The following is a 72,089-nucleotide window of genomic DNA, read 5'->3' on the forward strand; positions in this document are numbered from 1 at the left end:
ACCAAAAAAAAAAGAAAAACCCTTGAATGACTAGGTGTGTCCAAACTGTTGACTGGTACTGTACATGCATACATACTGTATTACTGTAACTACACATACTTTATATACTAAATCATTTGCTAACAATATCTTTCATATTTGATACTGCTGTCCCCAGGATGAGAGACCCACAATAGGTTGTTGGAATGTTGTCTTTTCTGTAAAGAGGGTAAGCATAGCATAAGAGAGTATAGGGTTTCACATGTAGAGGGGAGGTGGCAGGTTTTTTGTTGTTGTTATTGTTAAGATAACGCTGTATCCTCTAAAATGTCTCCCAATTTGAGTCCATGGGGACCCCAAGGGAAAGAAAGAGCAAGAGAGACGGGATGAGGGGGAGGAGGTGGAGGAGGAGGAGGAGGGGGTGCTTTCTATCTCCTCGCATTACGAATGCATTTACACGACGAAGGAAGGACGAGCTATGAGGAAAGTGAGCCTCTCCCTCGTCATTGTTAGAAGGTACTAGGCCTAAACCTTTTAACGGCTGAAAAGCTCCTCCCCCCCCTCTTCTTCCCCTTCTTCTCAGTGCCTGGCAGGCAGGCAGCACCAGAGTTTACAGGCCTCATAATGGAAGAGATAGTGTTACCCTTCTACTTTAGGGCAAACAGGATTGGCCTTAATTGCCTTACCAATATTTGCATGTCCCTGGTCGTGTGATTGAACACCACGCTGAGTAACTGAGAACCAGCCCCGAGCAGAGGCACTATTTTAAGTTGTTTGCAGATGCCTTGGAGGGCTGTTGAAACAGGACATTACTAAGCAGGTTTCACCCTGTAATGGACACCTAAAGGGGCTGAAACGGAGTAAAAAAGGAGGAGGGAGGGTGGTGTCATTCGGAGGCTACGGTGTACTGTATACCACCACATCGACACTACAGTTACTCTACAGTTACTCTACAGTAAACATTACAGTTACAGGCATCCCAAGGCAGAAAACACATAGAAACGGATGAGATGGGAGACGGGAATGGGGAATGGGCGGTGGTGTCACTAGGCTCTGGTGTAGACCACCACCAAAGACATAGAGACGGGTCTGGTGTGGTCTGGTCAAATCAAATCAAATTTTATTATTTTTATTTTTTATTTTTCACATACACATGGTTAGCAGATGTTAATCCGAGCATAGCAAAATGCTTTTGCTTCTAGTTCTGACAGCGCAGTAATATCTAACAAGTAATCTAACAATTCCCCAACAACTACCTAATACACACAAATCTAAAGGGGTGAATGAGAATATGTACATGTAAGAATATGGATGAGCGATGGCCGAGCGACATAGGCGAGGTGCAGTAGACGATACAAAATACACTATATAGAGTTGAAGTTGGAAGTTAACAAACACTAGGAGGTTGGAGTCATTAAAACTCGTTTTTCAACCACTCCACAAATATCTTGTTAACAAACTATAGTTTTGGCAAGTCGGTTAGGACATCTACTTTGTGCATGACACAAGTAAATTTTCCAACAATTGTTTACAGACAGATTATTTCAGATTATTGTATTTATCATCATTAGTCATTTAGGTCAACATTGGATCATTCAGAGATCCTCACTGAACTTCTGGAGAGAGTTTGCTGCACTGAAAGTAAAGGGGCTGAATAATTTTGCACGCCCAATTTTTCAGTTTTTGATTTGTTAAAAAAGTTTGAAATATCCAATAAATGTCGTTCCACTTCATGATTGTGTCCCACTTGTTGTTGATTCTTCACAAAAAAATACAGTTTTAAATCTTTATGTTTGAAGCCTGAAATGTGGCAAAAGGTTGCAAAGTTCAAGGGGGCCGAATACTTTCGCAAGGCACTGTATTAACTGTGTTTTATCTACATCTCCACACTATGAGGTTTAACTTTGTTTTATCTATATATATTACAGTTTTTTTCGATTGCTAAACGACAGTGGACACAACTGGAGTCACATGTGCAAAACTCTAACTACAGTCTGCACAGCAGCAGTTCATGTGGACCAAACTCTAGTTCGTTTTTCATTGCTTGAACACAGTTTTCAAAACTCTACACACTTATCCCATGACTTTAACCACAACCTGCACAACACTGTGGATTTGCAGCACTTTGTTCAAATGCTAACACACTGCTGTCAAAACTGTGAACCACACATTCAAGAAGGGTGGCAGGGAGAGGGCGGATGCGTGGAGGAAGACAAAGAAGTTATTTCAGATGAAATAAGGGCTACACTTATAGACCATGTCGTGAACCATGGTCTCTCATTGAGAGAGGCAGGGTTGAGGGTGCAACCCAATCTGCAAAGATCCACAGTGGCATCTGTAATGCGAATTTTCCATCATGCAAACAGGTGAGAGTTACATCCTTACAGTAAATGAAAACATTACAGGAATCTATTTTGTATTGCAATTATAGAATATTTACACAGATATATATTACAGTAAGTTTGACTGTAAAATATATTTTTACAACAGGACCCAAAGGCTGCCCCCAACAGGGGGAAGAGGAAAAATATTTTCAGATGCGCAGGAAAATGCTATTGTTGACATGGTTGTTGTCAACAATGCAATAAAACTGCGGGAGATTCAAGATAGAGTGCTGGCTGATAATGATATATTTGAAAATGTTAATTCTGTCAGCACAACAACTATTGCTCGAGTCCTAAAGAAACACCAAGTTACAATGAAACAGTTATACACTGTACCGTTCGAGAGAAACAGTGAACGGGTAAAAGAGCAAAGATACCAATATGTCCAGGTAAGACGTCTGAGGTTACGTACACAGCTATACAAAATATTTACAGTAAAAAAAACACTAGCATTTCTACAGTAAAACTGTGCACTTACTGTTTTTCAGAGAGTAATGGAGGTGGAAGCACTGGAAAGACCACATTCATTTGTATTTATTGATGAAGCTGGATTTAACCTTGCCAAAACACGGCGCAGAGGAAGGAATGTTATAGGTCAAAGGGCCACTGTGGAGGTTCCAGGCCAAAGGGGGGGAAATATCACCATGTGTGCTGCATTGGCCAATGATGGTTTGCTTCTCAACACACCACTCATTGGCCCATACAACACAGAAAGGCTTATAGCTTTCCTATAACAGCTCTATGCTCAGCTAGTGCCAGCAGAACAGGGGGAGCCAGTAAGAAACCCCCAAGTTGTTGTCATAGTTTGCGATAACGTTGCTTTTCACCACTCTGCAGCTGTCACAGATTGGTTTGCAGCACATCACAGATTTATGGTTTTGTACCTGCCTGCATATTCACCCTTCCTCAACCCAATAGAGGAGTTTTTCTCTGCCTGGAGATGGAAAGTGTTTGGTCACCACCCACATGACCAATGTCTCTTTTGGAAGCCATGCGTGCCGGATGTGAGGACAAGAGTCCAGAGGACTGCCAGGGATGGATAAGGCACTCCAGAAGGTTCTTCCCCAGGTGCATGGCAAGAGAAAACATTAGATGTGATGTTGAAGAAAACCTGTGGCCTGATGCTAGAGAGAGGCAGGATTAGCCCCTCAATTATTTGTTCGAATTACAGTATGTACTTTTAGTTTCTACCTTTTTTTTCTCATTACTGTAATTCCGTAAATTACTACAGACTATTGAAGCAAACTGCTAATTTTCATATACCTTAAAGAATTGTTATGTTCTAAAAATTGTAATAAATCATGTGAAAGAATGTCACTCTTTTCTTTGAAGAAAATATTACTTTGTATGAAGTCACTGAAATTGTTCAAACTGTAAAGATGAAAAGTTTGTATTTTCTGTATTGGTGTTTGATGCTAGTGTTTTTACTCTCAGTGTGTTCTGAGTGACAGTGTGTGTTGTCTCAGTGAGGGTTGTGCATAGTGTTTGGCTGCACTGAGCGTGTTTTGAGCCATGTGTTAAGAGTTGTGTTGCTTGGAATGAGTTTTGCAGGTGATGTGAACTGTTTAGCTCAGGTGACTGTTGGTAGTGCAGACTGTAGTTAGAGTTTTGCACATGTGACTCCAGTTGTGCCCACTGTCGTTTAGCAGTCGAAAAAAACTGTAACTGTGTTTTATCTATATATATTAACTGTGTTTTATCTATATATCCACACTGAGGTTTAACTGTGTTTTATCTATATATACTAACTGTGTTTTATAAATGTATTTGGCTAAGGTATATGTAAACTTCCGACTTCAACAGTAAGAGCAATGTCAACGTACCAACATTACGACCAGGAATACGACTTTTCCCGAAGCAGAACCTTTGTTCGGACCACCACCCAGGACAATGGATCTAATTCCAGTAGTTGACCCAAAACAATGGTGCCGCAGAAGGGGCAGATGAAGCGGCCACCTGGTCAGGCTCCGTAGACGTGCATATCGCCCACCGCTCCCGAGTATACTACTTGCCAATGTCCAGTCTCTTGACAAAAGGTAGACGTAATTCGAGCAAGGCTTGCCTTCCAGAGAGACATCAGAGATTTTAACCTTCTCTGTTTAACAGAAACATGGCTCTCTCGGGATATGTTGTCGGAATTGGTTCAGCTCCCGGGCTTCTCCTTGCATTGCGCCAACAGAGATAAACACCTCTCTTGGAAGAGGAAAGTTGGGGGTGTATGCTTCATGATTAACGACGCATGTGGTAATCATGCGATCTATAATAACCCAATCTATAATTCCTTACAATCAAATGCAGGCCATTTTACCTACGAAGAGAAATCTTGTCAGTTATAGTCACAGCTGTGTACATTCCCCCTCAAGCAGACACCAAGACGGCAATCAAGGAACTTTACTGGACTTTATGCAAACTGATTGCATTTATTGTAGCTGGGGATTTTAACAAAGCAAATTTGAGAGGCTACCATAAAATTTACCAACATATTGATTGTGCTAAGTGCATGGGCAATACCCTCGACCACTGCTACTCTAACTTCCGCGATGCATACAAAACCCTTCCCCGCCCTCCCGTAGGCAAATCCGACCACGATGCCATCTTGCTCCTACTGTCTTATAAGCAAAAACTCAAACAGGAGGTACCAGTGACGAGAGCCATTCAATGCTGGTCCGACCAATCGGAAGCCACACTTCAAGATTGTTTTGATCACGCTGACCGGAATATGTTCTGGTCAGCCTCAGAGAACAAAATCGACCTATAAGCTGACTCGGTGAGTGCGTTTATAGAGAAGTGCATTGGAGATGTTGTACCCACTGTGAATATTAAAACCTACCTTAACCAGAAACCATAGATGGATGGCGGCATTTGTGCAAAACTGAAAGCACAATCCATCGCATTTAACCATGAAAAGAGGTCTGGGAATATGACTGAATATAAACAGTGTAATTATTCCCTCCACAAGGCAATCAAACAAACAAAATGCCGGTATAGGGACAAGGTGGAGTCGCAATTCAACAGCTCAGACACGAGACGTATGTGGCAGGGTCTGCAGGAAATCACGGACTACAAAAATAAATCCTGCCACGTCACGGACACAGACGTCATGCTTCCAGACAAACTAAACACCTTCTTTGCCCGCTTCGAGGACAATACAGCGCCACCATCGCAGCCCGCTAACAAGGACTGCCCCCCCCTTCTCCGTGGCTGATATGAGTAAAACATATAAACGTGTTATCCCTCGGAAGACTGCTGACCCTAGCCGTGTCCTCAGAGCATGTGCAGAGCAGCTGGCTGGTGTGTTTACGGATATAATCAATCACTCCCTATCCCAGTCTGTTGTCCCCACGTGCTTCAAGATGGCTACCATTGTTCCTGTACCCAAGAAGGCAAAGAAAACTGAACTAAATGACTGCCGCACAGTAGCACTCACTTCTGTCATCATGAAGTGCTTTGAGAGACAAGGATCATATCACCTCCACCTTACCGGCCACCCTAGACCCACTTCAGTTTGCATACCTCCCCAACAGGTCCACAGACGACACAATCGCCATGACACTGCACACTGCCCTATCTCATCTGGACAAAAGGAGTACCTATGTCAGAATGCTGTTCATTGACTACAGCTCAGCATTCAACACCATAGTACCTTCCAAGCACATCATCAAGCTGGAGGCCCTGGGTCTTAACCCCACTCTATGCAATTGGGTCCTGGACCTTCGGACGGGCCGCCCCCAGGTGGTGAAGGTAGGAAACAACATCTCCACTTTGCTGACCCTCAACTTTGGGGGCACACAAGGGTGCGTGCTCAGCCCCCTCCTGTACTCCCGGTTCACCCACAACTGCGTGGCCATGCACGCTTCCAAGTCAATCATCAAGTTTGCAGACAACACAACAGTAGTGGGCTTGATTACCAACAAGGACGAGACAGCCTACAGGGAGGAGGTGAGGGCACACGGAGTGTGGTGTCAGGAAAACAACCCCTCATTCAACATCAACAAAACAAAGGAGATGATCATGGACTTCAGGAAACAGCAGAGGGAGCACCCCCCTATCCACATCGAAGAGAGAGGAGTGGAGTAGGTGGAAAGTTTTAAGTTCCTCGGCATACACATCACAGACAAACTGAAATGGTCCACCCACACAGACAGTGTGGTGAAGAAGGTACAGCATCACCTCATCAACCTCAGGAGGCTGAAGAATTTTGGCTTGTCACCCAAAACCCTGACAAACTTTTACAGATGCAGAATCGAGAGCATCCTGTCGGGCTGTATCATTTCCTGGTACGGCAACTGCACCGCCCTCAACCGCAAGGCTCTCCAGAGGGTGGTGTAGTAGGCATAACGCATCACCGGGGGCAAACTACCTGCCCTACATGACATCTACAGCATCCGATGTCACAGGATGGCCAAAAAGATCATCAAGGACATCAACCATCCAAGCCACTACCTGTTCACTCCGCTACCATCCAGAAGGCGAGGTCAGTACAGGTGGTTCAAAGCTGGGACCGAGAGACTGAAAAACAGCTTCTATCTCAAGGCCATCAGACTGCTAGACAGCAATGACTAAATCAGAGAGGCTGCTGCCTACATTGAGACCCAATCACTGGCTACTTTAATGAATGGATCACTAGTCACTTTATAAAATGCTTTAATAATGTTTACATATCTTACATTACTCATATCACATGTACAGTTGAAGTTGGAAGTTTACATACACCTTAGCCAAATATATTTAAACTCAGGTTTTCATAATTCCTGACATTAATCGTAGTAAAAATTCCCTGTCTTAGGTCAGTTAGGATCACCACTTTATTTTAAGAATGTGAAATGTCAGAATATTAGTAGAGAGAATTATTTATTTCAGCTTTTATTTCTTTCACATTCCCAGTGGGTCGGAAGTTTACATACACTCAATTAGTATTTGGTAGCATTGCCTTTAAATTGTTTAACTGGCAGAGCTGGTGTAACTGTGTCAGGTTGTAGGCCTCCTTGCTCGCACACGCTTTTTCAGTTCTGCCCACACATTTTCTATAGGATTGAGGTCAGGGCTTTGTGATGGCCACTCCAATACCTTGTCTTTGTTGTCCTTAAGCCATTTTGCCACAACTTTGGAAGTATGCGTGGGGTCATTGTCCATTTGGAAGACCCATTTGCGACCAAGCTTTAACTGATGTCTTGAGATGTTGCTTCAATATATCCATATAATTTTCCTTCCTCACATACCTTGTGAGGTGCATCAGTCCCTCCTGCAGCTAAGCACCCCCACAACATGATGCTGCCACCCCCATGCTTCACGGTTGGGATGGTGTTCTTGGCCTTGCAAGCCTTTCCCATTATCCTCCAAACATAACGATGGTCACTATGGCCAAACAGTTCTATTTTTGTTTCATCAGAGCAGTGGACATTTCTCCAAAAAGTACGATCTTTGTCCCTATGTGCATTTGCAAACAGTAGTCTGGCTTTATTATGACGGTTTTGGAGCAGTGGCTTCTTCCTTGCTGAACGGCCTTTCAGGTTATGTTTATATAGGACTTGTTTTACTGTGGATATAGATACTTTTGTACCTGTTTCCTCCAGCATCTTCACAATGTCCTTTGCTGTTGTTCTGGGATTGATTTGCACTTTCCGCACTTAAGTACGTTCATCTCTAGGAGACACAACGCGTCTCCTTCCTGAGTGGTATGACGGCTGCGTAGTCCCATGGTGTTTATACTTGCGTACTATTGTTTGTGAACGTGGTACCTTCAGGCGTTTGGAAATTGCTCCCAAGGATGAACCAGACACGTGGAGGTCTATAGGTCTTTTTCTGAGATCTTGGCTGATTTCTTTTGATTTTCCCATGATGTCAAGCAAAAAGGCACTGAGTTTGAAGGTAGGCCTTGAGATACATCCACAGGTACACCTCCAATTGACTCAAATTATGTCAACTAGCCTATCAGAAAATTCTAAAGCCATGACACAATTTTCTGGAATTTTCCAAGCTGTTTAAAGGCACAGTCAACTTAGTGTATGTGATCTTCTGACCCAGTGGAATTGTGATGCAGTGAAGTATAAGTGAAATAATCTGCCTGTAAACAATTGTTGGAAATGTTACTTGTGTCATGCACAAAGTAGATGTCCTAACCGACTTGCCAAAACTATAGTTTGTTAACAAGATATTTGTGGAGTGGTTGAAAAACAAGTTTTAATGACTCCAACCTAAGTGTATGTCAAATTCCAACTCAGCTGTTTATCCAATTGTTCCTCCCGGCTGTATGTAATAAGACATAAGATTTCCTGAGGTAACAATGTAAGAAATAATACTAAATACTGCATAGTTTCCTAAGAACTTGAAGAGAGGTGACAATGGTGTGGTCTGGTGTGGTGTGGTCGGGTCTGCTCTGGTGTGGTCTGGTGTGGTCTGGTATGGTCTTGTTTGGTCTGGTCCGGTCTGGTGTGGTCTGGTGTGGTCTGGTGTGGTCTGGTATGGTCTTGTTTGGTCTGGTCTGGTCTGGTGTGGTCTGGTGTGGTCTGGTGTGGTCTGGTCTGGTGTGGTCTGGTGTGGTCTGGTCTGGTGTGGTCTGGTCTGTTCTGTTTGGTCTGGTCTGGTCTGATGTGGTCTGGTGTGGTCTGTTGTGGTCTGTTGTGGCCTGGTCTGGTGTGTTGGTGTGGTCTAGTGTGGTGTGGTGTGGTCTGGTCTGATGTGGTCTGGTGTGGTCTGGTCTGGTGTTGTGTGGTCTGGTGTGGTCTGGTCTGTTCTTGTTTGGTCTGGTCTGGTCTGATGTGGTCTGGTGTGGTCTGTTGTGATCTGTTGTGGCCTGGTCTGGTGTGTTGGTGTGGTCTAGTGTGGTGTGGTGTGGTCTGGTCTGATGTGGTCTGGTGTGGTCTGGTCTGGTGTGTTGGTGTGGTCTGGTGTAGTCTGTTGTGGTCTGGTCTGGTGTGTTGGTGTGGTCTGGTGTGGTCTGGTGTGGTCTGGTGTTGTGTGGTCTGTTGTGGTCTGGTCTGGTGTGTTGGTGTGGTCTGGTGTGGTCTGGTATTGTGTGGTCTGGTCTGGTGTGGTCTGGTCTGGTGTGTTGGTGTGGTCTGCAGACAGACTTATGTGTTAAACGCGGTTTAAGGAGGTGGAAGAAAAGTCCATCTTTAACCAGTTTAATTATTGATTGTTGTGTGAATAATAGATGGATATATTACGGGGCAGCGGTGCCTAAAGTAAGTGGAGGAAGCAATACTTTCCAGAGGCCTTTTATTTGTTTACTTCAGTAGGCTCAGTTAACGTACCATAGACCATTCTAGCCAGCTGGCTTTCGGCGTATTATTGGCAGCGCACGGTTTATTTGCCCTGTGCTTGTGGCAATGGTACTCTGTACTAGCCGTAATGGTACTCTGTACTAGCCGTAATGGTACTCTGTACTAGCCGTAATGGTACTCTGTACTAGCTGTAATGGTACTCTGTACTAGCCGTAATGGTACTCTGTACTAGCCGTAATGGTACTCTGTACTAGCCGTAATGGTCCTCTGTACTAGCCGTAATGGTCCTCTGTACTAGCCGTAATGGTCCTCTGTACTAGCCGTAATGGTCCTCTGTACTAGCCGTAATGGTACTCTGTACTAGCCGTAATGGTCCTCTGTACTAGCCGTAATGGTCCTCTGTACTAGCCGTAATGGTACTCTGTACTAGCCGTAATGGTACTCTGTACTAGCCGTAATGGTCCTCTGTACTAGCCGTAATGGTACTCTGTACTAGCCGTAATGGTCCTCTGTACTAGCCGTAATGGTACTCTGTACTAGCCGTAATGGTCCTCTGTACTAGCCGTAATGGTACTCTGTACTAGCCGTAATGGTACTCTGTACTAGCCGTAATGGTCCTCTGTACTAGCCGTAATGGTACTCTGTACTAGCCGTAATGGTACTCTGTACTAGCCGTAATGGTCCTATGTACTAGCCGTAATGGTCCTCTGTACTAGCCGTAATGGTACTCTGTACTAGCCGTAATGGTCCTCTGTACTAGCCGTAATGGTACTCTGTACTAGCCGTAATGGTCCTCTGTACTAGCCGTAATGGTACTCTGTACTAGCCGTAATGGTCCTCTGTACTAGCCGTAATGGTACTCTGTACTAGCCGTAATGGTACTCTGTACTAGCCGTAATGGTCCTCTGTACTAGCCGTAATGGTACTCTGTACTAGCCGTAATGGTACTCTGTACTAGCCGTAATGGTCCTATGTACTAGCCGTAATGGTACTCTGTACTAGCCGTAATGGTACTCTGTACTAGCCGTAATGGTACTCTGTACTAGCCGTAATGGTACTCTGTACTAGCCGTAATGGTCCTCTGTACTAGCCGTAATGGTACTCTGTACTAGCCGTAATGGTACTCTGTACTAGCCGTAATGGTCCTCTGTACTAGCCGTAATGGTACTCTGTACTAGCCGTAATGGTCCTCTGTACTAGCCGTAATGGTCCTCTGTACTAGCCGTAATGGTACTCTGTACTAGCCGTAATGGTACTCTGTACTAGCCGTAATGGTCCTCTGTACTAGCCGTAATGGTACTCTGTACTAGCCGTAATGGTACTCTGTACTAGCCGTAATGGTACTCTGTACTAGCCGTAATGGTCCTCTGTACTAGCCGTAATGGTACTCTGTACTAGCAGTAATGGTACTCTGTACTAGCCGTAATGGTACTCTGTACTAGCCGTAATGGTACTCTGTACTAGCCGTAATGGTACTCTGTACTAGCCGTAATGGTCCTCTGTGCTAGCCGTAATGGTCCTCTGTACTAGCCGTAATGGTCCTCTGTACTAGCCGTAATGGTCCTCTGTACTAGCCGTAATGGTCCTCTGTACTAGCCGTAATGGTCCTCTGTACTAGCCGTAATGGTACTCTGTACTAGCCGTAATGGTCCTCTGTACTAGCCGTAATGGTCCTCTGTACTAGCCGTAATGGTACTCTGTACTAGCCGTAATGGTACTCTGTACTAGCCGTAATGGTCCTCTGTACTAGCCGTAATGGTACTCTGTACTAGCCGTAATGGTACTCTGTACTAGCCGTAATGGTACTCTCTACTAGCCGTAATGGTCCTCTGTACTAGCCGTAATGGTACTCTGTACTAGCCGTAATGGTACTCTGTACTAGCCGTAATGGTACTCTGTACTAGCCGTAATGGTACTCTGTACTAGCCGTAATGGTACTCTGTACTAGCCGTAATGGTCCTCTGTGCTAGCCGTAATGGTCCTCTGTACTAGCCGTAATGGTACTCTGTACTAGCCGTAATGGTCCTCTGTACTAGCCGTAATGGTACTCTGTACTAGCCGTAATGGTACTCTGTACTAGCCGTAATGGTACTCTGTACTAGGCGTAATGGTACTCTGTACTAGCCGTAATGGTACTCTGTACTAGCCGTAATGGTACTCTGTACTAGCCGTAATGGTCCTCTGTACTAGCCGTAATGGTACTCTGTACTAGCCGTAATGGTCCTCTGTACTAGCCGTTATGGTACTCTGTACTAGCCGTAATGGTCCTCTGTACTAGCCGTAATGGTACTCTGTACTAGCCGTAATGGTCCTCTGTACTAGCCGTAATGGTACTCTGTACTAGCCGTAATGGTACTCTGTACTAGCCGTAATGGTACTCTGTACTAGCCGTAATGGTACTCTGTACTAGCCGTAATGGTACTCTGTACTAGCCGTAATGGTCCTCTGTACTAGCCGTAATGGTACTCTGTACTAGCCGTAATGGTCCTCTGTACTAGCCGTAATGGTACTCTGTACTAGCCGTAATGGTCCTCTGTACTAGCCGTAATGGTAATCTGTACTAGCCGTAATGGTCCTCTGTACTAGCCGTAATGGTACTCTGTACTAGCCGTAATGGTACTCTGTACTAGCCGTAATGGTACTCTGTACTAGCCGTAATGGTACTCTGTACTAGCCGTAATGGTACTCTGTACTAGCCGTAATGGTACTCTGTACTAGCCGTAATGGTACTCTGTACTAGCCGTAATGGTCCTCTGTACTAGCCGTAATGGTACTCTGTACTAGCCGTAATGGTAGGGGGGGGCGGCGGCTTCGTGAGGACTGTTCCATCTTTGGTCTCTCCATCTGATGCTCTTTGTGGAATTGACTTGTAGATTTATCAGTTTCCTTACGATGTTATTTTACACAGTTTTAAAAAGTACAGTATCTTTTGAACTTAATATATGTCATCAACACTCTAAATAACTATAATAACAGAGGCACGTTCTGAAATGTCAAGCTGTGAAAACAATGACAAACTAACTTACACCATCACCCTGGTTAGACCTTTTCATCACCCTGGTTAGACCTTTTCATCACCCTGGTTAGACCTTCCCTTTATCCCTCACAAAAGAGAGAACATCCCTGGTCCTCCCTACTGCCTCTGATCTGGAGGACTCACTAAACAGAGAACGTCCATGGTCATCCCTACTGCCTCTGATCTGGAGGACTCACTAAACAGAGAACATCCCCGGTCGTCCCTACTGCCTCTGATCTGGAGGACTCACTAAACAGAGAACATCCATGGTTATACCTACAGCCTCTGATCTGGCGGACTCACTAAACAGAGAACATCCCTGGTCATCCCTACTGCCTCTGATCTGGAGGACTCACTAAACAGAGAACATCCATGGTTATACCTACAGCCTCTGATCTGGCGGACTCACTAAACAGAGAACATCCCTGGTCATCCCTACAGCCTCTGATCTGGCGGACTCACTAAACAGAGAACATCCCTGGTCATCCCTACTGCCTCTGATCTGGAGGACTCACTCATCCCTGGTCATCCCTACTGCCTCTGATCTGGAGGACTCACTAAACAGAGAACATCCCTGGTCATCTCTACTGCCTCTGATCTGGAGGACTCACTAAACAGAGAACATCCCTGGTCGTCCCTACTGCCTCTGATCTGGAGGACTCACTAAACAGAGAACATCCCTGGTCATCCCTACTGCCTCTGATCTGGAGGACTCACTAAACAGAGAACATCCCTGGTCATCCCTACAGCCTCTGATCTGGCGGACTCACTAAACACAAATGCTTCCTTTGTAAATTATGTCTGAGTGTTGGAGTGTGTCCCTGGCTATCCATATATATATATGGTGCGGTCTAGTTTGCTTAATATAAGGAACTTCAAATGGTTTATACTTTTGCTTTTACTTTTGATACATAAGTACATTTTATCAATTCCATATACTTTTGACACTTAAGAATATTTTGAACCAAATACTCTTGGACTTTTCCTCAAGTAGTATTTTACAGGGCGACTTTCACTTTTACTTGAGTAATTTTCTATTAAGGGATCTTTACTTTTACTCAAGTTTGACAATTGAAATACTTTTTTTCACCACTGTCCAGATATGTAAAACACAAAATACATTTTTTGCATCAATTTACAAAGCTTTATCTCGCTCAAATGACTTCACTTATTTTACCTTGTTGGCACCAATACAGCTCTGTATCAATTAAAAGACCTCTGCTAAATGAATCATTCACAATATAACAGATAGAGATAGATTGTCTTTGTCTATAAACCACTCACTTACAGTCCTGCAGTGTACCAGTGTGCCTCCATTATCAGTGTCCCCATTGGCAGCAGAGAGAAGAGCTCAAGTTTGAGCAAATTTCCCAGCGGTAAGACATGCCATTTAAGTGTATTCTATTGTTGTGGGTGAGATGCATTAGGCTTCTCCCTGGCACATCAGAGCTCTGTCCCGGCGTATGGATTACGTGCACATGAATGACTCTGATAAAAAAACTCACATTGGAGAGAGGGTTGGAATCTAACACATGGTCCAGACTGTTAAATGTGTTTAGATGAATGACATTTTGTGCACAGTGATTCATTAGGTCAGAATATTACAGTACAGTAGACCTCCATAACACAGGGACAGCCTTTACATTCCAACGCAGACGGACTTACTGCGTGTCTCGTACCATCATTTGATTGTTATTATGACTAGAGAAAATGATTTATTTGAAATGCATTAAGCTATAATTTAAAACAACAATAAAAACGTTGAGAAGATAAATACAGCAGGTTAAATGGTTGATAACGTGTTTAAATGGTTGATAACCCTTGAATCACCCTTGTGTACATACAATAGGTTGATTTGGAGAAAAATTGAGGAATAACCCGACAGTTTTAATTGGTGAAGCCATGACCAGTTCGTGACCTTTCCGTCTAGGTTCACATGGCCAGTGTATAACTGCTCCGTCTGCTCAGCCAGTGAGACTCCATTCACACTTAAAGGGTTGTGTTCATTTCTGCCTGACGTCCAACAAAATCTCCAACAACTACCGTCCTCGGGTCAAAGACTGGCGTTCCTTTTTAAAAAATGGTTTTATTACAATTGAATGTCCAGGTTTTCTGTTTTAACACATTTGTCTGAGAGAGCTTGAAACAAGGGATGATTTAGATTCCCGATGCTTTTCAGTGAGAACATTGCTACACCATATTTTACCCAGTCTTAACGATGACAGGAGGAGGCAAAGAAAGATTGTCGTAGCGTTTGGCTGTAAGAGGGTAGATCGTTCTGTGTGCTATAGGTGAGTTCCTTTTCTCTCTCACTTTTGTGTCTTTCAAGACTTCATTTAGATTTTTGCAACATAGAGAGAGCGGAACAGAGAGATACCCCCGATACAAAAAAAAAAGAGTTGAATCTCCAAACGTAGTACATTTATTTACAGTGGGGCAAACAAGTATTTAGTCAGCCACCAATTGTGCAAGTTCTCCCACTTAAAAAGATGAGAGAGGCCTGTAATTTTCAACATACTGTAGCTACACTTCAACTATGACAGACAAAATGAGAAAAAAAATCCAGAAAATCACATTGTAGGATTTTTTATGAATTTATTTGCAAATTATGGTGGAAAATAAGTATTTGGTCACCTACAAACAAGCAAGATTTATGGCTCCCACAGACCTGTAACTTCTTCTTTAAGAGGCTCCTCTGTCCTCCACTCGTTACCTGTATTAATGGCACCTGTTTGAACTTGTTATCAGTATAAAAGACACCTGTCCACAACCTCAAACAGTCACACCCCAAACCAAAGAGCTGTCAAAGGACACCAGAAACAAAATTGTAGACCTGCACCAGGCTGGGAAGACTGAATCTGCAATAGGTAAGCAGCTTGGTTTGAAGAAATCAACTGTGGGAGCAATTATTAGGAAATGGAAGACATACAAGACCACTGATAATCTCCCTCGATCTGGGGCTCCACGCAAGATCTCACCCCGTGGGGTCAAAATGCTCACAAGAACGGTGAGCAAAAATCCCAGAACCACACAGGGGGACTTAGTGAATTACCTGCAGAGAGCTGGGACCAAAGTAACAAAGCCTACCATCAGTAACACACTACGCCGCCAGGGACTCAAATCCTGCAGTGCCAGATGTGTCCCCCTGCTTAAGCCAGTACATGTCCAGGCCCGTCTGAAGTTTGCTAGAGAGCATTTGGATGATCCAGAAGAAGATTGGGAGAATGTCATATGGTCAGATGAAACCAAAATATAACTTTTTGGTAAAAACTCAACTTGTCGTGTTTGGAGGACAAAGAATGCTGAGTTGCATCCAAAGAACACCATACCTACTGTGAAGCATGGGGGTGGAAACATCATGCTTTGGGGCTGTTTTTCTGCAAAGGGACCAGGACGACTGATCCGTGTAAAGGAAAGAACCATGTATCATGAGATTTTGAGTGAAAATCTCCTTCCATCAGCAAGGGCATTGAAGATGAAACGTGGCTGGGTCTTTCAGCATGACAATGATCCCAAACACACCCCCCGGGCAACGAAGGAGTGGCTTTGTAAGAAGCATTTCAAGGTCCTGGAGTGGCCTAGCCAGTCTCCAGATCTCAACCCCATAGAAAATATTTGGATGGAGTTGAAAGTCCGTGTTGCCCAGCAACAGCCCCAAAACATCACTGCTCTAGGGGAGATCTGCATGGAGGAATGGGCCAAAATACCAGCAACAGTGTGTGAAAACCTTGTGAAGACTTACAGAAAACGTTTAACCTCTGTCATTGCCAACCAAGTGTATATAACAAAGTATTGAGATAAACTTTTGTTATTGACCAAATACTTATTTTCCACCATAATTTGCAAATAAATTCATTAAAAATCCTACAATGTGATTTTATGGATTTTTTTTCTCATTTTGTCTGTCATAGTTGAAGTGTAGTACCTATGATGGAAATTACAGGCCTCTCTCATCTTTTTAAGTGGGAGAACTTGCACAATTGGTTGCTGACTAAATACTTTTTTGCTCCACTGTACACGGAGTATATGAAACATTGAGATCCTTCAATGACTGGATTTTTAAGCTTTGAGACAATTGAGACATGGATAGTGTATGTGTGCCATTCAGAGGGTGAATGGGCAATACAAAAGATTTAAGTGCCTTTGAACGGGGTACGATATCAAGTAGGTGCCAGGCGCACCGGTTTGTGTCAAGAACAGCAACGCTGCTGGGTTTTTCACATTCAACAGTTTCCGTGTGTATCAAGAATGGTCCACCACCCAATGGACATGCAGCCAATTTGACACAACATTGGGAAAAAAAATCAACATGGGCCTGCATCCCTGTGGATCACTTTCGACACCTTGTAGAGTCCATGCCCCGAAGACGTGTGCTGAAAAGATACACATTTTACCAAAGCCCTATGGGCCCTGGTCAAAAGTAGTGCACTATATATGAACAGGGTGTAATTTGGGAATCACTTAGCCATTGTGGATAAGCATGGCAGCATAGTAGCCATTACCAGTGTCCTCACAACTATTAGGTCTACAACCACTTCAAAGACATATGTTCTACAAATAGCCCATTCAATTTGTGCCTGCTATGGAGACACCTTTCTCTCTCTCTCTCCAACTATCTCTCTCTCTCTCGCTCTCTCTCTCTCCACCCTCTCTGTCTGTATTCTCTCTCTCTCTCTCTCTGTCTCTCCACCCTCTGTCTGTATTCTCTCTCGCTACCTTCTCTCTCTCTCTACCTTCTCTCTCTCTACCCTCTCTGCCTGTCTTCTCTCTCAATTCAATTCAATTCAATTCAAGGGGCTTTACTCTCTCTCCACCCGCTCTCTCTCTCTCTCTACCCGCTCTGTCTGTCTTCTCTTGCTCTCTACCTTCTCTCTCTCTCACTCACGCTCTACCCTCTCTCTCTCTCTCTCTACCCTCTCTCTCTACCCTCTCTCTCTCTTACACTCCACCCTCTCTCTCTCTCCCTCTACCCTCTCTCTCTCTCTCTACCATCTCTCTCTCTACCCGCTCTGTCTGTCTTCTCTCACTCTCTACCTTCTCTCTCTCGGCGGTAATTGAATCTTCCAAGATATAAGTTCCACTACTTCTACCAGAGAATTAGGTTTGATGACCTAACAGAGAATTAGAGTTGATGACCTAACAGAGAATTAGAGTTGATGACCTAACAGAGTATTAGAGTTGATGACCTAACAGAGAATTAGAGTTGATGACCTAACAGAGAATTAGAGTTGATGACCTAACAGAGTATTAGAGTTGATGACCTAACAGAGCTTTAGAGTTGATGACCTAACAGAGAATTAGAGTTGATGACCTAACAGAGAATTAGAGTTGATGACCTAACAGAGCTTTAGAGTTGAAGACCTAACAGAGTATTAGAGTTGATGACCTAACAGAGAATTAGAGTTGATGACCTAACAGAGTATTAGAGTTGATGACCTAACAGAGTATTAGAGTTGATGACCTAACAGAGCTTTAGAGTTGATGACCTAACAGAGAATTAGAGTTGATGACCTAACAGAGTATTAGAGTTGATGACCTAACAGAGAATTAGAGTTGATGACCTAACAGAGCTTTAGAGTTGATGACCTAACAGAGAATTAGAGTTGATGACCTAACAGAGCATTAGAGTTGATAAATGGAAAATGTTCATTTGATCAGGAAAGAGAGAAAAAACATGTTTATCCATTTTCAGTTGAGTTAGATGCTCCTCCTCATCAGAACTGATAACGGCTGTGCAGAAATCAGCTTTTTCTATATTCGTAATGTGAGTAGTTCCATAATGAAGGCCTATTATCATTAAAAAGAGAGGAGTGTCTGGACAATGGATGAGAGTAAATGCAGCTATTATCTCTTTCCGTTTGGGCTAAAAACAGGTCTGTTGGAAATAAATTAGCTACGGAAATGTAATGAAAAACAAACCAGGATGACCATACGGTAAATTACAGTCAAATAAGAACTGAAATCCCTCAAGACCTATAGTAAATGTAGTTTAATTAAGACACAGAACTAATAAAGTATATGATATGTAGCCTACCCAAGTTCAAGCCAACTTCTGTCATTTTCGTCACTGGCAGACTGCCAAGTGTAAAATTGGAATAAATGATGGAATATGTAGGGTAAAATAAAGTGTAGAACTGCCAGCAGTAAATTGAGGAAGCTTTTCTGTATCATAATTATTTTTATTAATCAAATACACCATACTGGAGCAAATGTCTCTGAAAATATCACAAATAGATTTTTCTTTCATTCATGAATTTATAGGGTTGGTGAAAATCTCTACATTAGTGACTCTGAACATCTTTCTTTTGTTAAGCCATGGGTTCAGGTTTCGGTTCAGGTTTAGGTTCAGGTTCAGGTTCAGGTTTAGGTTCAGGTTCAGGTTCAGGTTCAGGTTTAGGTTCAGGTTTAGGTTCAGGTTCAGGTTCAGGTTCAGGTTTAGGTTGCGAGGAGAGGAGTCGGGGTTAAGGACAGGAAAGACCAACACCAACATTGGCTGTGTGCAGTAGATCATCTGCTAGGTGTCGATGAGCGGTGGTGATTCAACATGTAGAATCGTTCGGTAAATGAACAGAAACTGACGGCCGTGGTTTGTGGTCAGAGGCGATAGGACAGACACCTGCTGCACACGGCCCACATTCGTTATGGTCTGTATGGTCCATTAGGCTGTGTCAGGAGCAGAATGTACTGTGAGCCACGTCAGGACAAAAACATTTACATGCATACATACATGGTAGTTTTACAAATACACCAAGAGAATGCTCATCATAATGGTATTACGTTTCCACAAAAAAGCCACGGATACTTTTTAACCTAGTCTTGTTTTATATACCACCAAAATAGAAACACAGTCTCTTCACAACACTTCAAATAATGAACAAGCGAATATCAGGTTGGAAGGCAAGTAGGAGGTAAAAAGAAGAGGGATACATTTAAAGGAGACAGTCGTTTCTTTCCCCGATACTAAAAACAAAAACAAATGTACAACTGTGTGCAGATTTGAAAAACAACTGCAACTTGATTAGCTTCATTTTGTATTTTTCTCTCTTTCTTTGTCTCGTTCTGTTCATCCTCAGATCGGTTCCTCTTCCTCTCTTTCTCAGTGTCCCTCCAGTTCTGATCAAGTCTCCTTTTAGTCCAGTGTCAGAATCATGGAGTCCTCAGAATCACATCTCAGGCGTATCATAAGCGTGGGGGGTATGTCCTCCCGTAAAAGGGAGTTAGGGTGGGGACGAGGGTGGGTGTTGTACAGAGAGAAGCGGGGGGGGGTGTATGTCCTCCCGTAAAAGGGAGTTAGGGTGGGGACGAGGGTGGGTGTTGTACAGAGAGAAGCGGGGGTCTTGGTAGATTGAGGAGGCTGCCTGGGGGCTCAGGTAAGAGTCTGGGTGCCTGGAGAGCAGGGGGGGGGGGGGGGGGGGGGGGGGGGGGGGGGGGGGGGGGGGGGGGGGGGGGGGGGGGGCTGGGGGCAGGGCAGGGCAGGGCAGGGCAGGAGGGATGGTACAGGGATCCAGAAAGTAGTGGGTGACAATAAGCTAGGGTTAAAATGAAGGCACGCATCCTGCTTCTTGCACACCTTGCTCCTAACACACCTGAGAGACAAAGAGAAGAAAAGTTAGAAGTTGCAGAATGTTGAGAAATGTTGAAAAAAAAAAGGGCATAATAAGTTTAACTGGAAATTCAATCGACAAAAAAGCTACATGAAAACAACAATAATTAACGATCTTCACTTCCCCGGGTATTACTGATATCTTGTATTTAATATTTATTAGGATCCCCAATTAGCTGTCGCCAAGGCTACGCTTCCTGGGGTCCAAACAGGAAACAAAACACAACAAATAAAATACATAATAAACATAAATAGACAGAGCACTACATTTACATTTACAAATTTAGTCATTCAGCAGACGTTCCCAGCGACCAACAGCTAGTGCATTCGTCTAAAGATAACCGCATGTCACAGTCGTGTCACAACCAAGTATCACATATCACTACATAATACAATATACAAAATATAATACAAAATGCATACAACTGTCTGTGTGTCTCTTCACATTCCCCAAGGTATTTTTTAAATCTGTTTTTTTTTATTTATCTGGTTTTATGGGTAGTTTGAGTTATCTGGGGTGGCAGAGAGTTCCGTGTAGTCATGGCTCTATTATAACTGTGTGTTTCCCAGCCTCTGTTCTGGACCTGGGGACCGTGAAGAGACCTCTGGTTGCATGTCTTGTGTTCCATCCTACTTTCCTTGTGTTGTAACGATGAGTGTCCGAACTGTGTGTCAACTACTTGAACAGACAGTTCGGTATCGTCAACACATCAATACCTCGCACAAAGACCAATAGTTTATGCGGGTCAATCTCTTTGAGCCAGGAGAGATTGACATGCACGTCATTGACATTCGTCCTCCTGTATACAACTAAGTGCAATACGTGCTGCTCTGTTATGGACCAACTGCAATTTGCCTACGTCCTTCTTTGCGGCACCTGACCACCCAACTGGACAGTAGTCCAGGTGCGATAAAAAAACAAGGGTCTGTCTGGTTTAACGGGGATATCGTGAAACACCTTAGGATGGAAAGACCGCTTCCCACTTTAGCATCCATTTAGTCTATATGTTTTGACCATGATAGCTTGATATCAAAGAGGACACCCAGCAGTTTAGTCTCAAGTTTCTAAATAGACACTTTATTCAATAATAGATCCATATGATCCATAATATCCATAATAGATCCATTTAGGGTTGAGCGAGTGATTTGTCCCAAGAAATATGCTTTTAGTTTTGAGATATTTAGCACCAGCCTATAGCTAGTTACCCATTTTAAATTGACTGGAGCTCTATGTCAAGGGTGTCAGCTACTTATTTTACTGTTGTAGCTGACGTGTATACTGCTGAGTTATCAGCATACATGGACACAGAGGCTTGGAAGGTCGTTCGTAAACACAGAAAACATTCATGGTCCAAGCCGGCTGCCCTGCGGTACACCACACTTAACCAAATTTGCATTTGAGAGGCTTACATTGAAGAAAACCCTCTGTGTTCTATTAGCTATGTAACTGTCCATCCATGATAAGGCAGAGGATGCTATATTTTCAAGCAATATGTTATGATCAATGATATCAATGATATCAATTGTTTTGCATGTCATTCCTGTTTGCTAATCATGTCTACAAAAAAAGTGATTAAAGTGGTTGGCAATATCAAAGGGTTTTGTTATGAACAAGCCATCAGCCTCACTGAAGGATGGAGCCGAGTTAGCTTTTCTACCTAGACTTTCATTTAATGTATTCCAGAGCTTTTTTACTATCATTCTTTATATCATTTATCTTTGTTCCGTGGTATAGTTTCTTCTTCTTTTTTGTTTAGCTTAGTTACGTGACTTCTCAATTCACCGTATGTTTGCCAATCTCATATGGTGACATTCTTATTTGCCATTCCCTTAGCCTCCTCCTTCTCAGTCATACAGAAGCAATGTTTCAAAATGGCCTCTAAATATTTCTTGTGTCTGTCTTATGAAGATTCTACTCACTTTTTGTCAGCTCCTTTTAAAGCCTGCACTTCATTTATTGATCCGTGAGGCTTTGTGCGCCATCTGCTGCCCTATTTCCTCTGCATTAACTTTAAAGCACATTTATAAAGTGAGTATGTTTTCTTATAACTATAACAATGCTCTAACAAACACAATCCCAAGAGTATTGACAAAGTTCTTTGTGAAGTAGAAAAATACAGAGGAACAAAAGACAATTAAAATGTGTCTGAGGAACTATTCTATTCTGTTCTGCTGTCAGAACAGTCAGAACTTTTTTTCTCTCCATATTTCTCTTTTTTTTTTGTTTTTAAGATTCTAGGGGGCAATTTACATCCCCTGTTCTTCAATTCGCTGCAACCACTGAGAAGGCTTTAGTCTATTAGTAATTGCGAAGCCCCACTTTGGGGCTAATTAGAGTGCTGTAGCTGACTGGGACGGTCTGGTTCCCCAGAGTTCAGGCACTGGATGAGAAAGAAAGGTTATTTGTCTGTCCTGAACAAAGTGATTAGGGTGAAGCCGGGAAGCTACTTAATAAATGAGCATCAAATGTCCTGCGCTGCCGCCACCGACACTACCGTGTTGCCGTCGCCACCGACAACACCAATTATGTCACAGAGAAAAATCACACAATGTTTTGTGCTGTTGAGACTGCTGGAAGTGTTACAACCACTCTGTGTTTGCTAAAGTACTGTTCTTTAAAACTGAATAGGAGGAGGAAGGCCACACACAATTAGGGGTCCTATACTCCTGAATGCATCCTAATAAGGGAAAATAATATTATCCGGAATGCATCCTGGATCCATCCCAATACGGGAAAATAATATTCTCCTGAATGCATCCTGGATCCATCCCAATACGGGAAAATAATATTCACCTATATGCATCCTGGATCCATCCCAATACGGGAAAATAATATTCTCCTGAATGCATCCTGGATCCATCCCAATACGGGAAAATAATATTCTCCTGAATGCATCCTGGATCCATCCCAATACGGGAAAATAATATACATTCAATAAAGTGCCTCCTCAGCAAGATAATTTTAAGTGTGTGTGTGTGTGTGTGTGTGTGTGTGTGTGTGTGTGTGTGTGTGTGTGTGTGTGTGTGTGTGTGCGTGTGTGTGTTTAATAATTCTCTCTCTCGCTCCTATAATTAAAGCACCGGAGCCAATATTCAGATTGCATTTTAGCATTAATAATTCAGCTGGTTTCACTGCAATTGATGTTGAAGCATCAATAAACAATGAGTCCTCATATTTACTGCAGCCCGCGTGGTGAGAGAGACGTGGTGGTGGAGGGGTGAGCGTGAGGCTTAAACAGACATTTAAAATTAAGCCAGATAATGCAAAGGCTTTCAATTTGAATGTGAGCTGCTCTTAGTGCTGATTTGTAAAAAAAAAAGTGACGAGGCCCTAAAAGGCCTGGTGATGGAGGGAGGGAGAGGAGGGAGACGAGGGAGAGGAGAGAGAGGAGGGAGAGGAGGGAGAGGAGAGAGAGGAGGGAGAGGAGAGAGAGGAGAGAGAGGAGGGAGAGGAGAGAGAGGAGAGAGAGGAGAGAGGGAGGGAGACGAGGGAGAGGAGAGAGAGGAGAGAGAGGAGGGAGAGGAGAGAGAGGAGGGAGAGGAGAGAGAGGAGGGAGAGGAGGGAGAGGAGCGAGAGGAGGGAGAGGAGGGAGAGGAGAGAGAGAGAGAGGAGGGAGACGAGGGAGAGGAGAGAGAGGAGGGAGAGGAGAGAGAGGAGGGAGAGGAGAGAGAGGAGGGAGAGGAGGGAGAGGAGAGAGAGGAGGGAGAGGAGGGAGAGGAGGAGGGAGAGGAGAGAGAGGAGGGAGAGGAGGGAGAGGAGAGAGAGGAGGGAGAGGAGGGAGAGGAGAGAGAGGAGAGAGAGGAGAGAGGAGGGAGACGAGGGAGAGGAGAGAGAGGAGGGAGAGGAGGGAGAGGAGGGAGAGGAGAGAGAGGAGGGAGAGGAGGAAGAGGAGGGAGAGGAGAGGGAGAGGAGAGAGGAGGGAGAGGAGAGAGAGGAGGGAGAGGAGGGAGAGGAGGGACAGGAGAGAGAGGAGGGAGAGGAGGGAGAGGAGGGAGAGGAGAGAAGGGAGAGGAGGGAGAGGAGGGAGAGAGAGAGGAGGGAGACGAGGGAGAGGAGAGAGAGGAGGGAGAGGAGGAGGAGGAGGGAGAGGAGAGAGAGAGAGGAGGGAGAGGAGGAGGAGGAGGGAGAGGAGAGAGAGGAGAGAGGAGGGAGACGAGGGAGAGGAGAGAGAGGAGGGAGAGGAGGGAGAGGAGGGAGAGGAGAGGGAGGAGAGAGAGGAGAGAGAGGAGGGAGAGGAGAGAGAGGAGGGAGAGGAGAGAGAGGAGGGAGAGGAGAGAGAGGAGAGAGAGGAGAGAGAGGAGGGAGAGGAGAGAGAGGAGAGAGAGGAGGAGGGAGAGAGAGGAGGGAGAGGAGGGAGAGGAGGGAGAGGAGAGAGAGGAGGGAGAGAGGAGGGAGAGGAGAGAGAGGAGAGAGAGGAGAGAGAGGAGGGAGAGGAGAGAGAGGAGGGAGAGGAGGGAGAGGAGAGAGAGGAGGGAGAGGAGAGAGAGGAGAGAGAGGAGGGAGAGGAGAGAGAGGAGGGAGAGGAGGGAGAGGAGGGAGAGGAGAGAGAGGAGGGAGAGGAGGGAGATGAGGGAGATGAGGGAGAGGAGGGAGAGGAGAGAGAGGAGGGAGAGGAGGGAGAGGAGAGAGAGGAGAGAGAGGAGGGAGAGAGGAGAGAGAGGAGGGAGAGGAGGGAGAGGAGGAGGGAGAGGAGAGGAGAGGTGGAGGGAGAGGAGAGAGAGGAGGGAGAGGAGAGAGAGGAGGGAGAGGAGAGAGAGGAGGGAGAGGAGAGAGAGGAGAGAGAGGAGAGAGAGGAGGAGGAGGAGGGAGAGGAGAGGAGGAGGGAGAGGAGAGAGAGGAGGGAGAGGAGAGAGAGGAGAGAGAGGAGGGAGAGGAGAGAGAGGAGAGAGAGGAGAGAGAGGAGGAGGAGGAGGGAGAGGAGAGAGAGGAGAGAGAGGAGAGAGAGGAGAGAGAGGAGGGAGAGGAGGGAGAGGAGAGAGAGGAGAGAGAGGAGAGAGAGGAGGAGGAGGAGGGAGTGGAGAGGAGAGGAGGAGGGAGAGGAGAGAGAGGAGGGAGAGGAGAGAGAGGAGGGAGAGTAGGGAGAGGAGGGAGAGGAGGGAGAGGAGAGAGAGGAGGGAGAGGAGGGAGAGGAGGGAGAGGAGAGAGAGGAGAGGAGGAGGGAGAGGAGAGGAGAGGAGGAGGGAGAGGAGAGAGAGGAGGGAGAGGAGAGAGAACTTAATGGAGGGAGAGGAGGGAGAGGAGAGAGAGGAAGAGGGCTTAATGGAGGGAGGGAGCTCCCTCGCAGCTCCACTCAAGGTAATAAATGTATGGTCCTACTCCCAACAATATCACTCCTCTCTTTCAGTAAGACTCAGATGTTCTCAGAGCACAGCTCCTCCCCTTCCTGAACACAAACACACACACACACACACACACACACACACACATGCTACGAACAAAGGGACGCATGCAGTCAACTCACGCAACGGGGAGGACCCCCCCACACACACACACACACACACACACACACACACACAGACAAACACACACACTACGAACAAAGGGACGCACGCAGTCAACTCACGCAACGGGACGGACCCACACACACACAAAATGTCCTCTGATACACCCAGATGAAGCACTAATAAAACTGTGTTATGACCCAACGATATGAGCACCTACTGGCACGACAGACAGAAAGAGGGGAATAAAACTAATGTTATACTAACGTCATTATATAACATTAAACTAATGTTATTATGTTTGTAGAGTAAATGGGTGGTCTGGCTGACATTGCTTCAGCTGGAGGGGAGGGGAGGGGGGTGGGGGATAAAAACCCTAAACCAGGACAAGCCCCAAATAACAGAACTAATAGCTGGAACTTTGGTAGCATCTCTATGACTGGCCTGTTCATAATGCATCAGAAGTTCATTTATAACGTTATGTTGTGTGTTATCGTGCATTTTATGAAACGGCTATTATTCATATATGTATATATGTTACAAAAAAAAAAAACGTTTTACTCATCACTATGGCATTTAAAGCTCTATAACTTGTTCTAAGCATGTGTTGAACCTTTTAATCATTTCGTTACAAAAACCAACAAAAAAGAAAGTATTTTCGTCATCGACGAAACAGCTTGAGATCCGTGACGAACCCGCGGGCCTGCACCGTCACGTCTCAGACCTGGTACTGGATGTTATAAATCGACTCAGGCCCTACTGCCACTCATCATGATGGAAAAGCAGAATAATGATGGAAAACCAACCGAATGATGGAAAAATCTATCGCCCCCCCCCCCCCCCCCCCCCCCCCCCCCCCCCATCCAAAATTAAAATTCATCTTTGGTCAATAAGATGTAATATCTGTTGCGGCGCTGCTTTCAGTAAAGAGTAAATTAATCAATGTCGTCAATACATAATCATAAGTAGGAAAAAGGTTGTGGGAAATAATTAGGTTTTTATAGCTGCCTGCAGCCCTTGTTTCCTGGTGTCTGGCTTGGCATAGAATGTCATACTCTTTGAAGGGGATGATAGTCACTGTAACAAATTCGCTCACGATTCAATGACACTGCACTTTTCCCTCGTCTGGCCCAATCCCTGACAGCTACAGGTAACCTGTGTGGATACAGGAAGTAACTAGAAGAGCCGTGTTTTTTTTAACAACAAAACAAACAAACAAAAAACTCCCTGGTTCATGATGTCATTGTTATTTCATTTGAAAGTTTTCTAATATTATCTTTTATATCTTGTGAAAATAAAAGGTGCTGAGTTTTGATTTTTGTTTCAGTAAACACAAAAAAACAAAAGATGAGGAAAGCTACAAGCTACAACCAGTGTTCAAGCTAGTTGTCATTCATTAGCTGACAGACAGAGGGTTACGTTAGGTAGGTTTCAAGCCTGACGAAGACCTTTAGGTCAACATGTTACAGTCTTTCTCTCAGGCTACAGGAGTGACAAGTGGCATCCCAGTTTGAGAACAACTGGCCAACGACCTCGAGTGCTCAAGCTACAAACACGGTCATGTATTAGCTAGCTAGCATACCATATTACCACCAAACTGAGGGACCTCACCATACCATATTACCACCATACCATATTACCACCATACTGAGGGACCTCACCATACCATATTACCACCAAACTGAGGGACCTCACCATATTACCACCATACTGAGGGACCTCACCATACCATATTACCACCATACCATATTACCACCATACTGAGAGACCTCACCATATTACCACCATACTGAGGGACCTCACCATATTACCACCAAACTGAGGGACCTCACCATATTACCACCAAACTGAGGGACCTCACCATATTACCACCATACTGAGGGACCTCACCATACCATATTACCACCATACCATATTACCACCATACTGAGAGACCTCACCATATTACCACCATACTGAGGGACCTCACCATATTACCACCAAACTGAGGGACCTCACCATATTACCACCAAACTGAGGGACCTCACCATACCATATTACCACCATACCATATTATCACCAAACTGAGGGACCTCACCATATTACCACCATTCCATATTACCACCATACTGAGAGACCTCACCATATTACCACCATACTGAGGGACCTCACCATATTACCACCAAACTGAGGGACCTCACCATATTACCACCAAACTGAGGGACCTCACCATACCATATTACCACCATACCATATTACCACCAAACTGAGGGACCTCACCATACCATATTACCACCATACTGAGGGACCTCACCATACCATATTATCAACATACTGAGAGACCTCACCATATTACCACCAAACTGAGGGACCTCACCATATTACCACCATACTGAGGGACCTCACCATACCATATTACCACCAAACTGAGAGACCTCACCATATTACCACCATACCATATTACCACCATACTGAGGGACCTCACCATACCATATTACCACCATTCCATATTATCACCAAACTGAGAGACCTCACCATATTACCACCAAACTGAGGGACCTCACCATACAATATTACCACCATACCATATTATCACCAAACTGAGGGACCTCACCATACAATATTACCACCATACCATATTATCACCAAACTGAGAGACCTCACCATATTACCACCAAACTGAGGGACCTCACCATACAATATTACCACCATACCATATTATCACCAAACTGAGAGACCTCACCATATTACCACCAAACTGAGGGACCTCACCATACAATATTACCACCATACCATATCTGTATATATATATATATATACCACCCCTTTGGCATTTTGTTGCCTTACAACCTGGAATTAAAATTTTAAAAAATGGTGGTTTGTATCATTTGATTTACACAACATACTTAGAAGATGCTAAATATTTTTCATTGTGAAAAAAGCAAGAAATAAGACAAAAAAAATAACTATTCACCCCCCCCCCCCCCCCCCAAAGTCAATACTTTGTAGAGCCACCTTTTGCAGCAATTACAGCTGCAGGTCTCTTGGGGTACATCTCTATAAGCTTGGCATATCTAGCCACTGGGATTTTTGCCCATTCCTCAAGGCAAAACTACTTCAGCTCCTTCAATTTTGATGGGTTCCTGCTGGTGAACAGCAGTCTTTAAGTCATACCACAGATTCGCAATTGGGTTGAGGTCTGGGCTTTGACTAGGCCATTCCAAGACATTTCAATGTTTCCCCTTGAGTGTTGCTTTAGCAGTATGCTTAGGGTCATTTTCCTGCTGGAAGGTGAACCTCTGTCCCAGTCTCAAATCTCTGGAAGACTGAAACAGATTTTCCACAATAATTTTCCTGTATTTAGCGCCATCCATCATTCCTTCAATTCCGACCAGTTTCCCAGTCCCTGCCGATGAAAAATATCCCCACAGCATGATGCTGCCACCACCATGCTTCATCGTAGGGATGCTGCCACCACCATGCTTCACCGTAGGGATGGGGTTCTCGGAGTGATGAAAGGTGTTGCGTGTGCGCCAGACATAATGTTTATCTTGATGGCCAAAAAGCTCACTTTTAGTCTCATCTGACCATAGTACTTTCTTCCATATGTTTGGGGCGTCTCCCACATGCTTTTAGGCAAACACTTTTAAGCAATGGCTTTTTTTCTGGCCACTCTTCTGTAAAGCCCAGCTCTGTGGAGTGTACGGCTTAAAGTGGTCCTATGGACAGATACTCCAATCTCCGCTGTCTTTGTTGCCTCTCTGATTAATGCCCTCCTTTCCTGGTCTGTGAATTTTGATGGGCGGCCCTCTCTTGACAGGTTTGTTGTGAAGCCATATTCTTTCAATTTTTTAATAATGGATCTAATGGTGCTCTGTTGGATGTTCAAAGTTTTGGATATTTTTTTATAACCCAACCCTGATCTGCACTCCTCCACAACGTTGTCCCTGACCTGTTTGGAGAGCTCCTTGGTCTTCATGGTGCCGCTTGCTTGGTGGTGCCCCTTGCTAAGTGGTGTTGCAGACTCTTGGGCCTTTCAGAGCAGGTGTATATATACTGAGATCATGTGACAGATCATGTGACACTTAGATTGCACACAGGTGGACTTTATTTAACTAATTATGTGACTTCTGAAGGTAATTGGTTGCACCAAATGATCAGTCATGGAAATAAAAATGCTGAAAACATGTTGGAAGATGCTCAGTCACTTCACCCCTACCTATATGTACAAATGACCTCTAACCTGTACCCCCCCGCACACTGACTCGGTACCGGTACACCCTGTATATAGCCTCGTTATTGTCTTACTTTTTAATATTTTTTTTAACTTTAGTTTATTTGGTAAATATTTTCTTAACTCGTCTTGAACTACACTGTTGATTAAGGGCTTGTAAGTGAGCATTTGACTGTAAAGTCTACACTTGTTGTTTTCGGCATGTAACGAATAAAGTTTGATTTGATTTGATGGACAAATAGCTGAGTTTTGGCGCAGGACTAGCTCAAACATAATATAGCAATATTGTCAAAAATAAAATAATAAATCCCGATACATAACTGTATACATCGCTATCAGACAAAGGACTAGGTTAGGTACGTAGTGTGTTTCCTACAGTACATACCTTCTGGTCGGGCAGTAGTGGGTTTGTCTGCAGTGAACTCAAATGTCCATTGATGAGTGCTGTGGGTCTGTCGTGTTCACAGAACAGACTGCCGTTGATGTAGTGGAACCTGTCCCCTGGGACCAGCCGGTTCCGGCAGGTAGAACATGTGAAACACTACGGGGGAGAGAGAAAAAGAGAGAGAGAATTTTAAACAGTGTGAGAGGGTGAGAGAGAGAAAGAACGTGAAAACACTGCTTATAGCGAGAGAGACAGAGAGAGAGAGAGACAGAGAGAGACAGAGACAGAGAGAGAGAGACAGAGAGAGACAGAGAGACACAGAGAGAGAGAGAGACACAGAGAGAGAGAGAGACAGAGAGAGAGAGAGAGACACAGAGAGAGAGAGACACAGAGAGAAACAAAGAGAGAGAGAGACACAGAGAGACACAGAGAGAGAGATACACAGAGACAGAGAGACACAGAGAGAGAGACACACAGAGAGAGAGAGACACAGAGAGAGAGACACAGAGAGAGAGACACAGACAGAGAGAGACACAGAGAGAGAGACACAGAGACAGAGAGACACAGAGAGACACAGAGAAAGAGAGACACAGAGACAGAGAGACACAGAGACAGAGAGACACACAGAGAGAGAGAGACACAGAGAGAAACAGAGACAGAGAGAGAGAGAATCCATCACAAACTGCACACCTCCACTCAATCCCTACCACCAACCAAGCAATACGGTCAAGCCTGCACATGCACATACCAATACATAAAAACATTAGCAACTAAGCACATGCTAACACACACACACACACACACACACACCAATGCATAAAAACATGCTAACACACACACACACACACCAATGCATAAAAACATGCTAACACACACACACCAATGCATAAAAACATTAGCAACTAAGCACATGCTAACACACACACACACACACACACACACACACCAATGCATAAAAACATGCTAACACACACACACACACACCAATGCATAAAAACATGCTAACACACACACACCAATACATAAAAACATTAGCAACTAAGCACATGCTAACACACACACACACACACCAATGCATAAAAACATGCTAACACACACACACACACACACACACACACACCAATGCATAAAAACATGCTAACACACACACACACACACACCAATGCATAAAAACATGCTAACACACACACACCAATGCATAAAAAAATTAGCAACTAAGCACATGCTAACACACACACACACACACACACAGCAATTTAACCTAATGTACAAGGGAAAGTAATTATGGTAAAGCTCATTCCACTTTATATCTATAAATAACTCATGATGATTAATTCACGAAAGGGTGTCTTAACTAACCAAAACGGTGGTCGTGCAACACAACTAAAGGCCATGTGATAAAAAGCTTCTAAAATGTTTTAAAACACATCCCTATGGGCTCTCTTATACAACCCTAACCTAGTAGGCTTACACAAATGGTTCACTTATGAATAAGCCCCTAAAGTTACCTATTACCAAGTGACTAGAAGTAGGTTTACAGATTTAAAACGCTAAAGTGGATAGTGGGTACATTTTACTGCTGTGGGATTTCTATCAGGTTTATCTGAGGTCGGAGGTCAGGGGTCATTAGACATCAAAGACACCGTGTGTGGATTTCTCCAATAAGATATGATCTATTTTTTTTTCTTGTTTTCCCCTGTTGCATAATGCTTTAAAATGTTTTGCATGTCCTAAAGAACATGACCTAGGTTAGGTGTTAAAGGAGGTCAGAGGTTAGAGGTCAGAGAGAGGGCTCACCTTGAGATGGTACACATTGCCTTGTGCCCTCATGACCAGTTCACTGGCTGGAATGGACTGGCCACAAGCACTGCATGCCCCACTGTTCCCAAATAACCTAGAGGAGGAGAGAAGACACAGAAATACAACCATTAACATCATGTTTACCTGTAAATTCATGTGTACATTCACCTGTACATTCACCTGTAAATTCACCTGTACATTCCCTGTAAATTAATCTGTAAATTCAACTGTAAATTCACCTGTACATTCACCTGTAAATTCACCTGTAAATTCACCTGTAAATTCACCTGTACATTCACCTGTAAATTCACCTGTACATTCACCTGTAAATTCACCTGTACATTCACTTGTAAATTCAAATCCATTTTACTCCATAGATGGAAGGCTCTACTGAACTGGGGAGAATTGAAAGGAAGCAGTGTAAAGCTCCCATATAAAATGCAATAATCATAAAAATAATGTTTTTGCTGTAATCTGATGTAGATATTAACAGAGTACCATGTTGCAAAAATCTATTCAGATTTCTGATATGTTTTCCTGTGTGATATTTATTCCCCACTATGCCAGGATTTAAATGACTTCAAGCCTCATGGAAAAGGCAATGAAGGACACACACACACCCAACAAAATTGATATTTATGTAATAAAAAAAACATAGGAATACTAGGAAACCAAATAAAACCTCCTGCTACTCTGCCCGCCTGCTCTCCAAAAGCTTCTAGCGACTGTAACTATGTATTACCTTTCGCAGGGCATTTTTCTTGCTTCCTGATAATAACTAGGAACATAAGCAATCAGGGCCTAAGAGGATTTGATTGTACATCTAGGCGGAGACATAGTGCTTTTGCCATTAGGACTTGGGTAGAATGCTCTGTCAGTAGCCGAGTTTCCATTAGAAACCTGCAGCCACTGGGGTTGATATATAATGTGCATGGGTTAACCTTTTCAATCATAGTGTCAACACTTTGGATTTGCTTCTGCTCATCGCTTTCGTCCCTAACCTCGCCACTCTTTCTCTCTCTCTCTCTCTGTCTCTCTCTCTCTCTCTCTCTCTCTCTCTCTCTCTCTCTCCCTCCCTGTCTGTCACTCTCTTTCCCTCTCCCTCTCTCGCTCCTCTCTCTCTCTCTCTCTCTCTCTCTCTCTCTCTCTCTCCCTCCCTGTCTGTCACTCTCTTTCCCTCTCCCTCTCTCGCTCCTCTCTCTCTCTCTCTCTCTCTGTCTCTCTCTCTCTCCCTCCCTGTCTGTCACTCTCTTTCCCTCTCCCTCTCTCGCTCCTCTCTCTCTCTCTCTCTCTCTCTCTCTCTCTCTCGCTCGCTCTCTCTCTCCCTCTGTCACTCTCTTTCCCTCTCCCTCTCGCTCCTCTCTCTCTCCCTCTCTCTCTCTCTCTCTCTCTCCCTCTCTCGCTCTCTCTCTCTCTCTCTCTCCCTGTCTCGCTCCTCTCTCTCTCTCCTCTCTCTCTCGCTCCTCTCTCTCTCTCTCTCTCCTCTCTCTCTCTCTCTCTCCCTCTCGCTCCTCTCTCTCTCTCTCTCTCTCCCTCTCGCTCCTCTCTCTCTCTCTCTCCTCTCTCTCTCTCTCTCTCTCTCTCTCTCCCTCTCTCTCTTGCTCCTTCTCTCTCTCTCTTCTCATCTCTCTCTCCCTCTCTTGATAATGAAATGCTTGCTCCAACTTCCCTTCTATCTGCCTTCTGAGTCCACAATTTAGATTACTTCATCTCGCCGAGCAACAAACTGAATGAAATTTCGATTTGAGCAGAAAGTAATTTACTGGGATCTGGCCCCATTTGTCATCATATCTCACCGGGTGTTTGCTCTATCACTGCACTTATGCAATCAAATAAGACCACAGCATCTGACATGCTCAGGAGAGAGAGGGGGGGGGGGAAGAGGGAGGAGAGGGAGGGAGGGGAGGGGAGGGGAGAGAGGGGGGAGGGGAGGGAGGACAGAGAGCGAGAGAGAGAGAGAGGGATAGAGAGAGTGGTTAACATTCGTGTATGTGGATCCGAAGATTAAGATGTTCAGCCTAAATCACAGATGAGGAATATATTTGTGATCGTTTATTCTTGAACTCCTAAAATGATTCTAAAATTAAATGAGATGTGAATGGTGTTATTCATTATGAATATTCTGAGCAATATTCTTGTAGGAGTCTGTGCCTATTTTGCCAACAAACAAATTAATTAAATAGTGGACAAATGACACCAAGTACTGTAGGAGAGATAGCCTGGTCACAAACCTGGTTCAGTTGTCCTCTCTCCGACTGACTGGTGTTGTTAAATGTATTGACATAGAGTGACAGAGACTTCATTGGAAAGGGAACCACTAAAATGGCTGAAGAAACACATTTTGTCTTGGCATCGATTGAAAGGGCTCAATCAAAACTCCATTTCAAAAAAGGAATTAGCTGGACGACTGTTGTGACAACACTGCCGCCATTTCAGGGCCTTAGCTTTGTGTGTGTGTGTGTGTGTGTGTGTGTGTGTGTGTGTGTGTGTGTGTGGGAAGAGGAGAGGGATGTCTTTGTTTTAACACCACAGAAAAGCATCACAATGTTATCTCTTATATTATCTACGCTGTTCAATTCCAGACGTGAGTCATTAGGTTTGTGTATAGACAAAACACAATACATTTTTAAAAAAATGTGGGAAATGTAAATCTTACAGGGAGACATTTCACCAACAGGAAGTGCTGTTGTCAAAACCATACACAACACATAAAACACTCCCAAGTCATAGAAAATGGTCATATTTGATTGGATGTAAGAAAAGTGCAGAGGTGGTCCACAAACACTCAGTGGGATAGAAACAGGAATGCATCAGTCATGAAAATCACACTTTGTTCTGTTTGTTTCTACAGCTGTGTGCCAATACTGTGTGTTAACATCTTGTTTGACACGATCACCTCTCATTCACGCTGACCCTGAACGCATAGAAAAACATTGTGTACTGCAGCACAGCTCTTCTCATCTATATATATCCCAGTATAACAACATTTAGCCAGCGTTCATGTCTTTTAAAGGGGTGGCTTAAACAAAGGAAATAAAGACTTTTCTGCCCTCCATCCAGTCTTCCTTTTCATTTCGTCTCCCCATCGCTGGGGGCCTCTATACATAACTAGGTTAATCATCAGGCAGGGATAGCTGTTGATAGTATTTGATTTAAAGTGCTGCTCAATGAAGTTGATATCAGCCTGGACTTGGACTCTAATGGTCTCTGTTTTCCATTGAGCTGCTGTATTGGGGTGGAGGTTATAGAGGAGATGAGGGGATGACGGGAGAGGACAGGTTGAGATGAGGGGATGATGGGAGAGGACAGGTTGAGATGAGGGGATGATGGGAGAGGACAGGGGGAGATGAGGGGATGATGGGAGAGGACAGGGTGAGATGAGGGGATGATGGGAGAGGACAGGTTGAGATGAGGGGATGATGGGAGAGGACAGGGTGAGAGAAGGGGATGAGGGGAGAGGACAGGGTGAGATGAGGAGATGATGGGAGAGGACAGGTTGAGAGAAGGGGATGAAGGGAGAGGACAGGGGGAGAGAAGGGGATGACGGGAGAGGACAGGGGGAGAGAAGGGGATGATGGGAGAGGACAGTGGGAGATGAGGGGACGATGGGAGAGGACAGTGGGAGAGGACAGGATGACAGGAGAGGACAGGGGGAGAGAAGGGGATGACGGGAGAGGTCAGGGGAAAGAAGGGGATGACGGGAGAGATGAGGGGATGACGGGAGAGGACAGGGGGGAGAAGGGGATGACGGGAGAGATGAGGGGATGACGGGAGAGGACAGGGGGAGATGAGGGGATGACGGGAGAGAAGGGGATGACGGGAGAGGATGGGAGAGGATAGGGAAGAGAAGGGGATGACGGGAGAGATGAGGGGATGATGGGAGAGGACAGGGGGAGATGAGGGGATGATGGGAGAGGACAGGGGGAGATGAGGGGATGACGGGAGAGGACAGGGGGAGAGAAGGGGATGACAGGAGAGGACAGGGGGAGAGAAGGGGATGATGGGAGAGGACAGGGTGAGAGAAGGGGATGAGGGGAGAGTACAGGGGGAGAGAAAGGGATGAGGAAGCCCCAGGTCAGTATAATTAAGGGGGACTCTTTAGCAACATGACTGGTTTTCAGTTAATTTCCCTCCAAATCAGAGGTTCAGAGGTTTTCAATGGGTTCCTTTGTTGTTTTTCAAGCCCTTTGCCTGAACAATCAATCACATGACATGGGAGGGGGGGGGGGGGGGATATGTGGTGATTTTGTTTGTATATCCCTCCCTGTTCCCCTCCCACGCAAGTGATCTGAATAAGAGACACTACAAGATACCCTATGTCTTTCATTAAAATATAATTTGGTGCTGTCTACTGTCTGTCTACGAGAGACACCCGGATTTCGGCTCTGACTGAGTGTGCCAGGTGATTTGAAATATAGCATCGCAGCTTGTTGTGTTGTTAGGATGTCTGGCAAATGCAGAGCCTCGTTCCGCCGCTCGCGGAGGCTTTTTGAAGCGGTGGTGAAATTACAGACACAACAATGATTTCCGCGTCATCGTCCATTAAAAAATGCCTCTCTCTACATCGTCAGCCAAAGCACCTTAAAAGCACTAAGGCCATATTGATACTTAAAACAGGGCTTTACATAATGACAAGAGCTGTATTAGAGTGAGAGAGGTTGGGAGGAGGGAGGTGTTGAGAGGAGAGGGGAGGAGGGAGGAGAGGGGAGAGGAGGGAGGTGGTGACGGGGGTGGGGGGGATCAGCCAATTACACTTGGTTAATTTAGAGTAACAGATCTGGCCCCTGGTGAATTGAAGGCCTTGAATTAATTCTGTTATGACAAATCAAGATAAACGTTTTGCCTAAATTGCGATTTAATTAATTTCTGAAATCCCAGTTCTTTCCCTTTTCCTAATACTTCACATGTTCCTGTTGCTGTCATAGTGCTGCAGACTTCAAAGTGATATTAAAGAACCAACTATTACATTTACCTAGCAGCACATTCTACTAGAAAAGGGCCATTTAATTACCTTGTCTCTATTCAATTAAAGGGACTGTGTTCATTTGACGTCCAAATCCAGCCGACACATGATTGCTACGCTAGATAAATTAATTATTTATCTCTCTCTTCACTCAAACCAACCCACACAAATAATAGCACCTCTGATTTAAACACAACACTTAAGTAAAGCTAGTGAAAGCTGTGTTGGGCGGGTTCTTTTACACAGACAGAGACACACGGGTACCTTAAAGGTGCCTTATTCCCTATATATACACAGCACTACTTTTGACCAGAGCCCTATGGGAGAGAAGAGGTCTATGGGTAATGTAGTGTACTTACATAGAGAATAGGGCATGGGTATCCAACTCTTCTTACCTTACGAGTTCCGGAACCTGATGGTTTTCTGTTCTACCTGATAATTAATTGCACACACCTGGTATCCCAGATCTAAATCAGTCCCTGATTAGAGGGGGAACAATGTAAAAAAAATGTTTTTAAATAAAGTGCATTGGAACTGTCTTGGAGGTCCACAGTTGAGTTTGAGGGGAATAGGGTGTCATGGGCCCTGGCCATAAGTAGTACACTATACAGGGGATAGGTTGCAATTTGCAATGTACCCTGACAGCCCTACAGAGTGACAGCGTTTGGCCCTATACACAGTGTTTGTGGTGTGTCTTCCTGTGTGATGGATGGTGGATGGGTATCATCTCAGGTCAGGCACGTCTCCCATTAGAAGTAATGTGATGCATTTTCACTCATGCGTCACGATCAATGTGGAGCGGTTTTCACATCAGCTTTATTAATAAAAGTAAGAGATATAACTCCATTATTTATACTGCAAGAGCAATTTAATAATCCATTACAAGATGAGACCCAGAAAAAAACTGAGACCCAGAAAAAAACTGGCCTTCACAATAATCCCCCCTTTCTCTCTCTCTTTCGTTCTACCCCTTTCTCTCTCTCCATCTCTCTCTCGCTCTCTCAAAAGCCAATTTGGTTAATTAAATGTTTTGTTTGTTAGATGTGTGGACACGTCATTGGAAGTAGAGAGGAGGGAGGAAGGAGAGGAGGGAGAGGGAGAAGGGAGAGGAGGGAGTAGAGAGGAGGGAGAGGAGGGAGTAGAGAGAAGGGAGAGGAGGGAGTAGAGAGGAGAGGAGGGAGGAAGGAGAGGAGGGAGAGGGAGAAGGGAGAGGAGGGAGTAGAGAGGAGAGGAGGGAGGAAGGAGAGGAGGGAGAGGGAGAAGGGAGAGGAGGGAGTAGAGAGGAGGGAGAGGAGGGAGTAGAGAGAAGGGAGAGGAGGGAGTAGAGAGGAGGGAGGAAGGAGAGGAGGGAGAGGGAGAAGGGAGAGGAGGGAGTAGAGAGGAGGGAGAGGAGGGAGTAGAGAGAAGGGAGAGGAGGGAGTAGAGAGGAGGGAGGAAGGAGAGGAGGGAGAGGGAGAAGGGAGAGGAGGGAGAGGGAGAAGGTTGAAGAGGGAGTAGAGAGGAGGGAGAGGAGGGAGTAGAGAGGAGGGAGTAGAGAGGAGGGAGGGGAGGGAGTGGAGAGGAGAGGAGGGAGTAGAGAGGAGGGAGAGGAGGGAGTAGAGAGGATGGAGAGGAGGGAGAGGGGAGGAGGGAGGAGAGAGGAGGGAGTAGAGAGGAGGGAGAAGAGGGAGTAGAGAGGAGGAAGAGGGGAGGAGGGAGTAGAGAGGATGGAGAGGAGGGAGAAGGGAGAGGAGGGAGTAGAGAGGAGGGAGAGGTGGGAGTAGAGAGGAGGGAGGGGAGGGAGTGGAGAGGAGGGAGTAGAGAGGAGGGGTAGGAGGGAGTAGAGCGGATGGAGAGGAGGGAGAGGGGAGGAGGGAGGAGAGAGGATAGAGAGGAGGGAGAGGGGAGGAGGGAGTAGAGGGAGTAGAGAGGAAGAGGGGAGGAGGGGGAGGGGAGGAGGGACTAGAGAGGAGATGAGAGGAGAGGAAGAGGAGAGGAGAAGAGAGGAGAGGAAGAGGAGAGGAGAGGAGAGGAGAGGAGAGGAGAGGAGAGGAGAGGAGAGGAGAGGAGAGGAGCGGAGAGGAGAGGAGAGGAGACGAGAGGAGAGGAGAGGAGACTGAGAGCAGATCTCATTAGATAAAACCCATCAGGACTAAAGCTAAATGAAGGGGGACTCTAATTAAAGACTTTAATTGTGTGGACTTACTGTCAGATGTTTTTTTCTAACCTGCTTTCCTTTCCTTATCTCACAGGCTAGTCTAGTGCAGAGACAGGCAGGGATCTGTCCCAATGGCACCCTATTCCCTTTATAGTGCTCTGGTCAGAAGTAGTGCACTATAAAGGGAATAGAGTGCTGTTTGGGAAGTAGCCTGTGTTTCAGCTCCTCTCCCCTCTACCACCTAGCTCTCATTACATTACAAGTGGCAAAGTGTGTCCTCTTTTCCATCCATCCTTTCCTCTCTATTTAAAATATGTTGTAGTGCCATTATGAATGGAGTGACCCATTGACTTGATCCTTGTTGATGAGGAGCTGGGTGAGGAGAGGAGAGACACAGGCCCTCATCATCCCTGGAGGTATGTTTACGGTGTATAGAAAGGTGTATTAAAGTATGGTGTTCTATAGTATGGTGTATTATAGTAGTGTATTATAGTATAGCGTATGGTATAGTGTAGTATAGTGTATTATAGTGTATTATAGTACAGTGTATTATATTATGGTGTATTATAGTATGGTGTATTATAGTAGTGTATTATAGTATAGTGTATGGTATAGTGTAGTACAGTGTATTATATTATGGTGTATTATATTATGGTGTATTATAGTATGGTGTTCTATAGTATGGTGTATTATAGTAGTGTATTATAGTATGGTGTATTATATTATGGTGTATTATAGTATAGTGTATTATAGTATATAATGGTGTATTATAGTATAGTGTATTATAGCACGGTGTACTATATTATGGTGTATTATATTATGGTGTATTATAGTATGGTGTATTATAGTATGGTGTATTAAAGTAGTGTATTATAGTATGGTGTATTATAGTATGGTGTATAGTATGATGTATTATAGTATGGTGTATAGTACGGTGTATTATAGTATGGTGTATTATAGTATGGTGTATTATAGTATGGTGTATTATAGTATGGTGTATTATAGTATGGTGTATTATAGTACAGTGTATTATAGCACGGTGTATTATATTATGGTGTATTATAGTATGGTGTATTATAGTATGGTGATTATAGTATGGTGTATTATATTATGGTGTATTATAGTATGGTGTATTATAGTAGTGTATTATAGTATGGTGTATTATAGTATGGTGTATTATAGTAGTGTATTATAGTATAGTGTATTATAGTATGGTGTATTATAGAATGGTGTATTATAGTAGTGTATTATAGTATAGTGTATTATAGTATGGTGTATTATAGAATGGTGTATTATAGTAGTGTATTATAGCACGGTGTATTATATTATGGTGTATTATAGTATGGTGTATTATAGTAGTGTATTATAGTATGGTGTATTATAGTATGGTGTATTATAGTAGTGTATTATAGTATGGTGTATTATAGAATGGTGTATTATAGTAGTGTATTATAGTATAGTGTATTATAGTATGGTGTATTATAGAATGGTGTATTATAGTAGTGTATTATAGTATAGTGTATTATAGTATATTATGGTGTATTATATAATGGTGTATTATATTATGGTGTATTATAGTATGGTGTATAGTACAGTGTATTACAGTACTTTTTTATTTAATATAACTAGGCAAGTCAGTTAAGAACAAATTCTTAGTTTCAATGACGGCCTGGGAACAGTGGGTTAACTGCCTTGTTCAGGGGCAGAATGACAGATTTTTACCTTGTCAGCTCGGGGACCTTTCGGTTACTAGTCTAACGCTCTAACCACTAGGCTACCTGCCGTATGGGGTACTATAGTACAGTGTATTACAGTGTGGTGTATTATAGTGTGTTATAATATGGTGTATATAATATGGGTATAATATGGTGTATAGTAAAGTGTATTATATTACAGTGTATTTTAAGGTGTACCGTATGGTGTATTAAAGTTTGGTGGATTCTAGTATGGCGTATAGTCCGATGTATAGTACAGTATACAGTATGGTGTATTATATTATGGTGTATTATAGTATGGTGTATTATAGAATGGTGTATTATAGTAGTGTATTATAGTATAGTGTATTATAGTATATTATGGTGTATTATATTATGATGTATTATATTATGGTGTATTATAGTATGGTGTATAGTGCAGTGTATTACAGTGTGGTGTATTATAGTGTGTTATAATATGGTGCATAGTAAAGTGTATTATTGTAGTGTATATATTTTGGTGTATTATAGTGTGTTATAATATAGTGTATATAATATGGGTATAATATGGTGTAAAGTGTATTTTACGGTGTATAGTAAGGTGTACCGTATGGTGTATTAAAGTTTGGTGGATTCTAGTATGGTGTATTACAGTATGGTGTATTATAGTAGTGTTTTATAGTAGTGTATTATAGTAGTGTATTATAGTATGGTGTATTATAGTATGGTGTATTATAGATGGTGTATTATAGTAGTGTATTATAGTAGTGGATTATAGCATGGTGTATTATAGTACAGTGTATTATAGTAGTTTATTATAGTAGTGTATTATAGTATGGTGTATTATAGTATGGTGTATTATAGTATGGTGTAATATAGTATGGTGTATTATAGTATATTATGGTGTATTACAGTACGGTGTATTATAGTATGGTGTATTATAGTATGGTGTATTATAGTATGGTGTATAGTATGGTGTATTATAGTATGGTGTATTATAGTATATTATGGTGTATTATAGTATGGTGTATAGTATGGTGTATTATAGTATGGTGTATTATAGTATGGTGTATTATAGTAGTGTATTATAGTATGGTGTATTATAGTACGGTGTATTATAGTATGGTGTATAGTATGGTGTATTATAGTATGGTGTATAGTACGGTGTATTATAGTATGGTGTATTATAGTACAGTGTATTATAGTATGGTGTATTATAGTATGGTGTATAGTATGGTGTATTATAGTCGTGTATTATAGTATGGTGTATTATAGTACAGTGTATTATAGTACGGTGTATTATAGTATGGTGTATAGTATGGTGTATTATAGTAGTGTATTATAGTATTGTGTATAGTATGGTGTATTATAGTATGGTGTATAGTATGGTGTATTATATTATGGTGTATTATAGTATGGTGTATTATAGTATGGTGTATTATAGTACGTGTATAGTATGGTGTATTATAGTATGGTGTATTATATTATGGTGTATAGTATGGTGTATTATAGTAGTGTATTATAGTATGGTGTATTATAGTACGGTGTATTATAGTATGGTGTATAGTATGGTGTATTATAGTATGGTGTATAGTATGGTGTATTATAGTATGGTGTATTAGAGTATGGTGTATTATAGTATGGTGTATTATATTATGGTGTATTATAGTACGGTGTATTATAGTATGGTGTATTATAGTATGGTGTATTATAGTATGGTGTATTATAGTATGGTGTATTATAGTATGGTGTATTATAGTATGGTGATTTATAGTATGGTGTATTATAGTACGTGTATAGTATGGTGTATTATAGTATGGTGTATAGTATGGTGTATTACAGTATGGTGTATAGTAAGGTGTATTACCTGCTCTCCAGGACACCTACACCACCCGATGCCACAGGAAGGCCAAAAAGATAATCAAGGACAACAACCACCCGAGCCACTGCCTGTACATCCCGCTATCATCCAGAAGGCGAGGTCAGTACAGGTGCATCAAAGCAGGGGACCGAGAGACTGAAAAACAGCTTCTATCTCAAGGCCATCAGACTGTTAAACAGCCACCACTAACATTGAGTGGCTGCTGCCAACATACTGACTCAAATCTCTAGCCACTTTGATAAATTGGATGTATTAAACGTATCACTAGTCTCTTTTAACAATGCCACTTTATATAATGTTTACATACCCTACATTGCTCATCTCATATGTATATACTGTATTCTATACTATCTACTGCATCTTGCTTATGCCGTTCGGCCATTGCTTATCCATATATTTATATGTACATATTCTTATTCATTCCTTTACACTTGTGTATAAGGTAGTTGTTGTGAAATTGTTAGATTACTTGTTAGATATTGATGCGGAACTAGAAGCACAAGCATTTCGCTACACTCGCATTTACATCTGCTAACCAAGTGTATGTGACCAAACAAATTTGATTTGATTTATTACAGTATGGTCTATTATAATATGGTGTATTATATTATGGTGTATAGTATTGTGTATTATAGTACTATATATAGTACAGTGTATATTACAGTGTATTATAGTAAGGTGTATTACAGTACAATGTATTATAGTATAGTGTATTATAGCACGGTGCATTATAGTGTATGGTGTATTACAGTACAATGTATTATAGTATAGTGTATTATAGCACGGTGCATTATAGTACCGTGTATAGTAGTGTATTATAGTATATGTATATTACATGGTATTATAGTACATTGTATATTATGGTGTATTATAATATAGTGTATAGTACGGTGTATTATAGTATGGTGTACGGTGTAGTATAGTACATTGTACAGTACACTTATTATTGTATGGTGTATTATAGTACACTATATTATAGTATGGTGTATAGTATGGTCTATAGTACGGCGTATGGTAAGTGTATTATAGTACCGTGTATAGTAGTGTATTATAGTATATTACAGTACGGTGTTTAGTACAGTGTATGGTGTATTATAGTACGGTGTATTATAGTACCGTGTATAGTAGTGTATTATAGTATATTACAGTACAGTGTTTGGTACAGTGTATGGTGTATTATAGTATGGTGTAAAGTACAGTGTATAGCACAATGTATAGTATAGTGTATTATAGTACGGTGTATAGTACAGTGTATTATAGTACAGTGTAATATAGTATGGTGTATAGTATAGCGTATTATAGTACAGTGTATTATTGTATGGTGTATAGTATGGCGTATTATAGTACAGTGTATTATTGTATGGTGTATAGTACCGTGTATTATAGTATGGTGTTTAGTATGGTCTATAGTATGGTGAATTATTGTATGGTGTATAGTACAGTGTATTATAGTACAGTGTATTATAGTAGTGTATTATAGTACCGTGTATTATAGTATGGTGTATAGTACCGTGTATTATTGTATGGTGTATAGTACCGTGTATTATTGTATGGTGTATAGTACTGTGTATTATAGTAGTGTATTATAGTACAGTGTATTATTGTATGGTGTATAGTACCGTGTATTATAGTATGGTGTATAGTATGGTCTATAGTATGGTGAATTATTGTATGGTGTATAGTACCGTGTATTATAGTACAGTGTATTATAGTATGGTGTATTGTATGGTCTATAGTATGGTGAATTACTGTATGGTGTATTATAGTGTATTATAGTACAGTGTATTATAGTAGTGTATTATAGTACAGTGTATTATTGTATGGTGTATAGTACAGTGTATTATTGTATGGTGTATAGTACCGTGTATTATAGTACAGTGTATTATAGTAGTGTATTATAGTACAGTGTATTATAGTATGGTGTATTGTATGGTCTATAGTATGGTGAATTATTGTATGGTGTATTATAGTGTGGTCTATAGTACAGTGTATTATTGTATGGTGTATAGTACAGTGTATTATAGTAGTGTATTATAGTACAGTGTATTATAGTATGGTGTATTGTATGGTCTATAGTATGGTGTTTTATAGTATGGTGTATTATTGTACAGTGTATTATAGTACGTGTATAGTATGGTGTATTATAGTATGGTGTATAGTACAGTGTAATACAGTATGTGTATAGTATGGTGTTTTATAGTACAGTGTAATACAGTATGTGTATAGTATGGTGTTTTATAGTACAGTGTAATACAGTATGTGTATAGTATGGTGTATTATAGTATGGTGTATAGTACAGTGTAATACAGTACGTGTATAGTATGGTGTATTATAGTATGGTGTATAGTACAGTGTATTATAGTACGTGTATAGTATGGTGTATTATAGTATGGTGTATAGTACAGTGTAATACAGTATGTGTATAGTATGGTGTTTTATAGTACAGTGTAATACAGTATGTGTATAGTATGGTGTTTTATAGTACAGTGTAATACAGTATGTGTATAGTATGGTGTTTTATAGTACAGTGTAATATAGTATGTGTATAGTATGGTGTTTTATAGTACAGTGTATAGTACAGTGTAATATAGTATGTGTATAGTATGGTGTATAGTACCGTGTATTATAGTACGTGTATAGTATGGTGTATTATAGTATGGTGTTTTATAGTACAGTGTAATACAGTATGTGTATAGTATGGTGTTTTATAGTACAGTGTAATATAGTATGTGTATAGTATGGTCTTTTATAGTACAGTGTAATATAGTATGTGTATAGTATGGTGTTTTATAGTACAGTGTATAGTACAGTGTAATATAGTATGTGTATAGTATGGTGTTTTATAGTACAGTGTAATATAGTATGTGTATAGTATGGTGTTTTATAGTACAGTGTAATATAGTATGTGTAGAGTATGGTGTTTTATAGTACAGTGTAATACAGTATGTGTATAGTATGGTGTTTTATAGTACAGTGTAATATAGTATGTGTATAGTATGGTGTTTTATAGTACAGTGTAATATAGTATGTGTATAGTATGGTGTTTTATAGTACAGTGTATAGTACAGTGTAATATAGTATGTGTATAGTATGGTGTTTTATAGTACAGTGTATAGTACAGTGTAATACAGTACGTGTATAGTATGGTCTATAGTGTGTATAGTACAGTGTAATACAGTACGTGTATAGTATGGTCTATAGTGTGTATAGTGTTTGTATCTGCCTGCCTGTGTTGGTACGTAGCAGCAGCATGTCACTGAGTATTAACTCAATTACTAGCAGTACAGTACAGTACAGCACAGTACAGCACAGTACAGTACAGCACAGTACAGTACAGTACAGTACAGCACAGCACAGTACAGCACAGTACAGCACAGTACAGCACAGTACAGTGCGTTCAGATTATAGGCATATATTATCACTGCAAAACAAAATACTGTCCATTTCTGTAAGACAAACAATATCAGAAAATACCTCTTATTACAATAAATATTTATCAAAATAAAAATAAATAACAAACTATGTTTACTGTTTGGCAATAGTCTGTAATATATATATATATATATTTTTTTTTTGTTGTTTTTTTGTTAAGTGGTGTGACGCAGTCTAAAGCTAAAAGTATTTGCTAAGAAAAATCTACTTAATCAACTCCTGTTATTATATTGTGCTCTACTATGAAAAGTGTTCTCCTGATCCTTGCATTACACTGTGTCTCTGCCCACTGAGTGGTTTGGCTCGTCTTCGCAAGGTCAAATTGTTGAACGATCAGGCTGTCAAATCAGGCGATTCCGCATTAGCAGAATGAGACCGCCTGCCGTCATCAAGCGCTAGCTGGTTAAGTGTTCCACACACTTTATATAAATATTTAAAAAGACCCTCTTTGTTAATTAAATTATCTCTTTTTTTTATACACAAACTTGCCAAACAGGATGAGAAACCCTTTTAAATTCCCCCCCCAGTGCTAAAAGGTGCCTGTCCTGTATAGTCTCTCCAAGCATCTCGTAAAGCAAATACAAACCCTGGGGAACAGCCCTTAGCCAGGCTCCCACCTTTTGCTGCTTGATGAAAAATGGCAACGATGAACAAACAGACGTGCAGATGTTCTATTAGAAAAAGACTGTTTTTCGTCTTGTTCTCTGTCAACATGCCAGCAGTCAGTTTTGACCTCTTTTTAAGACTAGTACGGAGAGAATTCAACGAGGAGAGACTTTTAAACGAGGCCCGACGTCGGGTGAATTTGAGACACATGTTCTCCATATTCTGAATGTAAAATACATTCCATGCTTCCATACATCGTTTTATAGCCTGTAACATATGTCAACAACTCCTTCATTTCATATCCATGACTTAATTCGTTCTACATCTCCATAGAAGGATACATAAAGGTGCACTTTTCCTAACTAGCAACAAAATGTTCTCCTTTCTTTTCTATTGTCCCAGAAACCAAGGCGTCCCCTTTTTAACCAAGGCGTCCCCTTTAAACCAGGGCGTCCCCTTTAAACCAAGGCGTCCCCTTTAAACCAAGGCGTCCCATTTAAACCAAGGCGTCCCCTTTAAATCAGGGCGTAACATTTAAACCAGGGCGTCCCATTTAAACCAGGGCATCCCATTTAAACCGAAGGCGTCCCCTTTAAACCAGGGCGTCCCATTTAAACCAGGGCGTACCCTTTAAACCAGGGTGTCCCATTTAAACCAGGGCATCCCCTTTAAACCAAGGCGTCCCCTTTAAACCAGGGTGTCACCTTTATTTTTCTTGACAGTAATATTTTTTGTCAGGAAATGAATGTGGGACATAGATCCACCGATACAAGTTGTCATTCCAGAATAGAAAATTATATACAGTATGTTACGGTATCTGTACACTTGCTTGAGGGCAGATCTGTACCGCACAATACACACACGCAAACAGACCAAAGCACCCAAACAGACAAAAACACACACACACACACACCCACACATGTTACCTGTATGTACCCTCGCCGAAGGGTGATCTGCAAAATTCACACACGCAACAACAAAAACACACACACACACACACACACACACAGCCACCTGCGCCCGAGCCCTCAACCGATGTTAACACAAACTCACACATTCCCAGCAGGCCCCGCCGACCTTAACCCGCCAGTCTCACCTGATGTAGTCGTTTCTGCAGAGGATCATGCCGCTCTTGGTGTAACAGGAGGTGCCTATCTCCCCCAGCTGGGCCTGGCAGCAGGAGCACTTAAGGCATCGGCTGTGCCAGTAGCTGTCCATGGTATAGAGAAGGAAGCGGTCAGCGATCTTCCCCCCGCAGCCCGCACACCTCTTCCAGGACAGGGAGCCTGCTCCCACCGGAGGGGGCTGGCTGCTACCTCCAGGATTCACCATGGTCCCTAGTGAAGAAATAACAAGAGACACACACATGTTGATATCAGTATTGGTCACTGGTTAAGAAATACAGAAACGATAAGGATTCCTGCTAGTATTGATTTTGAAACATTGTTCCTGGTTATGAAGAAAAAAAACACAAGAGATTAAGAAGGTTGTTATGAGACTGGTGGTGACTGACAGGTGGTGACTAACAGGTGGTGACTGACAGGTGGTGACTGACAGGTGGTGACAGACAGGTGGTGACTAACAGGTGGTGACTGACAGGTGGTAACTAACAGGTGGTGACTGACAGGTGGTGACTAACAGGTAGTGACTAACAGGTAGTGACTGACAGGTGGTGACTGACAGGTGGTGACTGACAGGTGGTGACTAACAGGTGGTGACAGACAGGTGGTGACTGACAGGTGGTGACTGACAGGTGGTGACTAACAGGTGGTGACTGACAGGTGGTAACTAACAGGTGGTGACTGACAGGTGGTGACTAACAGGTAGTGACTAACAGGTAGTGACTGACAGGTGGTGACTGACAGGTGGTGACTGACAGGTGGTGACTAACAGGTGGTGACAGACAGGTGGTGACTAACAGGTGGTGACTGACAGGTGGTGACTAACAGGTGGTGACTGACAGGTGGTGACTGACAGGTGGTGACTGACAGGTGGTGACTGACAGGTGGTGACTGACAGGTGGTGACTAACAGGTGGTGACTGACAGGTGGTGACTAACAGGTGGTGACTGACAGGTGGTGACTAACAGGTGGTGACTGACAGGTGGTGACTGACAGGTGGTGACTGACAGGTGGTGACTGACAGGTGGTGACTAACAGGTGGTGACTGACAGGTGGTGACTAACAGGTGGTAACTGACAGGTGGTGACTAACAGGTGGTGACACCTGGAACACATTAAGACAAGATAAAGATTGCTGACCGAAACAACAAAACAATAAACATTGCAGAGGTTATAGGTTATATCTTGTTGTGTGCAGGAATTCACTTTTCTACAACCTGTAAGGCAGCGCTCAAGATGTTTCAGATGGTGTTTTCAGGGATTGGTAACTAAAATATTGTTGTCTGACACAGTGCACTTTGTGGTTTATGGCAGCTCATATTGAAACACTGTGTTTTATGGCAGCTCATAATGAAACACTGTGGTTTATGGCAGCTCATATTGACACACTGTGGTTTATGGCAGCTCATATTGAAACACTGTGGTTTATGGCAGCTCATATTGACACACTGTGGTTTATGGCAGCTCATATTGACACACTGTGGTTTATGGCAGCTCATATTGAAACACTGTGGTTTATGGCAGCTCATATTGAAACACTGTGGTTTAGGGCAGCTCATATTGACACACTGTGGTTTATGGCAGCTCATATTGACACACTGTGGTTTAGGGCAGCTCATATTGACACACTGTGGTTTATGGCAGCTCATATTGAAACACTGTGGTTTATGGCAGCTCATATTGACACACTGTGGTTTATGGCAGCTCATATTGAAACACTGTGGTTTATGGCAGCTCATATTGAAACACTGTGGTTTATGGCAGCTCATATTGACACACTGTGGTTTATGGCAGCTCATATTGAAACACTGTGGTTTATGGCAGCTCATATTGAAACACTGTGGTTTATGGCAGCTCATATTGAAACACTGTGGTTTATGGCAGCTCATATTGAAACACTGTGGTTTATGGCAGCTCATATTGACACACTGTGGTTTATGGCAGCTCATATTGACACACTGTGGTTTATGGCAGCTCATATTGAAACACTGCGGTTTATGGCAGCTCATATTGAAACAGTGCGGTTTATGGCAGCTCATATTGAAACACTGCGGTTTATGGCAGCTCATATTGAAACACTGTGGTTTATGGCAGCTCATATTGACACACTGTGGTTTATGGCAGCTCATATTGAAACACTGCGGTTTATGGCAGCTCATATTGAAACACTGTGGTTTATGGCAGCTCATATTGACACACTGTGGTTTATGGCAGCTCATATTGACACACTGCGGTTTAGGGCAGCTCATATTGAAACACTGTGGTTTATGGCAGCTCATATTGAAACACTGTGGTTTATGGCAGCTCATATTGAAACACTGCGGTTTATGGCAGCTCATATTGAAACACTGCGGTTTATGGCAGCTCATAATGAAACACTGCGGTTTATGGCACCTCATATTGAAACACTGTGGTTTATGGCAGCTCATATTGAAACACTGTGGTTTATGGCAGCTCATATTGACACACTGTGGTTTATGGCAGCTCATATTGAAACACTGTGGTTTATGGCAGCTCATATTGAAACACTGTGGTTTATGGCAGCTCATATTGAAACACTGTGGTTTATGGCAGCTCATATTGAAACACTGTGGTTTATGGCAGCTCATATTGAAACACTGTGGTTTATGGCAGCTCATATTGACACACTGTGGTTTATGGCAGCTCATATTGACACACTGTGGTTTATGGCAGCTCATAATGAAACACTGTGGTTTATGGCAGCTCATATTGACACACTGTGGTTTATGGCAGCTCATAATGAAACACTGTGGTTTATGGCAGCTCATATTGAAACACTGCGGTTTATGGCAGCTCATATTGACACACTGTGGTTTATGGCAGCTCATATTGAAACACTGTGGTTTATGGCAGCTCATAATGAAACACTGTGGTTTATGGCATCTCATAATGAAACTATGAGTATTCTACATTCATTTTACATTTCAAACAAAAGTGTGCTTATTATTGAGATAAGACTTATATTTATTTTAAATATACTTCTAGCAAAAGTTTTATAATGGCCAATTTACAACGCAGTCACGACTTAATTTTTGGTCCAAAGCAGCATTTTGGCAGCCAAGCTACGAAAATAGGCCTATACATGTGAAGTTGAACCAGCTGAATTTTCAATTAGCCTACATTTGAATTCCTGGTCGACAGAGAGGCCAGTGTTGTAACAAGGTAATTAAAGTAGTGTTAAATTACGCTGTTTTCTCGGGGTCACGTGATCAGCCACATGTAAACCACACCTCATCCTCACCAACGAGGCAACCCGGGCAGGCTGAAAAAGCTCTAGTCTGAGACAGACAGTGTCTGTCGGTTGTTTGTGGAGAAAAAAGCTCCAGTTTGGGTCCGATAGCGTCGGTAATGTTGTCTGTAGTCTGTAAAAGCTTTATGTTGACTGTGTGTCTGTAGGTCGTCTGTAGTACAAACAACTGACAGACCATAGAGACCTAAACCTACAGAGTGCTATTCCAGACAAACTGTCAATGTCAAAAATCTTTCCAATGTGGCATCCATAAGTTATTAGCCTGTTATAGTCAGATTAAGTATTCGCAAAGCTGTAAAAGGACTGCAGACTGTAATAATTGTATTTATAAACAACAGTAGAACTCTTCTGTCCCTTCTTCAGTGGTTCTGTTACAGAGTTACAGAGGAGAGGGGCTACAACTCATTTACTGTACTAAATCTGCACTTGATCTTTCTGACTCTCTCTCTCTTGTCTCTATCTATCTCTCTCTCTCTATATATATATATATATATATATATATATATATATATATATATATATATATATATATATATATATATATATATATATATATATATATCTCCCCACATACACACATACACACACACACTGTCTCTCTCTCCTCTCATCTAAATGCTGTTTTTACTCCATCCATTCTGTGGTTGCGGTGTGATGTGAAGAATGTGTGTTCACTGATAACACCAAGAGCCAGAAGAACAATTAGAGCAGAGCTGCACGGGGGCCCTGCCTTTTGTTGGGCTCTTAATGACTTTAGAACAGAACATTACTCTATACCACGCTGTTCTTCACACCTGTCAATGTTCTCTTTCTATGGATGGCAGAAGGGGGGGGAAAAGGTGGTCTGCATTGGCTTGTTTCTAACGGAGGGAAGACTGGGTGAACACAGGAGTGCTATTAATTGAAAAACCATAAAAGTTGTATGAGACTTTGCAGGGGGACGGACCCTATCAATGTTTAGCATGTGTCACCTTTAAAGAGGAACTCAAATCTACTGATATCACGGGCTACTATGGATTAACGTATTACATAGACTATTACTATCCTACTATCCTATTTGTGATAATCTATTTATGCAATGCAAAACACTTTTTGTTCAAACTGATCTGAAACTAATATATTTTAATTCTAATCCTTTCCCAATTTTCAGCATGCAGGGCAGACTTCATGGCTAGCTGAGACAAATCTTTGTTGAAAGGTAATTAGAGGAGAAGGGAAGGGGGAGAAAACGCTGCACTGAGAAAAGCATTCACTAACCCCATTAGCAGAGGCTCTTAGGGACAAGCTATACCTTAGTGCTGATTAAATCTAAAAGGAGATGAATCAAAAAGCTGGCCCGAAAGTGACTCCCTGGATAAATAAGATGGGCCATGTCAAGTTTCATTCCGGGTTGGGGAAGAGAGGACATTTGAGGGGGTAAAGCTTTTAACTTAAATGGGCTAACTCAAGTAATTACACGGACAGGCAATTTAGAAGGCAGTGAGATGGAGTCGGGGAGAAATACAAAACAGATCAGGCAACCCAGACCGGCTGCAGCCCAAGGCTAAACAACCCCCATTCCCGTTCTGGCAATCTGATGGTTGCGTTTTAATGGAAAGTATTAAAAAAAGTACATGGAATACACTACAGCAGACTACAGTAGAACACTGAAAAGAAGGTGTTATATGTATTGCCTGTGCCCGTGTCGAGAAAATTAAAACGTGGAGAAAATAGAACGTAAAGAACATGCATGGGTTACTTTTACCAATTCCCTTATTTGAACGCAGACTCTCTATATTTACAAATATACAATAAAATATTGACAGTACGTTATAGAGGTTAGGTTAATTAATAGAATATTAACATGATATAAAAAAAATCATACGCAAAGACGAACAATAAAAGTATAGTATTCTCTTTTTTAGTGGAACCTTTCACACCCAATTGGACCTAAACCTTCATTATTGTTACGTATAACAGGCATTGTAATAAATGACGTTTAAAGTGCCATGATGCGACACATTCAGATCCATAATAACAATAATAAAACACCCACCTCGTTTGTCCCTTTTGAGAGTAATGATTGAATCTGTCTGTCACGTAGGTTTCTTTAAAAAATGGTATAGCAACTAGGCTTGCATGGACTACTTTGGACCAAAGAAAAAAAAATGTGCAAGGAGTCCAGAAAACTAGGCTATTGCGTAAATTACAGTGACCAGTCTATAAATCAAACGACAAAACGTGAGACTTCTCCAGCGGTCCCTGTGATCGCGACTCGCGTCCTCGGAAATAGGCTGCTGTGACTGTGACTGCTGGCAATTGTAAAACGAACGAAGCAAGGCTAATGGAGTTTTCAGATAGTATTTCCACTGGTGCCGTCCCGTTTCTTTCGTAACCAGATGCCAGTCCAACGCTGGATGATCTGCTCTACACATGCAATAATTAATACAGAAGACCTGGCTGGCACTAAGTTTATAATGATGCACGCACAAGAAAATGTTGCGGCAATACGCGACTACTGTCCTCTCTATCTCTCTATCTATCTATCTCTCTCTCTTCTGTTCAACGCTACCTTGTCCCCAATGGTCGCCTGCTCTACATTTGACAGTGACAGAACGAAAATCCCAAGTAAACCTCCTCTAGTTGGATGACGTAAACCTCTCTGCAGCCAATCTACACGCGGTCCATTCAAGCGGAATAACAAATCCACCCAATCAGAAGAACGTAGTTAACTTGGACACCAAGTAAAGGAAGAAAAATGCAGCTGAATGAGATATACTCGTCTTGTAGGCTACGCCGCGGGTCGAAGGAGAGAAACTCATCTTTGTACTGAGAACGGTTGCGGTACTACTGTCCCTAATGGCGCCCTAAAACAGTTTCACAGTAGGTCCCTGTGTATGACACGTTGTGTTTAGGAAATGAACAACCTCCTAAAAAATTGTCAAAAAAGAACAGCAACATCTCCCCACGCGCAAAGTCATTACGCACAAATATCGGATCCTTACGCAAAACATTACTCACAACATTCTTGTCTGCTTGGTTATACTTTAAAATAAGTTGCTCTAATACATGTGTAGTACAGTAATCACACCAGTAACACCAGTGTAATAGCACGGGGTTACATTTAATTATTAACGAATATAAGTTCAATGCCTTGTTAGTTTTGTGTCGATCTTCTTGGACTGTCAGTAGGACTAACCACTTGAGAGTGGTTAGACCTACCTAAACCCCAGCCCTACCCCTTATCTTTTACAACAAAAACAAACAAAAAATGTAAAGAGTTCGGCCTGTTAAAATTACAGATTGTGCCTTCCTCTTAATATGTCACGAAACAAGTTTAATTCTACCCATAGTTTATGTTTTGTACACTTTTGTAACAGGGAGAACAGCGCCATCATCTGTCAATGAAAGTAACTGCACTCTTTACAATTGACAAAATACAATAAGTTGATGTTTCTGTTGTTATTAATACTGATATTACCATGCGACTTTTGTTTTTTCTAGTAACATATGTGTTGTATGGTATAAACCAGAGTGTTATTTCATTATTATATATTTATAGCACATTGGTGTACCTGCAGTGTCCTTCTGTTACTAACACTGAGTGTACAAAGCATTAGGAACACCTTCCTATTATTGAGTTGCAACACCCTTTTGCCCTCAGAACAGCCACAATTCATCGGTTCAGGGCATGGACTACAAGATGTCAAAAGTGTTCCACATGGATGCTGGCCCATGTTGACTCCAATGATTCACACAGTTGTGTCAATTTGGCTGGATGTCCTTTGGGTGGTGATTTGATTTGATTTGATTTGGTGGACGATTCTTGATACACACGGGAAAATGTTGAGCGTGAAAAACCCAGCACGGCTGCAGTTCTTGACACAAACCGGTGCGCCTGGCACCCACTACCATACCCCTGTTCTATGGCACTTAAATATTTTGTTGCCCATTCACCCTCCGAATGACACACAGACACAAACCATGTCTCCATTGTCTCAGGCCACTCCTGCGCTTGTCTTGGCTGTGTGCTTAGGCACGTTGTCCTGTTGGAAGGTGAAACTTTGCCCGAGTCTGAGGTCCTGAGCGCTCTGGAACAGGTTTCATCAAGGATCTCTCTGTATTTTACTCTGTTCATCTTTTCCTCGATCCTGACTAGTCTCCCAGTCCCTGCTGAAAAACACCCCCACAGCATGATGCTGCCACCACCGCGCTTCACCGTAGGGATGGTGCCAGGTTTCCTACAGATGTGACACTTGGCATTCAGGCCATAGAGTTCAATCTTGGTTTCATCAGAATAGAGCATCTGGTTTCTCGTGGTCTGAGAGTCCTTTAGATGCCTTTTGGCAAAGTCCAAGGAGGCTGTCATGTGCCTTTTACTGAGGATTGACGTCCGTCTGGCCACTCTAGTGCTGCAGAGATGGTTGACCTTCGGGAAGGTTCTCCCATCTCCACAGAGGAACTCTGGAGCTCTGTCAGAGTGACCATCAGCGTCTTAGTCAACTCCCTGACCAAGGCCCTTCTCCACTTATTTCTTAGTTGGGCAGGGCGGCTAGCTCTAAACAGTGGTGTAAAGTACTTTAAAGTTCTACTTAAGTAGTTTATTATGGAATCTGTACTTTACTTTACTATTTATATTTTTGACCACTTTTATTTTTGTACTCCTGAAGAAAATAATGTACTTTTTACTCTGTACATTTTTCCCTTGACACTCAAAAGTACTCGTTACATTTTGAATGCTTAGCAGGACAGGAAAATTGTCTAATTCACGCACTTAAAGAGAAAATCCCTGGTCCATCCCTACTGCCTCTGATCTGGAGGACTCACTAATCAGAAAACATCCCTGGTCATCCCTACTGCCTCTGATCTGGAGGACTCACTAATCAGAAAACATCCCTGGTCATCCCTACTGCCTCTGATCTGGAGGACTCACTAAACAGAGAACATCCCTGGTCATCCCTACTGCCTCTGATCTGGAGGGCTCACTAAACAGAGAACATCCCTGGTCATCCCTACTAGCCTCTGATCTGGAGGACTCACTAAACAGAGAACATCCCTGGTCATCCCTACTGCCTCTGATCTGGAGGACTCACTAAACAGAGAACATCCCTGGTCATCTACTGGCTCTGATCTGGAGGACTCACTAAACAGAGAACATCCCTGGTCATCCCTACTGCCTCTGATCTGGAGGACTGAGTAAATACAAATGCTTGTTTTGTTGGATTGTGCCTCTGGCTGTCCGTAAATTTAAAAACAAGAACATCGTGCTGTCTGGTTTGATTAATTGGAAATGATTTATATATTTCCTGAAGGATATTTTTGCAATTATATTTACTTTTGATACTTGAGTATATTTCAAACCAAATACTTAAAAAAAACGTTTTCTCAAGTAGGATTTTACCTCTACTTGAGTAATTTTCTATTAAGGTATCTTTACTTTTACTCAAGTATGACATTGGGTAATTTTTCCACCACTGGCTTTAGGAAGAGTCTTGGTGATTCCAAACTTCTTCCATTTAAGAATGATGGAGGCCACTGTGTTCTTGGGGACCTTCAATGCTGTAGACATTTTTTGGTACCCTTCCCCAGATCTGTGCCTCGACAGAATCCTGTCTCGGCTATCTACGGACAATTCCTTCGACCTCAAGGCTTGGTTTTTGCTCTGACATGCACTGTCAACTGTGGGACCTTATATAGACCGGTGTGTGCCTTTCCAAATCATGTTCAAACAATTAAATTTACCACAGATGGACTCCAATCATGTCGTAGAAACTTCTCAAGGATTGATCAATGGAAACAGGATGCACCTGAGCTCAATTTCAAGACTGATAGCAAAGAGTCTGAATAGTGATGTAAATAAGGTATTTCTGTTTATTTTTGTTTAATACATTTGCAAAAATGTATTAAACCCTTTGTCGCTTTGTCATTATGTGGTATTGTGTGTAGATTGATGAATTAAAAAAAAATCAATTTTAGAATAATGCTGTAAGGTTGAAAAATGTGGAAATGGGGAGGGGTCTAAATACTTGTAAGGGGTGCATACTGGCGGCAGGAAGTCAGGCGCAGGAGAGCGAAATCTGGGTTTACAAACGGAGCAGTTTAATACATAAAACTACCGGCGTCCAGAACAAACAATAACTGGGTACAAAACCCGTCGCACACCAGATTAACGTGCACTTACAATAAACAATTCCGGACAAGGACATGGGGGGGAACAGAGGGTTAAATACACAACATGTAATGAGGGAATTGAAACCAGGGAAGACAAGACAAAACACATGGAAAATGAAAAGTGGATCGAGGATTGCTAGAAGGCCGGTGACGCCGACCGCCGAACGAACAAGGAGAGGAACCGACTTCGGCGGAAGTCGTGACAATACTTTCCAAATGCACTGTAACATATATAAATATATATATATATACATATATACAGTACCAGTCAAAAGTTTGGACACACCTATTCATTCAAGGGTATTTATTTTTTAAACTATTTTCTACATTGTAGAATTGTACATTGTACATTGACCAAGTCCATATTATGGCAAGAACAGCTCGAATAAGCAAAGAGAAACGACAGTCCATCATTACTTTAAGACATGAAGGTCAGTCAATCCGGAACATTTCAAGAACTTTTAAAGTTTTTTCAAGTGCAGTCGCAAAAACCATCAAGCACTAGATGGAACTGGCTCTCATGAAGACCGCCACAGGAAAGGAAGACCCAGAGTTACCTCTGCTGCAAGGGATATGTTCAGCCACAGAAGTTGCAGCCCAAATAAATGCTTCACAAAGTTCAAGTAACAGACACATCTCAACATCAACTGTTCAGAGGAGACTGCGTAAATCAGGCCTTCATGGTTGAATTCTTGCAAATGAACCATTACTAAAGGACACCAATAAGAAGAAGAGACTTGCTTGGGCCAAGAACCACGAGCAATGGACAGTAGACCGGAGGAAATCTGTCCTTTGGTCTGGTGAGTCCAAATTTGAGATTTTTGGTTCCAACCGCCGTGTCTCTGTGAGATGCAGAGTAGGTGAACGGATGATCTCTTCTTGTGTGTGGTTCCCACCGTGAATCATGGAGGAGGAGGTGTGATGGTGTTGGGATGCTTTGCTGGTGACACTGTCGCCGGATTCCTCACCTTTTGGGGGGGGGGGGGGTGCTGTCACGTTCTGACCTTTTGTTTTGCCTTTGTTTTATTATGGTGAGTTGGGGTGGGTTGTCTATGTTCCTTTTTCTATGTTGTGTTTTGCGTTTGGCCTGGTATGGTTCTCAATCAGAGGCAGTTGTCGTTAGTGATTTATTTAGAATTCAAGGCACACTTACCCAGCATGGCGACCACAGCATTCTGCAGCGATACGCCATCCCATCTGGTTTGCGCTCAGTGGGACTTGAATTTGTTCTTCAACAGGACAGTGACCCAACACACCACCAGGTTGTGTAAGGGCTATTTGACCAAGAAGGAGTGTGATGGAGTGCTGCATCACATGACCTGGCCTCCACAATCACCCGACCTCAACCCAATTGAGATTGTTTGGGATGAGTTGGGCCGCAGAGTGAAGGAAAAGCAGCCGACAAGTGCTCAGCATATGTGGGAACTCCTTCAAGACTGTTGGAAAAGCATTCTAGGTGAAGCTGGTTGAGAGAATGCCAAGAGTGTGCAAAGTTGTCATCAAGGCAAACGATGGCTACTTTAAAGAATCTCAAATATAAAATATATTTTGATTTGTTGACATTTCTTGAGGTTAGTACATGATTCCATGTGTTATTTCATAGTTTGATGTCTTCACTATTATTCAACAGTGTAGAAAATGATAAAGATAAAGAAAAACCCTTGAATGAGTAGGTGTGTCCAAACTTTTGACTGGTACTGTACATCGATTATGTTTATATATATATATAACTATATAATTATGTTGATATATATATATATAACTATGTTATTTTTGACTGGTACTTTATATATAAAGTGCCTTCGGAAAGTCTTTCCACCTCTTAACTTTTTCCACATTTTGTTACGTTACAGTCTTATTCTAAAATGGATTAAAATATATATATATATATATAAATCTCATCAATCTTGACACAATACTCCATAATGACAAAGCAAAATTAGTTTTAAATACATTTTTTGCAAATGTATTAAAAACATATCCTAATGTTTTGTACACTTCAGCTTTCATAAAACTTCAAGATATGAAGACAAAAGTTGTTTGACATTCAACTTGAGCTTCTCCTTTACAAGACGCAATCTATTAGACATCCAGGCCCTGGCTTCATTAGCCAGACATCAGATGTGTAAAGGCTCAATATTATTACACTTAAATCATGTAATTGTCCAGGATCCAAGGAGATTGGTACAACATCAGGCTGATTTCCCATCAGTACAGACAGACGATGCTATTCCACCTCTAGAGGTTTGGAGTCCCATTCTCCTTGCCATTCTCACAATACCACCTCTCACTCACTAGAACAAAACGACCGGAAAAGTCTGAGTGAATACCTTTTACACCAAGGAATTATTATTAGTTTATTAAAACAGGGATGAAATTATGAAATTAGTTTGAATGGAAGAGTAGGGCCTCATAGGAACATCTTTGTTTGTTCTATAGCTCTGCTTTTTAATGAGTGTTTCACAACTGCAAGAAAACATTTGTTCTTTCTTTTTTTTCCTCTTCGGTCTCTTGCAGTAAGATTGGCTTAGTGAAGGGGTGGGGGGGTTGAATGGGGGTGGGGGAATTGCTCCCCCCTCTGAAATGGTTCTCTCTCTCTCTCTCTCTCTCTCTCTCTCTCTCTCTCTCTCTCTCTCTCTCTCTCTCTCTCTCTCTCTCTCTCTCTCTCTCTCTCTCTCTCTCTCTCTCTCTCTCTCTCTCTCTCTCTCTCTCTCTCTCTCTCTCTCTCTCTCTCTCTCTCTCTCTCTATTCAATTAAATATTTTCTCTCTCTCTTTATCTCCCCTTCTCACTCCCCTCTCTCATCTCCCTTTCTCACTCCCCTCTCCTCCTTCTCTCCCCTCTCTCTCTCTCTCTCTCTCTTCCTGTCTCCTCTCCACCTCTCTGTCTCCTCTGAGACCCCTCCTCTGTCCAATAGCAGTTTCCCCATCAGCCACAGCATTATTATTTCAAACATACTGGATGAAAGAGGGACAACAATAAGAAGCAACACTATTTAAATGTTTAAACAGAGACAAGAGAGAGAGAAAGAGAGAAAGAGACTTGTCTGGCAGTATGGATACCCCCCGGTGGGTTGCTATACACAAGAGCAACTCTTCTATAATGAAGTTTGCAGCCCCGTGGGGGAAGGAAGAGATAAAATGTTGATAAAAGACCCTATTCACTATATAGTGGACTACTTTTGACCAGGGTACTATAAATGTAGGACCAGTGTGCCATTTTGGAAGCAACCATATTGAGCATGATGGTTGTGGGAGAAGCGATATGAGACAGAGCTCTCCAGCACAAAGAAACTCACACTTCATTATATTATATTATCATGACCTAGTCTCAAGTGGCACCCTTATTCCCTACACAATGCATCACTTTTGATCATGAGCCCTGGTCAAAACTAGTGCACTATAAAGGTAATAGGGTGCCGTTTTGTGACGCACTAAAGTGCAGAGAAGCTTTTTTTTTCTCTCCCTCTTCTTCTTGAGTTGGAGCTGAGCTAAAGTTTCATTCATACATCATTAGATCTTTGAAGTGGTTGTGTTTGTGTTGTCGATCATCACGGTCGATGTCTGTGTCACAGAGGAGCCTGTGGTAATAGTTCAGCGCGTTGGGCCATTTGCTCAACATCCGGGAAACAGAGAAACGTACACCATCCTGACTGAGTGAGCGTCAAGCGATGGAACAGGCTTTTCACACAGAGAGGAGAAAGTCACGCACAATTCAGAGAGGTGTGTGTGTGTGTGTGTGTGTGTGTGTGTGTGTGTGTGTGTGTGTGTGTGTGTGTGTGTGTGTGTGTGTGTGTGTGTGTGTGTGTGTGTGTGTGTGCTGTCTTTTGGAGGGAATGAGAGAGATTGGGTTCGCTGGGCTGACTGACCGCCTACCAGTCACAACCCAACCACATACAGTGAATTCAGAAAAGTATTTAGACCTCTTGATTTTTTCCACATTTTGTTACATTACATTTGTCTGAAATTGATTACATTTATAATAATACACACAATACCCCATAACGACGAAGCGAAAACAGGTTTTTCTAATTTCTTTGCAAATGCATTACAAATAAACAACAGAAATACCTTAAATGGAAGAAGTTTGGAACCACCAAGACTCTTCCTATAGCTGGCAGCCCAGCCAATCTGAGCAATCGTGGGAGAAGGGCCTTTGTCAGGGAGGTTGACAAGGAACCCGATGGTCACTCTGACAGAGCTCCAGAGTTCCTCTGTGGAGATGGGAGAACCTTCCAGAAGAACATTCATCTCTGCAGCACTCCACCAATTGCCAGACGGAAGCCACTCCTCAGTAAAAGGCACATGACAGCCCGCTTAGATTTTGCCTGCTCCAGAGTGCTCAGGACCTCAGACTGGGGTGAAGGTTTACCTTCCAACAGGATAACAACCCTAAGCACACAGCCAAGACAACGCAGGAGTGCCTTCGGGACAAGTCTCTGAATGCCCTTGAGTGGCCCGGACAGATTCCGGACTTGAACCCTATTGAACATCTCTGGAGAGACCTGAAAACAGCTGTGCAGCAATGCTCCCCATCCAACCTGACAGAGTTTGAGAGGATCTGCAGAGACGAGTGGGAGAAACTCTCTAAATACAGGTGTTCCGAGCTTGTAGCGTCATACCCAAGAAGACTCGAGGCTATAATCACTGCCAAAGGTGCTTCAGCAAAGTACTGAGTAAAGGGTCTGAATACTTATGTAAATGTGATATTTCAGTATTTTATTGTTAATAAATTAGCAACACTCTAAAAACCTGTTTGCTTCTTGTCATTATGGGATATTGTGATGTCATTACGAGGTATTGCGTGTAAATTGATGAGGGGGAAAAAAATAATTTAATCCATTTTAGAATAAGACTGAAATGTAAAAAAATGTGAAAAAAGTCAAAGGGTCTGAATACTTGCGGAATACACTATACAATACAGAATCACCTGCTACCACATACAATACAGAATCACCTGCTACCACATACAATACAGAATCACCTGCTACCACATACAATACAGAATCACCTGCTACCACATACAATACAGAATCACCTGCTACCACATACAATACAGAATCACCTGCTACCACATACAATACAGAATCACCTGCTACCACATACAATACAAAATCACCTGCTACCACATACAATACAGAATCACCTGCTACCACATACAATACAGAATCACCTGCTACCACATACAATACAGAATCACCTGCTACCACATACAATACAGAATCACCTGCTACCACATACAATACAGAATCACCTGCTACCACATACAATACAGAGTCACCTGCTACCACATACAATACAGAATCACCTGTTACCACATACAATACAGAATCACCTGCTACCACATACAATACAGAATCACCTGATACCACATACAATACAGAATCACCTGCTACCACATAAAATACAGAATCACCTGCTACCACATACAATACACAATCACCTGCTACCACATGCAATACAGAATCACCTGCTACCACATACAATACAGAATCACCTGCTACCACATGCAATACAGAATCACCTGCTACCACATAAAATACAGAATCACCTGCTACCACATACAATACAGAATCACCTGCTACCACATACAATACAGAATCACCTGCTACCACATACAATACACAATCACCTGCTACCACATACAATACAGAATCACCTGCTACCACATACAATACAGAATCACCTGCTACCACATACAATACAGAATCACCTGCTACCACATACAATACAGAATCACCTGCTACCACATACAATACAGAATCACCTGCTACCACATACAATACAGAATCACCTGCTACCACATACAATACAGAATCACCTGCTACCACATACAATACAGAATCACCTGCTACCACATACAATACAGAATCACCTGTTACCACATACAATACAGAATCACCTGCTACCACATGTAATACAGAATCACCTGCTACCACATACAATACAGAATCACCTGCTACCACATACAATACAGAATCACCTGTTACTACACACCATTCAGCATCATCTATCACACTGCAGCATCACCTGTTACTACATAAAACACAGCATCACCTATTACTTCACACCATTCAGCATCACCTATCACACTGCAGCATCGCCTGTTACTACATAAAACACAGCATCACTTGTTACCACACACCATTCAGCATCACCTATCACACTGCAGCATCACCTGTTACAACACACCATTCAGCATCAACTATCACACTGCAGCATCACCTGTTACTACATAAAACACAGCATCACCTGTTACTTCACACCATTCAGCATCACCTATCACACTGCAGCATCGCCTGTTACTACATAAAACACAGCATCACTTGTTACCACACACCATTCAGCATCACCTATCACACTGCAGCATCACCTGTTACAACACACCATTCAGCATCACCTATCACACAGCAGCATCACCTGTTACTACACACCATTCAGCATCACCTATCACACAGCAGCATCACCTGTTACTACATAAAACACAGAATCACCTGTTACCACATACAATACACTATCACCTTTTACAAAACAGCATCACTTGTTACAATACAGCATCATCTGTTAATACATACAATACAGCATCACCTGTTACAATACAGAATCACCTGTTACCACATAAAACACAGCATCACCTGTTACAATACAGTATCACCTGTTACTATACAGCATCACCTGATACTACATACAATACAGCATCACCTGTTACAATACAGTATCACGTGTTACCACATAAAACAAAGCATGACCTTTCACAATTCAGTATCACCTGATACTACATACAATACAGCATCACCTGTTACAATACAGCATCACCTGATACTACATAAGATACAGCATCACCTGTTACAATACAGCATCACCTGTTACCACATAAAACACAGCATCACCTGTTACAATACAGCATCACCTGTTACCACATAAAACACAGCATCGCCTGCTACAATACAGCATCACCTGTTACAATACAGCATCACCTGTTTGGGCAATGGCCATATGGGAGAACGATTCGCAATCCTGAATGCTGCGCACTCGTTTCCTTTCAGAGAAACAGGATGTGATCTCCTGAGATCAGGATGGCCCAACGAGGCTTATACAGGAGACAACATGAAAATGCAACTCTGAAATGCCACCAAACTCGTCTGAGGACGAGGTTCAACAAAGTGAAAATCGAATGGAAAATGGTGTCAGTGTGTGGCAGCGTTTTACAATTTCCCCTTATTAAAATGTCCTGTAAACTTTCCTGGGGATAATTTTTGGATGTGTGTGAATTAATTCCTTGATCTAAGGGTTCATGGTCATTACTTTTTGCAAATTGTGTTTCTGTGGACTTTCTCCTTTCCCAGTCCCATGTGGTAGAGAAATTACTATTGTTTCTGGTCAGGTCGTGACACCACGACTTTGTCCCAAATAACAACCGGTTTCCTATATTGTGCACTACTTTTGACCAGGGCTCTGTATAGTGAATAGGGGGACAGGGTGCCTTTTGGAACGGATTCCATTAAAAGGTAAGCGTAGCATATGATTCTGAGATAGATTGGTTGTTTCCTACTTCTTCCCCTTCTCAAACGGCGGCGGTTGACTTTGGTTATATGAAGTGAGTCCCAAATGGCACCCTATTCCTTTTATAGTGCACTACGTTCGACTAGAGCCCCCATACAACCCTGGTTAACAGTAGGGCACTATAGAGGGAATAGGGTGCCATATGTTCTATTATTGATCTCGTTGATCAATGTTGTGTCATTCACAAGCAAATAAATGAGTTTAATTAAATGCAAATCAATAGTTAGCAACTTGGAGTTGGTAGAGAACAGACACAACAAGGGTACATGTTAAAGACAGCTCAATAAGAGTGGAACGGAAAGCATTGTGGCAACTGGAGTTGGAAACAGTTCCATGAGAATTACAGCTCGGTTTTTGATGTGCAAATGGGAACATTTTTTACAAACGAATAAACTTAAACTGATAAAGTATGTCAGTAATTACTGGCAATGTTGCAAAAAACGTACTTCACCCCAGACGGAAGCCACTCCTCAGTAAAAGGCACATGACAGCCTGCTTAGATTTTGCCTGCTCCAGAGTGCTCAGGACCTCGGACTGGAGTGAAGGTTTACCTTCCAACAGGATAACAACCCTAAGCACACAGCCAAGACAAAGCAGGAGTGCCTTCGGGACAAGTCTCTGAATGCCCTTGAGTGAATGCCCTCCACCCCATGCATAAACACTGATTCATTGATTCCTGAATGCCATTATCAATAGGATGTATCTATTTATCCTGCTACTGGTCACTATTACTCTTGTTTACATGTATATGCAGTATTACTGTTAGTATATATTACCGGAAGTATATCACCTGTTAGTATATTACCGGAAGTATTTATATATTCCTGCTACCAGTCACTTTTCAACCCTGCTTATGTGTGCAGCATATCCACCTATCACGCCTACACAATGGGTCCCTCACTCATCACTGTACTCTCTATATTAGACTGGGCTGGTCTTGTAACGATTTTCGTTGTTTGGAAGGAGAGGAGGACCAAAGTGTAGCGTGGTATTTATCCATACTACTTTTAATCCAGAATGAAAACACGAACAAAAACAACAAAACGATAACCGAACAGTTCTGACAGGTGCAACAAACACCAACCAGAAAATAACTACCTACACCTCATAGTGGGAAAACAGGCTGCCTAAGTACGGTTCTCAATCAGAGACAACGATCGACAGCTGCCTCTGATTGGGAACCATACCAGGCCAAACACATAGAAATACTAAACCTAGAACAAAAACATAGAATTCCCACCCCAACTCAAGCCAAACTAAAACAGAGACATAAAAAAGGAACTAAGGTCAGGACGTGACAGTACCCCCACCCAAAAGGTGCGGACTCCGGCCGCAAAACCTAAACCCATGCCTGGGTCCATGGTGGCGGCTCTGGCGCGGGACGTGGACCCAACTCCACCATAGTCTGGGCCCATTTAAGTGGCGCCTTTGGAGCGGCGACCCTCGCTGCCGACCTCGGACTGGGGACCCTTGCAGCGGGCCCCGAGTGAAGGGCGACTCTGGCAGCTCCTGACTGACGGGCGGCTCTGGCAGCTCCGGACAGGAGGGAGACTCTGGAAGCGCCGGACAGGCGGGAGAACCTGAAGGGAGGAGACGGAGAGACAGCCTGGTCCTCAGAGGAGGCACAGGATAGACCGGGCCGTGGAGGCGCACTAGAGGTCTCGAACTAAGGGCCTGCACAACCCGTCCTGGCTGGATGGGGATTTTACCCCGGCACGTGCGGGCGCAGGCGCAGGACGCACTGGGCTGTGCAGACACACGGGAGACACAGTGCGCAGAGCCGACGCAGGATATCATGGCCCGAGGAGACGCAGTGGCTGTCTGGACAGCAGAGCTGGCACCTTCCGCCCTGGCTGGATCCTCACCCTAGCCCGGCAGATGCGGGGAGCTGGGATGTAGCGCACCGGGCTAAGAACGCCGTGCGCTCCACCGCATAACACGGTGCCTGACCAGTATGACGCCCGCTACGGTAAGCACGGGAAGCTGGCTCAGGTCTCCAACCTGACTCTGCCACACTCCCCGTGTGCCACCCCCCAATACATTTTTGGGGCTGCCTCTCGGGCTTCCTTGCCAGCCATGCCAACTCCTCGTAGTGTTTCCGCACAGCCTTAGCTGCCTCCAGTTCCTCCTGTGGATGGCAATACTCCCCAGCTTGTGCCCAGGGTCCCTTGCCTTCCAGTATCTCCTCCCATGTCCATTTCTCCAGATAGCGCTGCTCACCTGTCCAGGAGTCCCTTCCACACTGCTTGGTCCTTTTGTGGTGGGTAGTTCTGTAACGATTTTTCATTGGTGAGAGGAGGACCAATGTGCAGCGTATCCATAATACTGTTAATCCAGAATGAAAACACGAACAAAAACAACAAAACGATAACCGAACAGTTCTGACAGGTGCAACAAACACTAACCAGAAAATAACTACCTACACCTCATAGTGGGAAAACAGGCTGCCTAAGTATGGTTCTCAATCAGAAACAACGATCGACAGCTGCCTCTGATTGGGAACCATACCAGGCCAAACAGAAAGGGTAACGGAAGATGTGTAGCAGGGATCGGAGCAAAATGCAGCGTGGTAAGTGTCCATATCGTTTATTATAAAACATAAACTGAACACTAAGAAATACAAAACAATAAATGTGAACATGAACGAAAACCAAACCGAAACAGTCCCGTGTGGTGACAAACACAGACACGGAAACAAACACCCACAAACCAACAGTGAAACCCAGGCAACCTAAGTATGATTCTCAATCAGAGACAACTAACGACACCTGCCTCTGATTGAGAACCATACTGGGCCGAAACAGAAACCTAAACATAGAAACACAAAACATGGACTGCCCACCCCAACTCACGCCCTGACCAACCTAACACAGAGACATAAAAAAGGATCTAAAGTCAGGATGTGACAGGTCTTCCTTAGCTCTGCGGAGATTAAATCACACCTACGGTTTTATTTCAAAACGTCCTATTGAGACAGCTCCTATTTTACCTGTGTAACTACATTGTCCAGCAGACAAACGAAAACGAATCGCCCTGCGCAAACATGACTGTGTTTTGTTGATTGTGCCTAAGGCCGGTACAGAGCTAGGGGGGGGGGGGGGGGGGGGGGTATAAAAAGCTTTCCAGTTCTCACCCCCTTCTGATTGGAACAAGCTTCAAACGGTCCTGAAATTAAAGCTAGGTTAAACACTATGATGGAAAATGAAATAGGATGGCTGTCAATGTTTTGACCTCTAACCCCGCACTACACTTCCCCAAACCATCTTGCTGTTCAATGTGTAAATTGATGTTTTTTAAACTGTTTGTGTGCAGCTATTTTGGCCAGATCTCTTTTGGAAAAAAAGAGAATGTTAATCTCAATGAGACTAACTTGTTAAAATTAAGGTCAACTAAATTAAAATACACTGACACTCCCTTACACAAACACGCACACACACACACACGCCCTCTCACACACAGACACGCTCTCACACACACACACGCTCTCACACACACACGCCCTCACACACACACACGCCCTCACACACACACTCTCACACACAAACACACGCATTCACATACACGCTGTCACACACACGCTGTCACACACACGCTCTCACACACACAAACACAGGCCCTCACACACACGCTGTCACACACACGCTGTCACACACACGCTGTCACACACACGCTCCCACACACACCCTCTCATACACACGCCCTCACACACACTCTCTCACACACACACACGATCTCACACACACCCTCTCATACACACGCTTTCAAACACACTCTCTCTCACACACAAACACACGCCCTCACGCACACGCTCTTACACACACACTTTCTCACACACAAACACACTCTCTCACACACACACACACACCCTCTCATACACACGCTCTCACACACTCGCTCTCACACACACACTCTCACACACACAAACACAGGCCCTCACACACACGCTGTCACACACACGCTGTCACACACACGCTCTCACACACGCTCTCACACACGCTCTCACACACGCTCTCACACACGCTCTCATGCACACGTTCTCATGCACACGTTCTCACGCACATGCTCTCATGCACACGGTCTCACACACACACTCTCATACACACGCCCTCCCACACATTGCTCTCACACACATGGTCTCACACACACCCTCTCACACACACGCTCTCACACACACGCTCTCATACACACCCTCTCATACACACCCTCTCATACACACGCTCTCATACACACGCTCTCATACACACGCTCTCACACACACTCTCTCACAAACAAACAGACTCTCTCACACACACACACGCTCTCACACACACACACACGCTCTCACACACACCCTCTCATACACACGCTTTCAAACACACTTTCTCACACACAAACACACTCTCTCACACACACACACACACCCTCTCATACACACGCTCTCACACACTCTCACACACACGCTCTCACACACACAAACACAGGCCCTCACACACACGCTGTCACACACACGCTGTCTCACACACGCTCTCACACACGCTCTCATGCACACGTTCTCATGCACACGTTCTCACGCACATGCTCTCATGCACACGGTCTCACACACACACTCTCATACACACGCCCTCACACACATTGCTCTCACACACACGGTCTCACACACACCCTCTCACACACACGCTCTCACACACACGCTCTCACACACACGCTCTCATGCACATCCTCTCATACACACCCTCTCATGCACACGCTCTCACACACACGCTCTCACACATAAACAAACGCTCTCACACGCTCTCATACACACAAACACACTGTCTCACACGCACAAACACACTCTAACATGCACACACACACATATATATATATATACATATATGGATATATGATCTCTGTTGTAACTGTTCTCTGAGGATAACTCTGATGAAGTCTATATGGATGTATGATCTCTGTTGTAACTGTTCTCTGATGATAACTCTGATGATGTCTATATGGATATATGATCTCTGTTGTAACTGAACATAACTCTGATGATGTCTATATGGATATATGATCTCTGTTGTAACTGTTCACTGATGATAACTCTGATAATGTCTATATGGAAGTATGATCTCTGTTGTAACTGTTCTCGGATGATGTCTATATGGATATATGATCTCTGTTGAAACTGTTCACTGATGATAACTCTGATGATGTCTATATGGATATATGATCTCTTTCCAGTCCACGGAGAAACGTTGCGTGATCAATTCTATCTTCAGTATACCTCACACAATGCCTAGGTTTACCTCCACTGTATTCACATCCTACCATATCTTTGTCTGTACACTATACCTTGAATCTATTTTTTCGCTCCCAGAAACCTGCTCCTTCTACTCTCTTTTCCGGACGTCCTAGACGTCCACTTCTCATGGCTTTTAGCCGTACCCTTATCCTACTCCTAATCTGTTCCTCTGGTGATGTAGAGGTGAATCCAGGCCCTGCAGTGCCTAGCTCCACTCCTATTCCCCAGGTGTCTCTTTTGATGACTGCTGTAATCGTAAAAGCCTTGGTTTCATGCATGTTAACATTAGAAGTCCTCCAGTATATAATGGGGCTAGATTCAGTCCTCCAGTATATAATGGGGCTAGATTCAGTCCTCCAGTATATAATGGGGCTAGATTCAGTCCTCCAGTATATAATGGGGCTAGATTCAGTCCTCCAGTATATAATGGGGCTAGATTCAGTCCTCCAGTATATAATGGGGCTAGATTCAGTCCTCCACTAGAGTGGGGCTAGATTCAGTCCTCCACTAGAGTGGGGCTAGATTCAGTCCTCCACTAGTGGGGCTAGATTCAGTCCTCCATTAGAGTGGGGCTAGATTCAGTCCTCCACTAGAGTGGGGCTAGATTCAGTCCTCCAGTTTAATATGGGGCTAGATTCAGTCCTCCACTAGAGTGGGGCTAGATTCAGTCCTCCACTAGAGTGGGGCTAGATTCAGTCCTCCACTTCCACTAGAGTGGGGCTAGATTCAAACCTCCAGTTTAATATGGGGCTAGATTCAGTCCTCCACTAGAGTGGGGCTAGATTCAGTCCTCCACTAGAGTGGGGCTAGATTCAATCCTCCAGTTTGATATGGAGCTAGATTCAGTCCTCCACTAGAGTGGGGCTAGATTCAGTCCTCCAGTATATAATGGAGCTAGATTCAGTCCTCCACTAGAGTGGGGCTAGATTCAATCCTCCAGTTTAATATGGAGCTAGATTCAGTCCTTCACTAGGGTGGGGATAGATTCAGTCCTCCAGTATATAATGGAGCTAGATTCAGTCCTTCTTGTAAATAGGATGCATGTTTTGGAATATTGTGATTCTGGCTTCCCTCTTTTCACTCCGTCAATTAGGTTAGTATTGTGGAGTAACTACAATGTTGTTGATCCTCAGTTTTCTCCTATCACAGCCATCAAACTCTGTAACTGTTTTAAAGTCACCTCACCTCATGCTGAAATCCCTGAATGGTTTCCTTCCTCTCTGGCAACTGAGTTAGGAAGGATGCCTGTATCTTTGTAGTGACTGGGTGTATTGATACACCATTCAAAGTGTAATTAATAAGTTCACCATGCTCACAAGGATATTCGATGTCTGCTATTTCTATTTATACCCATCTACCGATAGGTGCTCTTCTTTGCCAGGCATTGGAACATCTTCCTGGTCTTTGTGGTTGAATCTGCGTTTGAAATTCAATGCTCAACTGAGGGACCTTACAGATAATGTGTGGGCTACAAAGATGAGGTGGTCATTCAAAAATCATGTTAAACTCTATTATTGCACACAACGTGAGGTCATACAACTTATTATGTGACTTGTCAAGCTATTTTATACTCCTGAACTTATTTAGGTTTGCCAAAACAAAGGGGTTCAATACTTATTGACTCAAGACTCAAGGCTTTTCATTTTTAATTAATTTGTAAACATTTCTAAAAAACATAATTCAATTTTGACATTATGGGTTATTGTGTGAAGAAGTGTGTCAAAAAATATCAATTGAATCCATTTTAAATTCAGCCCGTAAAAAAAAAAGTAAGGGGTGTGAAGACTTTCTGAAGGCGCTGGAGTCTGTGTTTAATAGGCTAAATTCCACATTAACCTATGACCCCTGTCTGATGATGATGATACGGTGCATTCAGAATGTATTCAGACCCCTTGACTTTTAAAAAGAAATATTACAATTACAGCATTATTCTAAAATGTATTAAATAATACATCAATCAACAAACAA

General features: G+C 42.9%; 1 protein-coding gene across 1 annotated transcript; it reads right to left on the minus strand.

Annotated features, from left to right (window-relative positions):
- Nucleotides 1–18,760: 18,760 nt before the first annotated feature.
- On the minus strand, nt 18,761–53,745 carry lmo4b (LIM domain only 4b). Its single transcript, XM_036978903.1, has 5 exons — nt 53,186–53,745; nt 47,856–48,096; nt 32,043–32,139; nt 30,246–30,401; nt 18,761–20,188 (listed from the first exon to the last, which is right to left on the minus strand). The coding sequence occupies exons 2-5, from the start codon at nt 48,089–48,091 to the stop codon at nt 20,180–20,182; spliced, it is 498 nt and encodes a 165-aa protein (XP_036834798.1). The 5' UTR covers nt 48,092–48,096; nt 53,186–53,745; the 3' UTR covers nt 18,761–20,179.
- Between the last annotated feature and the right edge of the window lie 18,344 nt (nt 53,746–72,089).

The sequence above is a fragment of the Oncorhynchus mykiss genome, chromosome 5, assembly GCF_013265735.2.
Source record: "Oncorhynchus mykiss isolate Arlee chromosome 5, USDA_OmykA_1.1, whole genome shotgun sequence".
NCBI lineage: Eukaryota > Metazoa > Chordata > Actinopteri > Salmoniformes > Salmonidae > Oncorhynchus > Oncorhynchus mykiss.

Bases quoted from the DNA above. Each gene is read 5' to 3' on its own strand.
- lmo4b (XM_036978903.1), bottom strand. From the start codon at position 48,091: ATGGTGAATCCTGGAGGTAGCAGCCAGCCCCCTCCGGTGGGAGCAGGC. The intron at 32,140-47,855 runs GTGAGACTGGCG...CTCCTCCTCTAG, and splicing joins TGCAGAAACGACTACATCAG to GTTATTTGGGAACAGTGGGG. The intron at 30,402-32,042 runs GTGAGCCCTCTC...TCTCCCCCGTAG, and splicing joins GCAATGTGTACCATCTCAAG to TGTTTCACATGTTCTACCTG.